General features: G+C 45.5%; 1 protein-coding gene across 1 annotated transcript; it reads right to left on the bottom strand.

The window, feature by feature from the left end:
• Positions 1-20876: 20876 nt before the first annotated feature.
• Positions 20877-59142, bottom strand: LOC144134728 (dermonecrotic toxin SPH-like). Its single transcript, XM_077667572.1, has 6 exons — positions 59035-59142; positions 49456-49699; positions 37484-37618; positions 29761-29886; positions 27788-28028; positions 20877-21629 (listed from the first exon to the last, which is right to left on the bottom strand). Exons 1-6 carry the CDS (start codon positions 59077-59079, stop codon positions 21503-21505), a joined length of 918 nt encoding a protein of 305 aa, XP_077523698.1. The 5' UTR covers positions 59080-59142; the 3' UTR covers positions 20877-21502.
• Between the last annotated feature and the right edge of the window lie 12947 nt (positions 59143-72089).

Here is a 72089-nt window from a genome sequence, read left to right as displayed (position 1 = left end):
TACAATAAGGCCATGCTTTCCGGATATTCAGAGAGTGGGGCATCGGTCCGTCCAATAGTCGCCACGTAATAATTTCTGACTGGAAAATCTGTTTCAAGCGTTGCCGCTACGAAGAGCTCTGAAGCTGTTGGGTAGTACTTCCTGATGTCGCACCTCTTGAAATCATTTTCTGGAACGCTGAAGCTCTGTGGAGTCACGCTGGTTACCCGACAGAGGCCTTTCGTGTCCAATTCACTAAACGTTTCCTGGTGTGATTCGCCATATACGAACAGGCGCAGTGTTAAATAACCGCTGGCATGGCTTTACAGTCGTTCTCTCGCAGCCTTTGTGAGATTCAAGTACCATGGCGCAAATTGGAGCCAGTCCGCAGAAAACTGTTCGTACCAATCATTCGGACGGGAGCCAGGAGCAGGCACGAACTCCCTGAGTATTTTCAGTGGGGTCCCGCAGTGGTACCTGACAGGCACAGGAAAATGCTTTGATAGCTCGTCAAGTTGTGGGTTCATATCTGGCGAATGGATAATGATGCGCTGCGCTTTAGACACTGAAGACGCTTGCAGTGCTTCCAGCATCGTCGGATCGAGGTGAACATGCGAGGACGCTAGAAGATGTTGGTCGGCTGTAGCAGTGGACAGGATGGCGAGAAAAGCAACGGTGCCAGTGAAAGTGCGCCGCATGATTATGTACGCCCCAAATATACGCGCGACAAATAAATGTTTTTCGCGTCACTATTTTTCTTAAATAAGTTCAAGACGAGATAGCAAAGGGGAGCACACCCACATGTGAGAATCCCCTGCACAGAAGCAAGTGTGATTGTCTTATGGTTTTGTGCTATACGTAGAATACGTGGACAGTTTGCAAAACAACGCAACGGATTCCCTTATGCACTGCGAAACCTAGCGAAGGGTGAGATTATGCTTTGTATGTTAATAATGTTCACTTGAAGCGGCCCATGCGTGGCCTTTCTATGCTGCTATGCTTTCTATAATGGAACCTGTGATTCGCCTGGCGCTTGTTTCATACCTGTCAGTGTCGCTGCGTGGTAATGCCTAGCAACCTCTGCGGATAAGGCTGGACCAACAGCGCGCAGAGGAAGGGGAACCGTTCGGAAGCTTATGCGAGGTGTCCCTGCTGAATCATTTCAAAGGACTCTCCTGATGTGCTTTTAGAGAACCGAGGAGGACCGATTAGCTAAAAACAAATTAAGTCGACGTTGAAGGGCCTTTGCATCGAGCGGGCCACTGAGTACTATTGCAACAAGCGCAGTAGGCGAGTGTTCGTGCCAAAATATCGAAGCATGCGCCTGTGTACAGACCAGCGGTCTCACGAGGTAGCCTCTGATTCCTTCATTTCTCCTATTTTTCAATGTATGTACTCGATGAAAGTGTGCACACAAGGGTCCATTAATGATGCCAGTGAGAAGCGGCACGCATATAAGCTAACTTGAGAGTGCAATGCTAGGTAAGCACTCAAAGCGGTCAATAAAAGCAAATAGAAACTTTCACTCGGCTTTTATCGATCAAGTGCACGAAAACCGCTTGAGTACGTGTAAACTACAGAATATCGCCTGACATGTACATAACATTCAAAGTCTGCGGAGAGAAGGGTTCACGGAGGACAAGAGTAATGGCGTTGCTTTGGCCTCGAGGCGCAGCGTGATCGCTGTGAACAACGGGTGTGAATGCGCGCTCGTAAATGCATGAGCGGTTTCGATTGGGGCGCTTGGGAAAGGAAAAGCCTATTACGTCTCTGTTAATAACGAAACGAATCTCCCTGGCGCCGCACTCCTGTCGATTAGCGTTGAATATATTATTACACTTCTTCGGTAGGCCTGAACTGGACAAAGCGTGCCCATTACGGCTTGTACACTATTGGTCCTACATTGCGGATTCTGTTGAATTGCATGGTGTTCTAAGACTGAGTGCTTACTTGAAGATATGGCTACACTTAAGAGAAAAAAAATATTTGAGTTGCAGGCGGAGGCATATCTATCGAAGATGGGTGAATACACTATTTACTAGGAAAGAAAAATGATGGGCGTAATATTAAGAGACTGGAAGCGGGCATATTGGGTGAGGTTACAAACGCATGATAACCGGTGGTCCTTAAGGGTAACAAAATGAATTCCAAGAGAATGCAAACGTAGGAGGGGGTGACAGAAAGTTAGGTGGGTGGATATGATTAAGAATTTTGCGGTCATATGGTTGGCGCAGGCGGCTAAAGACAGGGTTAATTGAAGAGACATGGGAGAGTCATTTGCCTTGCAGTTGGCGAAGTCAGGCTGATGATGATGATGATAACTATGGCGAAGAGCTCTTTCTTTCTCAGAAATATCTGAGAGATGTCGTCGCTAAAGTTTCGACAGCATGTACTGTAGGCTTGCCACTTATAGATTGTTGCGCGTTCTGTTACATCCATGGATTGTGACTACATGGACCTGCGCGCGGGTCCGATGCCACGCCTCTGAGCTTTCGGCGCAATGCTTGCGTTTGATAAAGGCGCGGTCGTGCGGTGCGACACTTTCCTCCTCCTAAGGTGCCGATTTTAATGCTGTGCAAGACGCGTTTCGTTTTCTCAATTAGCGCCTCTCACACTAATTTCAAGTATCCTCTGTCGGCACGCGGCAGTGGTTGTGGCTGTACTGGAGCCATTTGACAGGCCCCGTGAACTTTCTTCTTGATTCTTCCTTCAGTTCCAACATAAACAAAGCGCGTGTGCTCTCCGGACTGACAAAGCATCAATAGAGGTTGTGTGCCTGAGATTTCCTTTTGCTGTCTCCTCGGACGTTTCTAGAACGCAAAACTTTCATTTCCATCGCAAGGACAGTTTTTGTGAAATGTAACGTCAATGGCGTTTGCTTTTCAGCTGTACAGTGAAACATTATGTTACCTTTGAGGAACAAAAACTCTTGGAAGGTGACAACAAAGGTTCCCCACAACCTAGACACATTTAAAGCTTAACATTTGCCATGAGAGCTCCACTACGCGGCTACGAAACTAACCTCGTTGATTGGTTGGTTACTTCTGGAAATGAGGACATTTAGGTTTGGCATCGCACTTTGTCTTTAGAGGCCTTGGCTGCTCTACGGGCTGGGTCTTGTCAAGGTCTTCGCTTCCCTGCTATTTCTTTTTGAAGAAACGTTAATTAGCAGAGGCCAAAAAACTACTAAAATCTGTTTTTTCAGTTTAGCTCTCGACGCTCAGGTACTAGGTGTCTTACCTACTTTGTCAGGAAAGAGTTTACTTCAACGCCAGCTGCTCATCCTTCAGACCTAAGGAAGGTTACTTAGGAGTACGCACATTACCTACCCACGAGTACAGTGTGCTTGAAGAAAACGAGCGCACTTTGTACCCTGCCTTATGGTATGCATGGAAGCGGCACACACATCACGCGCTCGCCATTAAACCCACACCATCATTGCAGCAAACCGTGGTAAGCATATAAAATAACTGCAGACCCAGAAATCACGCAACAGTAATGCAACTTAGAAATGAAAAAATTCACGGGGGGGGGGGGGGGGCACTTTATTGACCTAAAGTGCGGAGAGCCGAAAGTCTTTGATGCGATGTTGCTGCTTGTATCACAGATATGTGATTAAGCTGCTAATAAAGTACATATTTGTTTGTGAATCTTTATTGCAGGAAACACTGAAGGGCGATTGGAAGCCGCCTGTCTGATTCGGCGCCTTTCTTCAAGCACTCTCCAGCGTCCTAGACAAGGAGAACTACCTATATGCGTTGGCAGGAAATAGCGTAGTCGTTAGCACGCTCGGCTGCGGAACAGATGGTGGTTCGAATCCCATCGTGCACAGAGATCTTTCTTATCGAGTTGAAGAGCATAACGGACGGACGGACGCGAGCATGAACCATTAAAGGTTTTCGTCTTAAGCGCTACTAGTTCGATTAAGAGAAATCCAGCGGATTGTGTTCGTGTGTGCACCGGCAGGTGGTGGAGAAAACCCCAGCGATGGCAAGAAAAACACGTGACGTCATCAAGCGCCCAGAGCGTGGTGTGGACCGCCGTTTTAAACTGTCATGGACATGTACTTTGTCTTTATGTATCCCCAAAGGCCGATCTCCATGAGGCGCAAATTTTGCCGCTTAATTCGTACCATAATTGTGACTCAACCGTGCATCGTACAGCGCTGCGGGGAATGTCACAGGAGTTCTCGTTGCACATAGCATACATCTGCTAGTTCAGTTTGAGTCTAGCTCGCGGCAGTGGTAACTTATAACAGAAATTTATTTTCCAAAGGGAAGGATGGTTTTATGTAAAGACTTGTCGCAGATGCACCACCAAACCATGCGCTAGCAAAGCGTGTCAGTCCGATATGCGAGCTCCTTTGGCAACAACGCAACAGAATGGCTATTCACACAATCATCTTCCAACAGGGCCTACAAATCAGCTTCAATGATTTCCTCTGTTAAGGGATTTTTATGCACTTTTGAGACCACACAGTTTTAGGAGCGGACACTGCAATGGGCTGACAAACCTTTCCTACAAATGTCGTTTACCTCACTACCATGCTTCCGAAGCCTATCATTCAGGCATCTGCCTGTTTGCCCCACATATTGTTTGCCGCAAGAAAGAGGTATCTGATGAACGACATTTTTAATGCAATTAGCAAATTTATTGATATGTTTGTATTTGCCTTCTTGGTTTCTGTCAAATTTTTCGTGCACAAAAGACTCAAAATTTTAGGGACCGAAAAAAAAACTCTAGCTCCCGAACCTTGCGCTATTTTTTTAGATTATGAGACAGCCGATGAAAGCAAGCAATGACTACGAGTTTTTATTTCTTACGCGTAGCCTCTTGATTGTCCTGCGTTTTTTTCGGGAAGACTTTCTTTAATATGCCTTCTGCTATAAAGAATAAGACATGGGAGAGATATCCAGCGTTATCCATTCGCTGTCACTGCTGAGAAAAACTTCCATGTATGAGGTGCGGGCAGGACTTCTCGAGAGAATTAAGAAATAAAACGTGAGCACAGTGGATCTTTTTACGAGTTTAGAGTGCGCTGAATGGAAAGTTAAGAAAGGTTTTTTGCCACGAGACTTGAGCTTCCACCATGCTTGATCACGATGCAGTATGATGTTGATTTTTAGGAGTCTGATTACCCCTTTTTCAGGAAGTTTAAACTTTAGTTCGAGGAGTCTTAAGTGGTTACGGAACGGAGACAGGACATTAAAAACATCATACTTGAAGGAACTGTCATTTCTGTTTAGAACATCAAGAAAGTCATCAACTAACCTAAAATTTTAATCACATTGGTGTCTTTCACTCTTTCCGCAAAATACCTGTCCAACCGGGCTAAAAAACAAATTGGTAAGGATGCGTACTATCCAAGATCCTTTACATTTGCCTTCTTTCTAAAGGTATGGTTTTTCATCCCATAATATGAATGTGCATATAAGATAAAATTTTTATAAATACGAAATTCCATTTTACCAAAACACCAGATGCAATTAAAAGGCAATCGGCCTGTACTGGTCGATACAATCTATAACACAAGATAACAAAGCATCAATCATGTTGCATAGATTAATACTGATCTTTTTTGTCAACCGAAAAAACAGACAGGCCATGTTACTCCGGTGGCCTGGCAAAAAGCTTAAACGTGCTCATAATTACCGACAAAAGAAGGAATCTTGAATAGTAAACAGCTTGAGTTTTTCTTGTAATCACTAGGACACAGAGTTTTGCTATGTGCCACTCTCAGATACAATAACTAGGAAAGGAACGTTAGTGTTATAGCTCTTCTCACGGAAGATCACCTGCAGGAAGCCCTTTTTACAGTCGGTAATACGCTTTAGAACACACCTAAGGTTGAACCTGTTGCAGAGTTTCTTTGCTCTAGCTTTTGTCTGAAATTTTTACTTTTAGATGACAGTTAAAGGCGGAGAACACAGGTTCGCGCGTTTTTAAATGAAAGACCCCAGAGGGAAATTCAGCAAACCCTCCTATTTCAGCGGGAAGGAGTCAGAATGAGTGCTGCTCAAAATAAGACATAACTCGATTTACGGGAAGTCTAGAAGGCTGGAACTCACGTCGGAGAAACCTGTCGACGCCTGCGGATACACAGCGGTCAGCCTCTTGCTCGGTGGTGATTCGAGAAATCTGGTGAACGAAGGTGAGCCGCTCCGCTGAAGACAAATTTGGCTCCAGGGCAAACTTAGGTCCTAGCGACAGAACAGCTTTCACATATTCAGGAAAATATAGTCCTTGCGGCGCACGGATGAAGCACCGATGTGAAGGATACTTCTTGTCAAGCTGCCTTCTGAGGTAGTCCTGTGCTGCTGCCAAGCGAAGCCCATAGTCTGGCTGACAAGCCGCTGGCACTCTCGGAGCTTCTTCCATTCTGTGGACGAGCTTGACCCTTGGTGAACGAGAAGGTGAAGTATTCCCTGTAGACGCGAGCTTGCGGAAACGATTCAGCCTTCAGAATCTTGCAAACTCTGACGCCTTGACCTCGCGATGCGATAGACCACCTGAACAGACGCCTCACCTCGCCCGTAAGCATATTGTTCCGGCAGGAAAACGAGTGTCCGAATTTGACTGATCGTGACAGCAATGGGAGTAACAACTTTCGAAATATTCACACAGCACGCAAAAGAACTCGTTGTACTAGAAATGAAAATAAGAACGGTAGACGCTTGGGCTTATTGATTCACTTCAAGAGTAGAAAATGTAGCGCAAAAATGACAAGGACTCAGAAGACAGCGCTAACGTCAGACAAATATTTATTTCGCGATGGGAATGATCGTTTTATGTACCGAGGTGTCCCAGATGCACCATCATAGCGTGCACTAGCAAAGCGTATCAGCCAGATACGCGAGCTCCTTTGGCAACAATAGAACAGAAGGGCCACTCACACAATCGTCAGATGAGAGCTTGACAAGAAACGACCTTCACCTCGGTCCTTCATCCTTGCGACGCAAGGACTGGACATTCCTGAATATGTGAAAACTGTTCTGTTGTTAGGACCTAAGTTTGCCCTGGAGCCAAATTTGTCTTCACCGGAGCGGCTCACGTTCGTTTACCAGATTTCTCGAATCACCACCGAGCAAGAGGCTGATTGCTGTGTATCCACAGGCGTCGACAGGTTACTGCGACGTAAATTCCAGCCTTCTCGACTTTACATAAATAGAGTTACGTCTTATCTTGAGCAGCACTCATTGTGACTCCTTCCCGCCGACGACTAAAGAGGGTTTGCGCCTTTCCTCTGGGCGCTTTCATTAAAAATTGCGCGAAACAGTGTTCACCGGTTTTAGCTGTCATCGAAAAGTATAAATATTAAAGATAAAAGCTGAAGCAAATAAACTGTGCAAGAGAATGAACCTGAACGGTGGCGACCGAGTTCTTATAGGTGCTTAGCTGCATACCGCCACTGGCTGCTATGTGTTGGTCGAAAGGCGCCAGATTGCAGCAGGCATTTTTGGTTTCAGAAGTGTCAACTCTACTTGCGATGTGAGGAAAAATAAAGAAGCGAGGTATAACGATGTAAACAGGCTTCGAAATGTTCGAGTTAAAACTTGTGCTAGAGCGAAGGTGCGTAAGGCAGACGAATGTGAACGCGCCATGTTAAACTTCAAGTTTGTAGTTTTTTAGTGAAGAGGTAGCTGAGTCAACGCAAGTGCTAGCATTCGATGAATGTCGTGTGTATTATCATGAAGGTCAGCCCCTTGGGCAGAGTGCGATGTGTGCGCGGAAAGAACGAAAGGCGTCATACTGCTGAAGCGAGACAAATTCTGAACAGCTGTGAGAAACCAAGATGGGCTCCATCTGATGCAAATGCATGGTGGTGTCTAAAGACTAAAAAAAACGTGAATTTAACTCTTGCTATTTCCGATGCTCCGTAAATGTACCAATGTGTCAAGACATTCCCAATTTCTTATTCTCCTAAATATCGCCCATTCGTCCGGCACCTACGGTGTTTCTAGTGATATAGTCAATCATCAAAGGCTTTTAGAGACTACACATATTTAGCAAGATAATAAATAAAACGACTTCATTTGTGCGAGATATGTGCGGCGTATGGCTTATGCTCGTGGATTTGTAGCCTCCTGGTTCTGTGAAGTCTTGGGCTCATTTGACACTTATATGGCAGGTTCTGTGAGATCATGAATAGCAGTTTACCAATGTCCCTGAAGAGAAAAGTGTACAACAGCTGTATCTTGCCGGTACTCACCAACGGGGCAGAAACATCGAGGGTAACGAAAATGGTTCAGCTTAAGTTAAGGACAACACAGCGAGCCATGGAAAGAAAACTGATAGGTGTAATGTTAATAGACCGGAAGCGGGCAAAGTGGGTAAAAGAACAAACACGGGTTCATGACATCCTGGTCGAAAACAAGAAACGGGCTTGGGCATGGCATGTGATGTGAAGGCAAGACAACCGCTGGTTCTTAGGAGTAACGGAGTGGATTCCAAGAGAAGGCAAGCGTACCAGGTGTCGGCACAAGGCTAGGCGGGCGGAAGAGATTAAGCGACACTAAATATCAGTGTATGCTGGGACTTGCATGGTTCTGCTGTATGCCACGCGGAATGGCAAAGCTCATGGTCGGATCCTACCTCTAGAGACGTGCGTGATCAGTGTTAGGTTGAACCCGTGTGTCATGGTGTTGCCGTGCTCAAAGAGCCGGAAAGAGGGCCGGTAGCGTCCGGTTTTGAAAATAGCAGCGTTGTTTACACGCCATTGCTGAGGGCGCTTTCTGTTTCCTCGATATCGTTCTCATTTTGATGCTCAGGGATCCACTAAAACACAACAGAGTGGATATTTATTTTGCAGATAAATGCAGCGCAGCGATATTGGCTTCCGAATACTGATGGAAGCCGTGCTGTGTTCCAGAGATTTGTTTGATTCGACTACAACAGTCTGCTGTCAATGACTGCACCAAAGAATCAGTGGCAGGTGGCTTTAGAATAATACCTCCGTCGACTGCTACTTGGTAGCTGCAAAAGTATTTTCTCGTGAATGGAGCTGTAGCATAAAGTCCTGCCGTTCAAATCCGTTGGGAACATAGAATGGGAAAATGATTTCAATCGCGATCATCGTGTCCTGTCCCACCACTTTTCTTTCGACTGACGCGACGGTTTTCAGGAAGGATCTTCATGTGGCGGGATCTTCCTGGGGTGTGCGTGAGGCAGTGTGCTTGTAGTCGACGGAGTTTTCTGTCTCGCGGGACACGAGTCAAGGATGCACCTTGAGGCCTTGTGAACTGGATGATGCTGACGTCGAGTGAAGCCTTTACTTGTCCTGTGAATCGACGGCAAGATGTTAAGCATATCCCTGCCCCTATTGTCAAAATGCAGCCATTTTTAACCCACGTGGACCAAATACAGCATTTCAGATTTTCGACAGCGTCCCATGCTGGGCCGGGCGGCACGTGCAGCCTTTGTGAAAAGTAAATGAGCGAAAAGTTGTGAGAAGACTGAGTGGAGGCTGCTTCCGTTGACAGAGGGTGAGTGTGGTCCACGCAGACCGGTCACGTGACGACATGCTAAGTCAGACTTGGACAGCCGCGGAGATTTAAAGATGTTCCTAGCTCGATTATTTTCTGTGTCGCAGCATTTTAGCGTCGCTTATATTGAACTCACAAGGCCAAGTAAGATGCTTTGCTATGCAATCCCTTAGCGAGAACTCATACTTTTGGAATATACGGCGCGATATTTATGTTGTATTTTAAACATATTTTGCATTCATTAGCACTCTAAAAATATGCCGGAAATAGGTTTCTGAAGTTTCGTGCTTGGTATTGGAAATATATTCCTAAAATTTGCCAGATATGTTCCTTAAAGCTTGCTTAAAACAAATACGTGAAAAAATATGTGTTCAGTTTTAGAATCTTGTTAATTTAATAAAAGTGCACTTGCGTAAATATGAAATTAATTGGTCTGAAGTATACTTGAATTTTCACAAAAGGACAGTCCTTTTAAGCATATTTAAGCACACTTTTAGCTGCTGTAGGAAAATATAGTGCTCTAAATCGTGTTCCAGGTAATGGTCCTTCTTGTTGGCAAATAATTTAAAGTGTACTTTTGCTTACACGTCATTAATTCGCTGAAAGTATGCTTCAATTGTAATGAGTGAGTTGTCCGCACAAACATTCTTCCAGCACTGTGCAAGCTGCCGTTGAACAACGTGGTGCTGGAAATCGTGTTTCGAGAAAGTGTATCTGCATGCTGGGAATGTATTTAATGCGTGCTTTAGTAAATACGGAATTAATTCGTCTAAAGCATACTTCAATTCTAACAAATGGGTAGCATATTTGCAGCACACTTCAAGCTACCGTGGAAAAACCTAGTGCTCGAAATCACGTTTCCGGGAAGAGTGAAAACTTTCCCTTTTCTGTCGTCCATTCTGTTATGGTAACTACTTGCAGGAAGGAACTCAAAACTTACTTAAATTACGTGGGGACAGTTTGATAGCATTATATCGGCAAGGGTGCCTTGCGCACCTACGGGCCTGAACATGCCAGCGAAAAGGACTCCGACTGGCAAGGCCTATCGGCTCCTTCAGACGCCCTATATTTTTTGGTTGACAGTTCAAGTCCTGACCGAAGCCTGACGCAAGTTACGACAAGCAATTCGGTTATAGATAGACCGCAGATTCGAAAGGGACATCTTCGACACTTCGACAGTTGTGCGATAATTTTGAGGCCGTCAGTCTTTGTACAAAAGCAAAAAGTGCCTCACCGGGCAAAATAATGTGTCTCCTCTTGGGTGACATATATAAGCGAAGCGAAGTGTCACTGCCTCGGGGATCGGCCTGGGCGTCTTTTCTTTCCATCTTTGCTCTCCAATTTTTCAACTCTCCTACTTTCGGCACGTGGCAGTGGTTGTGGCTCAGCTTGAACCAGTGGGCAGGCCTGTGCACTTTAATTTTCATTCTTCCAGACAACAGCAAGCAGGCAAGCCAAGTGGCACGCTTGTCGGAGCAGTTCCTGTTTGCTGACGTCCATTTCCGTCGGAATTTCCTATGTCGCGACACCTTTCCCGTTCAGGTCCCAGCAAGTGACCTTGTATTGTCATTGACTTCTTGATGAGAACACGTTTTCTATGAGATTTTCTGTCTCCTGATGCTTATAGCCAGTTCAGTCATTACTTCTGTTGTTGACCATGTAGCGGCGCTGGCATCGCCAGCGGCGCTGATGAAGAAGATCTGCCTGGCGCATCAGAGAACGCTCTCATTCAACCAGCCCGGCCAGCCAGCCACGTCAACAACCCGCTCCGCCGGCTCACCAGCCGCGGCTACCGGGACTTCCAACCACATCTGGTGACACCGGACGACAGCTTCGACGCACGCAACGCCGCACCCACTGGCTCTGCGCTCCTGCCCGTCTTGTCCCTCCACTTGCCCTTGCCGCTGCACGCCCGTTGTTCGCGCCTGGTTTTCGACAGTTTCTCCTCGCCGCCATGTACGCACCTCCCATCACACCCGGTGAGCTCCTTCAGTCCTATCACCGCCCCTTCCTCCCTCGGCTGCCCGGCCTGTCCGCGTTTTATGCCAGACACCCCGTTTTGTGGCTGGCGCTGCTGGACTCGCACTTTCATGTCCACAATGTGTCCAGCCAGCTGCTGCGCTATCAGCACGACAGCCACGAACTCCCACCAGGTCTCCTACCACAGCTGCGGTTGCCGCCTCCCGGCGCCGACATATACGCCGATTTCAAGAAGGGCCTGACGGCGTATTTTGGTTTGGAGCTTCCACCGACTCTCTACGCTCCTGTTCCTGACTCCACTGCAGCGCCACTGGGCCCACCACCCCTGGCCGCATTCCCTATCCGAGCTGTTTCGACTTTCCCCCCCGACCGCTCCTCCGTCGGCGCCCCTCCAGACACCGGTCTCTCCACTGTCGTCGCCACCGAATGAACCCCCATCCACGGTTCGGCAAGTGCCACGCGACCACGCATTGGTCTCTTGCCCACCTTCACAACCAGCTGTCTCGTACTACACCCCCGTCTCCCAAGATTGCTCCAACGGCCCCTACGGAGGGCTATCCACCTGCGAGCTCCCGTCCCTGGGTGCTTCCTGTCCAGCCCTGCTTCCCAGCTGTGGCGCCTGCCCTTGGGCCATCACCGGCAGCACCCTCTCTCGACCCGGGCCTCAATTCGCTTCTAGTCCCAAGTTCGCCTGCTACCTCAAGCCCCACCACAGTGAGCTCAACTGCCCTTCCTGTCGCGCGGCACGCATGGACGCCTCCCCAGGGCCTAGTCGCCCCTAACGCGCCACCTGAAACGCCTGCCGCACATCCCTGCCCAATTGGCGCCTTTTCCAGTGCCTGTGCCTCCGCGACAGACGGGACAGCCTCAGCAGGTGGTGGCATGCTTGCGATGCATTGCAGCGTGCCCCATCCAACACCGTCTATGGACTCGGCCCTACTGTATCCTTCCCATTTCTACAAATACTCCCCGGATTTGCTTCTTGTGCCCCCAACAACCGGTCCCAACGCCACGGTGACCTCACATTTGCAGCCATCAGGTACACCCCGTCGCCCGTTCCGGTTACTACCTAACAAGGCAGCACGTGCCTCACGCCGCCGACCTCACGCTCAGTGCCGTCCGCCGTTGTTTCGCCGTTGCCCGCGGCCGAGGCATCGGCTCTACTTCTATGTCTTCCCCGCGCCATATCTTCATCCGCACCAAATGAGCCAGCGTAAAACTGCCCCCCAACAGCCGGCCCCACCCGTAGGCTGTCCGACTGATGAACGCCTAGCTCTCCTCCCATTCCTCGATGACTTTTCCCGCCTTGTGCTTGCGTCATCCTCATCTTTTGGCTCCCCTTGCCCTTTTCGTGGCAGCCAGGCTCGACGGCCAGAGCTCTTTTCTTCCGCCCGACAGCCTTCCCCAGCTCTGACCCGACCTTCACAAAACTTACTGTGTCCTGGACTTGACAACCTGTACAAACTTTTACATACTGTTTTTTCTCTTTTATCGCCCATCGCGCTAGGTGGGAAGCATCTGTAGCGGCGCTGGCATCGCTAGCGGCGCTGAAGAAGAAGACCTGCCTCGCGCATCAGAGAACGCTCTCATTCAACTAGCCCGGCCAGCCAGCCACGTCAACAACCCGCTCCGCCGGCTCACCAGCCGCGGCTACCGGGACTTCCAACCACAACCTCACTGATCAGTAAAATCCGGTGATATCGACTTGTACACCTTTTTTAAACGGAAATGAATATATTTTTAATGTATTAATTATATATGTGTAGTGTATTTTTAATGTAACGTAATGTACTGAATGTATATGTTTAGCATATATTTATTAGTTTAGTTGTATTATAACTATAAACTTTATTTGTATATTTTTGTGTATTTTAATCTAATCTAATGTAGTTATTGTATATTTTTAGTATTTTTTAATGTATTATCGATATACTAAGCGTATAGAGAATGTATTTTTATGCATTTGTATGAATGCCCAAAATATTACTCGTAACATGCTTAGAAAACTTTCTTGTAGCAATTTAAGCATAGATTTAAAACGCAAAAATAAAATGAAATTCACACAATGCGTTAGAAATGCGTTTTTAGCATAGCCTTTTCTTCGCTAAGGAAGGACACGTCTGGTCGGCGACGTGGCCTTAGCGCATCAAGACCACCCATATTTTTCTAACACTTTCAGGGTTCGGCGAAAACGAAGTGTTAATGGAATTGATACAACGGCACTGCCATCACACACAAAAGGCTCCCCGTCGTCCGTCGCGTGCTCTACTACAGCATCCTCACAAGGTTTAGCCGGGTGCAGTGACCATTGCGCTGATTATAATGCGATTCGCTGTAACTTTCGTTTAGGATGGCGCAAGGCGAGAGAGCGAATCCAAATGTTTTGGTTTCCCGCTCGCTGCACTAAAAAATGAACCGGAGAGCTGGATGCGTACACATTTCCGTATTGCCGAGCGTTCTGCGAAATCAAAGAAGTCGTGCTCTGCGCCCGCAAGAAAGCACATAAGGGATACCGCTGTAGCAGCCGTTGTTCCTAAAACAGACGTGCAGGACAATTTTCTGGCGGTTAGAGGGCACTGAAACAATCGCAAGAATCAATACATTTATTGGTGTACTAAATACAACATCCATAGCCTTATAGAGGCACTGCCTTGAGGTGGCGTTTTGGCAGAATACGTACGCGTTCTGTCTGTTATGTGAGGTGCAGTGCACTTTTCTGAAGCTTGATTGATTTTTTTGCGAGCTATAAGGTTCGGTACGTATAAAGCATATGATGAAATTATGGCAGAAGGAGGTCCGAAGGCATCAACTACAGAGAAGTTCTGCTGCTCAGAAGTGAATCAATAATACAAAAAAGGGGCAGAAAATTAAAATAAGGGTACAAAGGGATCTGAATTGTAAAATTGAAAAGTGCAAGAAGCTTATCAAAATATTTGTTGTCAAAACGTACGAAATAAACAATTAAAAGCAATAGAAACAATAACAAATACATCACTACCATGCGCCCAAAACAACAATAATAGATGGCTTTCTTACTATTTAATGCAAATTACCACGAAAGAAAATAATCGGCAAGGGGCATAAATTCGCAATAAAAACGCAAAATTAGGGAAATGTAAATAAAAGCTTAAATAGTCCCACTGTAAAATGTAAATTTTCGGAGTTCGGGCGTCGTCCTCTGCGCTCCTCGAGGCAAATCGCACCAAGTTACCTAACTAGGAATACCTTGAACATACCGGTGGTAACGACAAGGAAAAATACGGAAGGGAATCGCACAGTAAGGGTAGGAGAGATGTAAACAGTGGGTTCAAGAGCGGAGCGAAAGGGAAAGACCGAAGTTTGGAGGCTAAGAAACCACTGCTGTGTTTCCAGTGCCTAGAACCTGGACACATAGCTGTTGGCTGTCGGAAACCCATATTGGTTTTCTCTCTGACCGGTGGTGACGACGAGAACATGCGGCTGCTGGAGCCTTACCTACAAGACTTGGTCGTGAACGGAAAGGAATACAATGTCCTGCGTTACTCCGCGGCAACAATGGACGCCGTCCATCCCGAGTAACGTGGACGCTTTTTCACGGGCGAGTGCGTGAGATTAAAACAGGTCGTGCAGAAGAACGTTTGGTTACCTATTGCAAATGTCAAGGCTCGGAGTACTCGAGACTGAGTGAGCAATATTTCTGAATCTTCCGAGGCAATACGCGTACCTTTTCACTAAGAAGTCAAACTGCCTATTAAGACAAAGACGCAATCACTTTTGGGAATTCGTGGCTCCGGCCATTACCTGTTCCAAGGCGCGTTATCTTGCGACCATGAAGAGTAATCAAGAAGAGGATACAGCGGCTACGGCTGCAGAGGACAGTAATAACACTGAGGCTCCCATTGAGGCATTATCGTTAAGGCCCGCCTGTTACACAACAGAACAGGAATGCCATCGTATTTTGCTCCCACATTCTCAAAGATTACTGGACATGCTCAGTGTTGGCAAGGAAACTTTAGCCAGGAAGAAGAGAAGGATCCTTCGATGCAAAATCTGTAGGAGCACGTTGAGGAAGGAAAGGCTCACATCCATATAAGCTTCCAACGCCGTTCGCGTCTTTGGTAGCGTCAATAAAACAGTCAGGAAGGGGATTCACTATAATCAGCTGATTGTTCCTTCGAGGTATGGGAAGCAGATTATTCGACTGTCGCATGGCGAAAAATGGGCTTGCCATTTGGGAGTGAAGAAAACCAAGGCAAAGTTGTTAAGTTAGTTTTATTGGCCACGTTGCCTTCAGGGCGTGGAGCAATATGTACAAACATGCGACGAGCGTCGAAGAGTTGGCAAGCCTCAAGAAAGCCCGAAAGCACCTATGAACTTGGTGCCGCTAATAACGCAGCCGTTCAGGCGTCTTGTTTTGGATGCAGTAGGGCCTCTTCCGGTGACAAAATCAGGCTACAAATACATTCTAACAATGATCTCTCCGGCCATAAAGTTCCCAATGGCAATTCCATTAAAGGAAAGCAATTCGGTGATTTTAGTAGACCTTGTAGGTGTGAACGAGAGGATTGGCTTTCTAGCAGCGCCCTGACTACAATGTTTCTTGAGCAGTGCGCAATTCGCATTGTTCCAAGCACCGTGCGACACCCGCACAGCAATAGTGTGAAGACATGGCACTCTCTGTTAAATAGTGTAGTCCGCGCGGTTTGTTATGAGCAAAAGAAACATTGGAAAGCTAGTCTACTCGCCACCATATTCGTCTTGATGTGCGTGCCACATGAGTCTACTGGGTTCAGTCCTGCAGAAATAGTTCAAGGTAGATCTCTTTGGTCACCGCTTCAAATGTTGCGCGAATCATGGGAAGGCCACGTAGATGATCAGACGTTAGTAAATTATGTACAACTACTCAGCCGACCTCAGGCATGTAAGGAGTCGGTTGAAGCCAACATGAAGGGTGCCCAAGAAAATCCAAACTCTACTACGACAAACTGTCGAAAGGGTGCTTTCGCAGTAAAAGACAAAATGTTACTGTTAGGAACGGCCCGGAAGATTAAGTTGCAGATACAGGGGCAAGATCCTGCAGAGGTCGTAGAAAAGCTCTCCGACACAAACTATGATGTTAAAATGCGAAGGCGGCGCAAAGAGGTCAAAATCTACCACTAGAACCTAGTGAAGCCATATAAGAAACGTCAAGAGGTGGTTCAGCTGGCACTAAAAATACCCGTGGAGGTAGAAGCCGAGTTTGAATATCTAGAGCAAAAGCCTGCGAAATCACTCGGCAAAATACGACCAGATATTGAGGCGAATTCAAATCTCAGCATCCAACAGAGACAGGCGCCTGGAGCGTTAGTTCCCCTGTTAGAGTATTATTTTATAGACGCGCCAGCAAATACTACCCTAATATAACCCGACATCGAATTGACTTCTAACAAACCGATTCGGTCAAGGAAATATTGTTTCTCTCCGAAGCACAAAGAGATCATGGAAAACGAAATCAAGCGCACGTTGCAGCCAGGCAAGATTGTTCCAGCGGGAAGCAAGTACAATTCTCCTAGATTACTGGTGGAAGTTCTGGGCAAAAAGCCTAGACCATGTATTGATTACCGGCGAATAAATGCAGTTGCTCGAGAACAAATCTACCCCATTCCGAAGTTGGAGGAGAGACTAGAAGCGATCAGCCACGTAAAGCACATGTCAACGCTCGCCCTCGCCAGAGGCTACTGTCAGGGTTCTGTTAACTGAACGGACAAGCCGGTATGCCATGTTCATTCACACCCCTAGGAATGTTTCGTCAATTTGTGCTTAGCTTCGGGGTAAAAAAAAAATGTACCAGTTTTTATTTCGCGGCTATTGAACCAAATACTGAAAGGTATGCAGGAATACGCGTTGCCATACGTAGATTATATCGTGATATTTTCTCGTAGTTGGTAGGGACACACCTCACATCTGCGGCAGGTTTTGGTTCGCTTGAGAGATGTGGGCCTGACCGTTAAGACCGAAAAATGCCAGCTGGGGAAAGCAGAGGTCAGCTATTTAGGCCGCAAGGCAGGTCAATGTTATCGGCTTCCGCTAGAGCTTAAGATCGCCGCAATAACTGATTATCCTATACCTATGAGTAAAAGTGATATTTCTTCCTTCCTTGACTTAGCAGGATACTAGCAGCACAACATCAGCAATTTCTCAGAGATTGCTAGTCCACTCACAGATAGCTTGAAAAAGAATAAACCCGTTAAAATGTGTCCCGTGATTATGTCACCAAAAAACTGACAATTCGGGAGCAGGCACACTATGCGTCGGAAGAGTGTGCGTGTCTCGTATGGGCATACAGAAACTGCAATGCTATCTACCCTTCGTAGTCCAGACAGATCATTGCCCTCCGACCTGGCTGCGTAGTGCGTAATCAAAAAACGGAAGGCTCCTGCGCTGGAGCCTTAGTGTTGCAAAAACAAAGCTTCAAACTGAAGTATCGCAAAGGCCGAGCCAACGGCAACGCAGATGGCCTTTGTCCAGGTTTCCCTTAGGTAGTAACAAACGGCGCAGCACTAACATTAAGTTCTGTTTATTGCTTTCAAGTTTCAATTATTTATGCACTTTATTTGTCTTTATAAACTGCAATTGACTGAAATTTCAGAGTGCGCTCATAATGCGGACAGGGCCAAACTTTGGTTTATCTTTAGATGCACCGGGTCACCTCTGCAGTTGACTTCTTTGAGCGAGAAGGAATGGTGAATGAAGCAATCAGTTTTTTCAAATCAATGACGTCGTGAATATCGGTAGGGATAAGTGTTTGCAGTGTCGCGCCCTGCTTTAAATGCGTTCCTCATGCAGAAGAGAAGAAATGATTTTCGACCTTCCCCGCAAGTCGTCAAGCGGAATTGGAATGCGGCAACGCAACATGGTAACTCAAGTAGCAGCGTGTCAGCAACCGTTCGTGACATCTTCGGGCGGCGGACGGGCGGGGATAAGTGGCCTGTCACTGTTCTCTGCAGTCGACAGGGCATGAAAGAAACTACACAGCGCCTGCGGTGGTGGTGAGCAGCCGTGATTAACATGTGTGACCGTGGTGCCAGCCGACGAGACGCTCATGAACGCGGGCAACGCAAACGGCTGTGATGTGAGCGTCCGTGCGTTATGTGTTCAGTCGATAAGTTGCCAGCACACGTATTGGACGGCCACTTCAGAGAACAGCGTCCGGCAGCAGCCCCTTCGTGACCTGGTGGGTGGTGGTGGTTGTTGCTATGAAGTGGGGGAGGGGGATACTGGTCCCGACGTATGTTGGCCCTTAGGGCATCACTCTTGGGGACCAGGGAAATGGGTAAAGGGATGTAGGGGGAGGGGGAGGTGGTCGCCGTCGTATCCGATGGTCCAGACCAGACTCGGTCTGGAGGCGGGAGTACGCGAAAGGAGCACGGCAAAGAGCGGCGCCAAAAGCACTAATTATCGCAAGGTGTCAAGCAAGCACCCACCTCGCGTTAAGGTTACCACATAAGCGGATGGCGGGCAAGGAATTTGCTCGCAATGGAAGAAGTAGGAGGCCGCGAAGCGGCTGGCGGCATAGAATGCTCGTAAAGAGACGGAAAGTCGGCCCAAGGCAGGAAAATGCCTTAGAGGGCGGAAGTAAGTTTTAAAAGGAAATGCGACAAGAGAGGCGCAAAAGGGGAAATTAGCGGGCACGAAGTGTGCGCGAAGGAAGGGGACACGCAAGAATAGCGGGATGAGGCGCGGCGAATGGGGCGAGGTGTGAACACCCGCAGGGAATGCCTTGACGAGTACCGCATAGGATTGGGAGTACCGCATGGGCAAATGGTGGGCAATGTAGTTGCGCGCAGGGAAGAAAAGAAGCCAGGAAGGCACGAAGAAAATACCGTGACTCAAATAAGAAACCGTGAATGTGGAATGCGGGGAAAACCGCAATAAGCGCTGACAAGCAGCGCGCGAGGGAGAAAAGCAGGGCGGAGAGGGGCGCGGATAGACGAAGTAGAAATTACTCGCAAAGGAGTGCCGTGAAGGCAGGAGAAAGGTAGCGGGCCAAAATGGCGCGTGGGGAAGAGGGTGTTAGGAAGCCCCGAAGTACAAAGTTGGCATTGAGGCAGGAGGGGGAAGCAGGCACAAAAGGTACGTGCGTAAAAGTCACCATTCGTCCAGAGTCCACAGGGAGATGTCCAAGGAGCAGTCACACGCGAACACCGCACAATGGTAATCCGTTCGAAGGAGGTGGGAAAGTCTGCTGAGTAAACCGCTGCAGTGCAGGGGAGCAGGAGTTTAGCTGCTGTAGGACCGCAGAATATGAGGCGCAGCAAGGTTTCCTTGAATGACGGTTGAGTAACCCATGGTAGCGGGCCGAAGTAGGGCGCGCGTAGTGAAAGCGAGGGCCTCGGAGGACGCCGACGGGTGAGAACAAAGGGCCTGGGTGTGCACTCGCCGGCGGCCGGGACGAAACTGTTCGTGACCTCTCCGGGCGGCTGACGGGCTGTTATGTCCGCACTTTTAGGGAACTATGACACACCATGCGCACGTCGAGCCGTTCTCCACACAACGGAGCGAATGCCCGATGATGTCGTAGCATTCATCACTTAAGCTGCCATCTGAGACGGGCGTCAATGTCAGCTGACCTTTGGAGCGCGCGATGGTAGTTTCTACCACGGGTTGTGCACGTTGCCGGCCTGTCACCTACGGAGTCCGCGGAACTTATGAGACTTGGCCGCAGCTATAGAAGGCGCGCGCTTAAGGTGGGCGCTTGGACCCGTGCGGTGAGGAGTTTAGGGGTGGCTTCCTGGCCTTACGGCGCCGGAATCTAGGGGCTCTCAGACATGCGGCGAAGACTCCTTGTCATCGGGTGTATCTGTTGCTAAACCGTCGTCGTCGTTTCGGATGACGCGGCTGTTGCGACGCGCATCTTGACTTTCAATGTTTCCTTTCATATCTATTTAACCCTCCTACTGTCTGCATGTTTCAGCGATTGTGGCTCAGCTTAAGCCAGTGGGCAGGCCCGTGCACTTTCTTTTTCATTTTTCCTGCAGTCGCAGCAACAACAACGTGGGGTGTGTGATGGGGAATCTCTGTACTTGTCCTTCCCTATTGTTGTTCTGACGCGCCTCGGCGCTTTCTTACTTACCTCTGTAAATAATATAAATACAAATGTGTGTTCGTTCCGTAAGAAGTCTTCCAAGAGCGTTCCTTTCTCGTTGGTGCGTAGGTATCGTCCTCACAGTTCCTTCAGGCAAATTAGAGTGCAGTTAAAAAATATCTCTTCAATATTTGATCAGCGTGAAGTGTGTGATGATTTGATGTGAGTGGGTAACGAAATTCGATAGGATATCGCTGAAATTAAATCCAACTGCTTGTCATAACCAATGCTAACTATATGGCACTGAAACAAAAGAATGAATCAAAGAATTCATTGCTTTAATACGCATAATCTCCATAGCCAGGTGGAGACACTTCCTTCAGGTTGGCGTCTTGGCAAATTACATTGGCGTCATGTCTGTGTAATGTGCGACGCAAGGCTTTTGAAGATAGGACTCAGGTAACAAACTGAAATCAGTTTTCATGAGCTGTGGTGACTGTGTTTTTTCGTTGTCTTAGCGCTGAGGCACAAAGAGCTCGCACTGCATGATTGGCTTGTGATGATGCAGATCACCATTATGATTTTTTGTACTTTTCGTGCAGGACTTCTGCATTTTATTTACTATTTTTAAACAAGTATAATGAAAAAGCCTTTCTATGCGGTGTTTGAAAATTGTGGTTAATATCATATTAATCAGGTTTTTAATTTCACTGAATCTATTATATTTTCTATTGGTGCAATATTTATTACAAACATATGCTGCCGTTGACTGTTACCGTCACTAGCTGTCTCCTGAACATGTGTCAAGCCGATTGAGCTGGTTTTGCTCCAGGATCTTGGCACCTAGGAATAAATAGATTAATATTGAATACGGAAATCGATCTGATTTTCATCGCGACGAAGTGCCATTTGTTATTTACAGCACAAAACGGGCAATTGTTTTTTTGCTTTTTTGAACTTCTCGCGACAGTGGAAATAGAATGAAACAAATAATCTGGCGTGCTTGTGAGGTCGTTTCTCAAAAAATGCGTCTCCAGGGGTCATCTCGGTAATCTGCGAGCCTAAGCAGTCCAGCAAATTCCTCTTCCTTGAGAACTTTCAAAGCGTTGCCAGGAGAATTCGTCACAATACCATCGATGTTTTTTCTGTAAAAAAAAGGAAAAAATAATGCTTTACCTGATATCAAGGATACACTGCGGTAGCATTAAATATCCTTCCTTTAATTTCTTTTATTCCCTTCCAAATGCCTCTCAATAATTCATAATTGTTCAATAAGAGAAAGTGTGCCCAACGCCACCGTTTCCTGTTACCTCAGTAGATGCGTGCATGCGGCGGCTTTTTAAAGTGAACTGTTATTACTGGCAGAATGTTTGGAGAGAATGATAAATGCAGGTTGCAGGAGAGATCTGCGCATAATGGTGGAGCATATTAAGCATCAAAATGATTAAGCTCTTACTGTAAGCAAACAAAGGCAAACGTTGTGGTGGAATATGCGCGAAAACGGCACCGGAACTGAAATGGGGGCTGAAACACTTTCTGAGGAGAGTACATAAACTCTCCAGTCAGTGTATTTTCTCGTTACGGACATCTGGGCCGAATAATACACTTCTGCACGCCGCGGACAATCCACAATCCAATGTGAAAGTTGGCGAGCCCTTTCCAGCGATTTTTCATGCTTTCGCCTTCTTCCTTCGCAAGCTCCTGCGTGATTCTATTGAGAGATGGCAATTGGTTAGATTCTTTCAGGGGTTGCGCAGCTACCGTGGCCGCGGCCAGTCAGTAGTGTCACTACGGCGGGTTTTAAAGCACCGCCCCTTGTAGCATTCACGCGTGAAGAGCGCCGAACTTTGAGCGTGCAAAAAGTAACAAAAAGAGATGGAAATGCGCGAAGACGCTGAAAATTCGTTTTAACTGCACATAACTTAACTTCTACATAATGTATTAAAAAAATTCTTACTGAAGGAACACCGCACCTTTCTGAGAGCCCATTTTAGAGCCCCTTTAAAACGAAATTACCAGAAACTACCTAAGAGTTTCTGTTCTAAGGGTATCCTGTAGAGTGGGTCTTTCACTAGGTGGAATTCGAAAGAATATCGGTGAAAACAGACCAGCGTCTTTTTCCGGCGCGACAAGTCACTAAGTCATTGCCGCAGTCCCACACCTCTAACCAAGTAAACTGATACCATCGTTATTGTTCATCCATTCATTCGAAGCTTCCAGAGCCTTCGCGCAGCTCGTGAAGGCTGAGCTGTATCGCAAACCGCCGCTTTAGGTGCAGCTGCAAGCCAATCTATACGCGGCTGAATGCGCAGTTCAGCCATAAAAAAAAAAGTGGGTCAGTGATCAGCTGCGAGAATTCGAGAAAGCCGCGACAGTCGCGAAGAACGCTGTAGGCGCTGCGCAACATGAAAAAACAACCGCCTGTTCCCGCAGGCAGGATAACCCGAAAAGCGCCGGGAGGCAGCGCGTATGTACGTTGTCTGGTCGGGAGAGAAGCGGATCATGCCATGGGCTCCTTGAGTCGCGAAAGCAGTGGCTATGACTATGCGCACTGGGGAGTTAGAAGAAGAGAAGCGGGCGAAGCCGGCGGCACGTGACACAGTTAAGGCGTCTTACCCACAGCATAGATCAGTGAGCACAAATATATATGCCCAATGTATACTATATGTGCAAAGGTGTACATTCCAGCAATGGTGTACATTGCTGGAATTCATTTTGTGCTCACACTTACTGTCGGGGGCAACGTAGGCGGAACGTTTCTGGTCCCCTTGGCAGGAGTGTTTACTGGCGACTTTTGTTACTGCTGTCTGCAGCCTAATTTAGATAGGTATTCATAATAAAGCCTTTTTGCTGCGCGGTTGAGACATGGTAACAAGTCAAACATGCTAACGTTAGTCTCGATAGCACTGCGCTTCAAAAAACGGCGGAACTTAACAAATAACATGGTTTGATTTGGTTTATCGGGGTTTAGCATCCCAAAGCGACCCAGTCTATGGGAGACGTCGTATTGAAGAGCTCCAGAAGTTTCGACTACCTGGGGTTCTTTAACGCGCACTAACATCGCACAGTACACGGGCCTCTAGAATTTCGCCTCAGTCGAAATTCTACCGCCGCGGCCGGGTTACAAATAACATGGTAAACCGGAGCAAGAACTGAATAAAAGCTTAACGTATCAAGTACGACATTTAGGACCTTTTTGAGGGGGTCCATTGAGGGTGTTCAGTGTATTTATTCGATACATAGAGCTGCGCTGAGCCTTTTGATGACAGAGTAAACGTTCGAAGAACACATTAACGGTAATTAATGGTTTCTTAATAACGAAGTTTTGGTGAGGCACCCAGAAGGGGAAGCAAGACGACACAATAGGGCGGGAATATTGAACATTTCTTATGAATAAAGGAGGCTGATCGGCGGAAAGGGAAAGCATGCGGCTGGGTGTAAGAATGCGCGCACGGCGTTTTAATACAGTTACACTACTTGACGCAATGCTCTCTTAGAGAGCGCTAACTCTGAAGTCCATAAAGCGAAAATAAGTGCATTTTGTCTGTTGAAAGAACGCAGAGGGCGCCTTGAATCTCATCGCTTTTGACGTGTTACCGCGTTCAATTCTGAAGACAAGCTTCAGAGAAAGCGGAGCGCTTATACGCAAGAAAAGAAGGGAAAGTTCAACTCGGGGTACGGCTGCAAGCGGTCGCTTTCAGAAGCATGCTGCGAAGATCTCAAGGCGTCCTCGTGATATTTTTGGCTGCCAGTCTATATGGCTGGGCAACACCGCGATTCTCCTTCAAGCAGCTGAATTCGGAGTCCTTTGCAACCTATTCCCTTTTAGACTTAACTGACGGACGGGAAAGATGAGTTCTATTTCGCTATTCTGCATATTCATTATACATGATGAGTCCTGTACTGCTGGACAAAAAAAAAAAACTACTGATTCTCAGTTTGAGGCACTAGAACAGAAATAAATATGCGTACAGGATATATGTTTTAAAAAAGCTATTCGTTACTTCACCAATTTTGATTGTATGCTCCTGTCGATGACTTACTTTAACAATACCAGGTTGCACCTGTTTATAGTTTTTACTAAAATTATTAGCAACAATCGCTGCGATACGACATTAGGGTTACTAGACTTATCTCACGAGAACTACACCGGCTAATGTCCTCCAAACTCCAGAAAAACGATTTCTTCTTGTGACACTCAATAGACAAATAAGATGTTGTGCTTGATAATGCATCGCTTTCTAAACCATCTAATGTGCACGACGATTGATATTGGAAGAAATAGCTCTCGAGCAGTTCGTGCCGGCTTAACGTAAAATGCGTTGCAACAAGCATGTACCATCTATAGAGTTATTCTTTGTGTCCATATAAAAGAAGTACCTATAATCTCTGTGTGTGTTAAAAGTGCTGTAGGAAGCGCTATGTGGTACCGTCATTTCTTTAATTATTACAGCCTGCTTTGTCTTATTTCCTTTTGCTTCACCCTAAAAGGGTTATCAATGTTCCCTTGAATGATATCCGACCACATTTATCAATGTCTGCGGCCACCTAAATGTGAACAAACAGTTTGACTTGAAAAAAAAATTGGGACAAAGAAGCAAACAATCGAGTTTTATTAGTTTTACTGAACGTCCAGTCTGCAGTTGCCTTAAAGAAACAATGCCCTGGGCCGTGTTGTATCAGCCTTCCATTTTTCGTTGTGCATTTCACGTTCATATCCTTTTCTGCCAGTGGTCACTCAAATATACATGTGGCTTTCAAGCGTCTGGGGCGAGCGAACCGGCCATTGAGTGGCTGGCGACCGGACCTTACCATTGGCAAAAAATTAATACAGTATGCAGCGCAATATCTCTCTTGTGATTCTTAAGTTTTGTAGTCGAAGAAGAGAAGGAATGTTTGAAAATTGGGAGTAGCACGGCCCGGTAACTGCCTACTTTGTAGGGGACACCGCCACTCGGTCGTGGAAGGGGCTGGGAGTAAAGGGACAGAATAGAGGAGGCGTGTGCAGTTTCAGTAAAAGGGGAAAGGGAGAAGGGTGTGGCAAAGCGCGAGGAAGGCGCTAGGCTCCTATGTAGCAGGCAAAATAGATCCGGTGCGCACTTGGCATCTGAAGCATTGCACAAGCTCTGAGATCGGGCACGGAACAGGTGAGACTGAATGTGGCGGCACATTTGCGTCGTGCATGTTGCTTTCAGGTGGTGCACTGTCGGACGACGGCAGAACGGCTCAGAAGGCATTCCTAAAAGCGGTAAGCGTTGTCCGGTTCGTCAATGAAGTGGACAATAGATCGGAGGGCACTCTGTGTAGTTTTGGTGGATGCAACAGGGAAGGTCGTGTCCCCGACGGTTGCGCAGGATAGATCGAGGTCCCTGTATGTAGTGATGAAAGAGGCGAGCGCACTGACATGAGCGGGGCACACAAGGAGGAGATGTTCCAGATTTTCGGGTCCACTGCAGACAGTACACAGGCTATCGCCCTTACCTTTGATGCGGTGTTTGCGTTCGCGCGTCCATACACACCCAAATCGTATTCGTGGAAGGGGGCATCAGGCCCTGCGGTGAAAATCTGCGTCGAAAGCAGATGGCATGGAGGATCTTGCCTGTAGTAATCCGTGGGTCAGATTGTGGACGCATTAGGTTGCGGAGGACGACGTGACGGGCACCGTCGAACGCCATTCCCGCATCACTGAGAGGGACAGCGGTGTCATCGTGGGCTGCCTTGGCAAACTGATCAGACGAATAACTGGCTTCGACGCCATTGTGGGATGGGATTCACTGCACCACAAAGTCAGAACTAGTTCACACAGATCACTGAACTTGTGAAGACGTTGGGAGCAAAAGAGGCCATGGTCATGGGTGCGCAAGAGCGAGAGCTGCCCGTGAGTGAGAGTTGCTTGCGGCGAGAGAGAGTTGTGTATCTTCACACAGAATAACTGCCGCTAGGTGCAGTCCGGCGTGTTCAGCTATGGTCGATGACAAGTGGTGGCTTATAAGGCATTGTCGCTCCACTCTGAGGGCGTGCTTCATACACACTGCAGTAGCAGATCAACAGCGGGCGACCGGACATGACCGCTGGCGGCCATTGTCTCAGATATGCAGCCAATGATGAGGTCCGGTGTCACCCAGTGACCGGGTATCTTCCCCCAGAAGCTTGAAACTGGCGGGTATATCCGAGTTAACGCTGACACAGGACCGAATGAACGCGAAATGGGCAAGGGAAAATGGACAGCTTACAGAATACAGCCACTGGAGTCACATTTTCTTACAGCTCTTTTGTTTTCATTTAATTTAATCTGTTACCACAGGCTGCTCCATCCAATAGTGCCAGCCGCGGAGAATGAAGTCAGGCTGGCCGTGTAAGGAACATGCCCATGATGTCCTCCGCTTCGTGTGAGTGCGTCCAACACCCATGCAGCACTGGTGCCGATGTTGGCGAAGACGAAGAATTACTACGTATCTGGCACGCTTTAAGAACTTTATCGACGGTCTTTGGAAAAAACAGTTCTGCGACTAATCGGGAAGCATGGATTCTGCTACTCAGCCGGTCTCGATGCCGCGGTAGTGGAGTGGCTAGCGACGACGCGCCGACCAGACCTACTGTGCCAGTCATTGGTAGTTTACTTCCACATTTCCTGTTGCCGTCATACCACTGACACCAACAGGAAATAAAATAAAGATAGAAATAAATCGTGACATATTATGGCTCCAGAAGTATTCAAGGCGCAGGATTGAGACAGGAATGAAAACTACGGCTAGGAGTCTCACGGATCAGCTCATCGTTGTTTTCACGTTCGTATCTCTTAACTACCACTGTGACTTCTGTCTTGTTCATTTCTTTTTTGAAACTAGGCAGTGATCTATACTACGGTGCAGCGAGAAGAGCAGTTGTTATCGAAATAATTTTGGAATATTTTATTCTCTATACTAAATTAGTTGAGTTAATTCAACTTAAACTTGCCGCTTGCGAGAGCCCCGCAGATAATGGGCAACAAAAATGTTTCTGGGAAGTATGATAAAAGTGGCCAGTTGAAGAATATGTTGAAGCCTCTAATACTGCCTGTCGAGCAGTGAATGCTGCCGTAAAGGTGTGCTTCTAATTATTTCGCCGCATAGCTATACTCAACGGGTGCCTGTATTTATCAGTAAGGACGTTTTATTCCTTCGCTTTGATACGAACGCCGCATCTGCTGTCAAGCACGGAGACCCTCATCTCGTGTCCAGTGGAGGGCAGCCTTGTAGCGGCCCGTAGCGGCCTTAGAGCCGCTTACGAATAAAGAAGTCTAATGGTAGGCAAGAATCATCACCTGAAAAATCGACGAATCGTGTAGGTGCTGTCAGCCGTCCAGACGTACGCCTTGTCCACGTAATTGCGAGCCGAGGTGTTGTGTGACCGTCGAGCAGTGACGAAGGACATCCGGAACGTGGGGTAGATGTCAATGAAGCGGTTGTTGGTGCCATCACCCTGCCAGCGGTGGCAAGTCACGCCGAGCTCCTCGTACGTGTTCGCAATGGTAGACAGGAAATTGTTCCCGCTGACGTCGAAACCTACGGCAGTATAATGTACAAGGTCGTAGACTGTACGGAAGATACTTGGTTTAAAGGGCGATTTATTTTTCGCACTCATCTAAGCACGGAGCACCAGTAGGTATACAGCCAGCCCCCATTCAAGTGCCTTTGCTGTAAACTCAGCATCCGAATGAGACTAGTGTTGCGCATGCTTTGTGGGGCGCCGGAGCGACCAGGGCTTAAAAAATGAGGCGAGTTTCCTGCAGCATTAAGCTCTTGAAAGAGCACTGATCAAGTCGGCTGAAGTCGAAGGAGCAAGCAGAAAACTCAGTGCGTGCGGGTTAATTAGCTAGGTTCAGCTATAAATCACAGAACATTACGTCATGTGCATTGCGGTGTTCTTAATTCACAGTCTGCCAGTTCAGTGCACACAAGCAGAATAAAAAAAACTACTCCTCTTGAGCATGGTTACCCCATGTTCACATTCTGGTTTGAGATTTATCTTCAGGCAACATACAGAAAATATATCTGCTGTTGATCTGCCCTTGACATCACGCCTGCTAGAACTTATAGCGTCTATAAGCTCTGCGGTCCTAGCATAAAATTAGAAGCGGTATAGATAAATGTCGTCATCTCTTTCGTGGTTGTGATGCATCATCTAAGTAAAATTTATGAGAGGGTGCAGGGAGGAACAGGCAGGCTCTACTTATTCCTTATCTTTTCGTTACAATTTATTGCCTTAAACCGGGATGATTGCCTTACTGCTCCTATTGCTTACATAATGTGGAGAATAGCGTCAAAATAACTACGATTACTGTTTACTATTTATCATCAGTGGCACGTCCACGTTTCTGTGTTGCGTGCACTTTAAGCTGTTATTTGCGTTAATCTAAATGATAAGAATGGCATACAAATTGAGCGTGTTGTTAGCCTTTCCGTCCGTCCAGTGTTCACCGTGTTATCTAAAACTCTCCTAGACCCGCGGTGCAAAACTATAAATCGCTGAAACGCAAGGGTAAAGTGCGTTTTCGCTTTATTATCTTTTTAGCCCGAGTATGTTCACTTTTTTCCTTGTGCTATAGCCACGACAGATATTTCAATGTCATCATTGGCAGGCTATCAATGCGGCTTGGCGCCATGCTATCCAAGGGCTGCATGTCTTAGGGCCCTATCTGCTAGCAACAATCTGTAATGCCCGTAGGTTATTCACAGAACAGAATATTTGAATTTCCAGGAAATACTCTTGAGCTGATTTTAGCACGGCCGTTAAGTTGCTGTGTGATCAAACATGTGAAAAAACTCTCACTAGAACAAGTTATCAGAGCTTTCTTAGCTAAGTTTGAGTGGAAGAGCTTGCTAAGAGAACAAACGAAGCCCCATGGCTCTCTCGCTTCCTAAGTAAATCGAGCTTAGCAGATCAATTATAGAAACAGCCGAAGGAGCGGTAAATGCCTCATTTCTGTCTTAGTTTAATGTTCCTTTTATTCGGAACACTAAACGCCTTCTGCCGTAAAACGCTTTTTAGTACCGGCCAGTCCACGTTACGCCTAAAATCTGCCCCACCAGTTGCTTTTCCTACGAAACATGTTCGGTCTTTGGTCTGTGGGAGCCCCCCGTTGAAGTCTTTCAATTTACAGAGTGATGTACTGGTCGAGATAACAAAGTTCGTCAGCTTCCTTGTTTTGGCACCCTTCCCCACCAATCGGTCTTCTCATTACAAAGAGAGAGAAAAGAACCAGTCATCCATTGAGGTAGAAATAAGTAGTCTTACCCAAGTGGTCAAGCAAGTCAGAGTGGTTATCATGCGTCGACAGCGCATGGAGTGCCCCTCTGAAGACTTCCTTGTCATCCGCGCTGAAGACCGACAACAGCACGTTTACCATGCGACTTGGGGGAACTGGAAAAGGAAACCAAGGTCCCTGAAGTCGTCGCAAACACTTAGAAGGCCTGCAAGTAAATTTGATTTCAATGTAAGCACTGGCTTTAATTGTGCGTCTCCTGATGTCAGCTATATGCTGCAAAGATTTTCTGTCGGAGTCAATATATTGGTGAGGCAGATAATTCATTAGCAAGAGCACAACTCATCAGCGCGTTGGCACTTTAAACCACGTCTGAAAGGCAACTTCCGAACATTTTAGTGAAGTAGCCGATCTCAAGTTTTGATAATGTTATTTTCAAGTCGGACTTCAAATCGCGACGAGACAGGATATGCTGTCAGGACTCCCAATACACACATTTACCAGATCCGAACTTGCAGGGGTAAACTCTAAAATCTTAAAAGCAAACTTGCAATCTTGAAAGTGCATGTCATTGCAACCGTGATCCTTTTATAATAGGTGAACGCTTTCTTCGATTTCCGCTCAACAGTTACAGGGTGCGGCGACATTTTTCCACCGGTGCACGCGCTCTGCGGCGGTTGCATGAAGGATACCTAACACAACAATGGCGCGCGCCGCTTCGCCGGAGCGCTCCCTCCTTTCTTTTCTTTCCTTCCCTTTCTTTGCACCCTCGCAGTGGCAGGCCGTGACTTCGCCTACGGCCCAATGATTGCTGCCAGTTAATAAAACATCTACATTGTTTCTCTGTCTGAGCGCCTATTTCTTTTGTTTTATGGGGTTTTAACGTCCCAATACGACTGAGGCTATGAGGGATGCCGTAGTGAAAAGCTCCGGAAAATTTGACCACCTGGCGTTCTTTACCATGCGCTGACATCGCTCAGTACACGGGCCTCAAGAATTTCGCCTCTATGGGATTTCGACCACCGCAGTCGGGATCGAACCCGCGTCCTCCGGGTCAGCAGCCGAGCGCCATAACCACTGAGCCATATCGGCGGCTGGTCTCAGCGCCAATTATTATTTCTCTTTTCTTCGTAATATTTTCTGCCCCATTTTCCTCAAGCTTTTGGCTTTACCACATGAAACACGTTTTTCTGTTCTGTTCCACTTTCTTGGGTCATGTTTATGTCGCGACAGTATTAAAAGCCCCGTGTCGCAGAAAAACCGGTGACGTCAGCGTCGGCTGTGAGCGGAAAACCCCAGAAGCAAATTCATGAAGAAAAATGGCGAGCATGCAGCGCTATCATGCGGCAAACACAGAAGACCACCTCCTCGCAATGTACGGCGCTGCCCCGACAGATGGCGCGCCAATCGCCCGCTTTTCAGTGCTCTTCGGATTACGCGTGGTGACCGGTACCTGACGAACGGACGACTGCGAGAGCGCCGTGACTACGACAAATCGATTAGTTCTTTCCTTTACTATTTTGAGAGCTTAGATTTAGGCTAGTTTTAGATCTAGGCTAGTTAGGTGAAGGGCTCGCGAAAGAGCAGGTCAGTGACATAACGATCGGGCCTTTTCCGGCCGGCAGCTGCAGATTTGCAGGGCTCATTTGTGAGTTACCTGGTTTAGACAGGTAGTTAGTATTCCTTTCTAGGTGATTGGCTTTGGCGGTAGGCAGAATTTTATTTGAGCACGTGGTTGCAAGTTTTTTTTCTTTTCTAGCATTTTGTGATAGTAATAATAGAGTGCTGCTAAGATGGTCAAGCAACTGAAGGTTAAATGCAAGGAGTGTAAGGCTTCGATGAATTTGAAGGAAACGCGGTTCGAATCTGTAGAGGCGGCCGAAGGCGCGGATTGTATGTGCAATTGCTGCGTATTAAGCGCACGCCTGGACAGGACTGACGAAGCGAACACTAGCCTAGCGGTGAGTATGGATTCCCTAGAAAAAGAGCTGCAGGTAGAGAGGGCAGAGAAGCGGAAACTTCAAGAACAGCTTAGTCAAGTGTTGCAGGCAAAAATGGCTTACACCGCCAAGCGAAGCCACATTGGCGGACGTTCCAGCGCCAGCCACGTGGATGGGGCCTGCGCTGGCATTGACAGCGATAAGGAATTATGTCAGGCAGGTTCAGACAGGAACAGTTACGCACAGGTGGCAGCTAGAAAGTCTGGAGGGCATGGAGAGAAGGGGAACAAGCTAGCTTCCAGGAATGGGGTCGCAACCACAGATAATAGGCGGCATAATAATCCGGAAGTTAGGATGGAAGAAGGAAATAGCCAAGTGCTTTTCGGTGGTGACTCAAATATGAGTAGGTGCAAAAGAACTATAATAGAGCGTGTAATGGGTGATAAGCGGATAGCTGTCGAGGCATTCGCAGGCAGAAAAATGGACACAGTACTGAGAGAGACAAAAAACGAACTTTCTAAGAATGTTGCAGAGCGCAATTTGGTATTGATAGCGGCGGGGCTAAACGATGTCTTGAATGGTGAAGCCGCAAAAGTAGTGGAAAGATTAGAGGAGGGAGTTGACGATTTAAGGGCGATAGCACAGCAAGTCCAGATCGTGGTGTGCACAGTGCCGGAATTGCAAAAACGCAACGAAGAAATTGCCAAGGAAGTTGTGGCTGTTAATCGGGAGATAAGGAGGTTAAGCCAGGAGAAAGACTTTGAAGTGGCATACATAAACAGCGAAGTGCATAGAGCAGGCTTTGGCGGAGGCTTTACACGAGATGGGATCAACTTTAATGGAAGGCCAGGAGCCGAGAACGGGCGGCGCATGGCAGGCCGGGCAGTAGCTTTTTAGAGGGTCCACTGCGGCTCAGGGCATTGGGGTAGGTAGACGCAAAGCAGAAAGTGTAGGATTGGAGGCTGACGACAATAAAATGGCCACTAGGAATTGCTGGAAAAAAACTACAAATAAGATAGTTAACACCAGGATCAGGTACATAAACATGCAAGGCTGTAGAAAGAGAGCGAAGTGGTTAGCGATAGAACAGGAGCTGAAGTACGAAGCAGTAGGTGTATGCGCGCTATGCGAGACATCTCAGGGATCTATAACACCCACCCTTTATTGATGGCTACGTCTGGGAAGGGCGCAACAGAACAACAACAAAGGAAGGGAGGAGTAGATATGCGGATGCATCAAGGAACTAATTGGCAAAGAATAAAGTCGACTTGCAAAGAACATGTCTGGGTATCGGGTACAATTGCCGGTAAAAGGACGTGGCTACGGGTAGTTTATTTAGGGACAGGGAACCAATGCAGGCAAGAGAACACGGATCTCGTTCAGTGTCTCAATGACGATATAAAGCAGTTTGGAGAAGGCGCCGATATTATTCTGTTGGGGGACATGAATGGCCACATCGAGGATCTGGATGGTTTCACAGATTGTAACGGGAAGTTGATGCTAGACTTCTGTGAGCGACACAACCTAGTTATTGTAAATGGAGAAACTAAGCGTGAGGGACAAATGACGCGGGAATCCCGTAACAGGCAGACGGCCATTGACTACTGCCTAATGTCGGAGAGGATCCATAGCAAGCTCGCAATGATGTAAATAGAAGAAGAGGGGAAGTACAGCCTCGGTAGTGATCATAAGCGTATTAGTATACAGTTTGGAGCTCAGCTCAAAAGAGAAATGAAGGGGAGTCAAAAAGAGTACGCAAAATTAAATGAAGAACAAATAGCGCAAATAGCGGCCTGACTAAAGGAAGCAACAGAGACACATCCCATGGAAAAGTGTGATTATAATATGTTAGAACTACTCATTAGTACGAAAATAAAACAAGTAAAAGGAGTAAAGCGCTGGAGAGGAAAGAGGAAGCCACAAAGTTGGTGGAATAAGGAAATTAGGGAGGCCGTCGAACAACGACGGTTGTCATCACGGGAACACAGAGAAGCAAAGAGGGCGCAGTTATGGGTAACTTCTCGTAAAAAGAAACAGCAAGTGCAGGCCCTCCTCCAGGTTAAAAAAAAAGCAGTCCTCTGATCGCTGGCTGGCTGAAGTTCGCGATGCAACTAAAGGAGGGCCAAGAAAATTCTGGAACCATATAAGCAGGCTGGAAAAAGCGAATCACAGAAAGCAGGAACCGATCCACGATGCCGAGGGAAAATGTTTAGAGGGAGATGACGCTGTGAACTACATTTCATCAGTTATAGCTGAGTCATTTAAGAAAGGCGGTAGAGTAATCACCCCAAATGAGGGAGCAACACAGCACAGCACAAAAGAAAACAGCGTGGAACTGACGAATCTTAACTGGAAAAAGGAGCAAACAAATATTCCTAGATGTAAGCCCGCTGGGATCGACGAAATTCCATTCAAGCTAACTAATGAACTTGGCCCGAGAGGCAAGGAAACGCTGATAAAAGTGTTAGAGGCAGTCATAACAAATCAGCAAATTCCGCACAGCTGGAAACAGAGTAAAATGAATTTGATTTATAAAGAAAAAGACAATAAGACGAACATAAAATCCTTCCGTCCGATTACGATAACATCAGTTACATACAGGCTGGCAATGCAGGTGGTGAAATTAAAAATGCCGTCATGGGTAGACAGTAATAGAATACTCTGAGAAGTTCAGAACGGGTTCATAAGTGGTAGGCGCTTAGATGATTGCCTGTTCGTGCGTATACCCAGTGCATAGAAAAAGCTAAGGCGGAAAGCAGACCTCTGTATTTATCCTTCTTGGACATAAGCGGTGCGTACGACAACGTGAACAGGGAACTCCTGTGGAACATATTAAAAGGTGAAGGTGTCGGTGACGAGGTAATTACTTTTCTAGAGGAAATATATTCAGAAAATGAAGTTGAAATAACATGGGAAAGAATTAAGAGTGCAACAACTGTCCAGATACACAAAGGATTAAGACAAGGATGTCCTCTATCACCGCTGCTGTTCATGCTTTATATGATAAGTATGAAATGAAGGCTACAAGGAAGCAATCTAGGTTATGATCTGTCGTACACATTAGGCGGAAAGGTTGTTGAGCGACGGCTACCGGGTTTAATGTATGCGGACGATATTGTACTCTTAGCAGATAGTCAGAAAGATTTGCAAACTTTGGTGAATTGCTGTGGAGACGAAGGAGACAGTCTAGGTTTCTGTTTTAACGCAACTAATTCAGGTGTGATGGTTTTGAACGGTACAACTGATCAAGAGCTTACAATACAAGACCTTGAAATACCCCGAGTGGTCGCAAATACAAATATGTCGGGGTATGGGTAAACAAAGGGCATATGTACACAGAAAATCACGAACAGTCTCTCATAGCAAAAGGGCGAAGAGATACCGGGATAATGAAACATAGGGAATTTTGGGGGCACAACAGGTATGAAGTCCTCAGAGGTATATGGAAAGGAATAATGGTGCCGGAGCTTACTGTCGGGAATGCGGTTCTGTGCTTAAAGGCTGAAGAACAGTCGCGATTAGAAGTAAATCAGAGAACTGCTGGAAGATTAGCACTAGGGGCCCACGGAAAAACCACAAACGAGGCAGTACAGGGGAATATGGACTGGGCAACGTTCAAAGCACGGGAAGCTCAGAGTAAAGTATTATACCAAGGACGCCTGAGGAATTGGACGATAACAGGTGGGCAGCTAAGGTATTTAAATACCTGTACAGAAAGAGCGTTGACACAGTGGTGAGAACGAACTAGAATGCTGGCCAGTAAGTTTTCCAGACACGAGGAAGGAGAAAGATAGAACATTAAACGGCATGCTAAAAACGTCGAAGGTAAAAATTGGATAGATTCAATGAAAAAGAAGCATAGTGTAGAACTATATCGATGCTGGAAACAGCAGATCAGGAAGGAAAGGTTTTGTGATAACTCAAGAGGCAGTGCCCTCCTCTTTGAAGCTAGGTCAGCGTGTCTTGGAACGCGCAGCTACAAAAAGAAATTTAACGAAGAAGATGACACATGTGCTGTGTGTGGTAAACCTGTAGAAACAATAGAACACCTAATCCTAAAATGTGATGGTATCCATCCCGATGTCGATGCAGGCACAGTCGCTCTTCCTGAGGCCTTAGGGTTTAGAGATAACAATAGTCATGTAAATAAATCTGCGGTGGAAATTAGAAAAAAAGCGATTGGAGGTTTGGTGGCTCAAAAGCAGGAAGGTGATATAAGTTTTAAAATGTAGGAAGACGTATTTTAAACAAAATGGCGAACTTTTTACACACACTGCAGAGTTAAAAATAAAGGGAAAAAAACCAGCATGCTGACAACTACCACTGCCCGGTTTCAAAGGGGACGCTCCTACCTTAGATCTTCCCTTCGTCTCGTTTGAGCGCAATGGGGCCGTGCGGGTGCCGTTCCGAGAATGCCCAAATAACCTTGCGTTTAATAAGTTTTCTCGCTCTCTCTCCTAACTTCCAGCGTGCGTCACTCGAACCCTCGTGTTTAGGCGACGCGGCTCCTCTTCACGCTCACAGCGCGATTCCTATGTGCAGCGTCCGATGCGGGACGCCTTTGAATGAAACCTCTTGATATTGAGAGTAGCGGCACGCTTCGCAGGCCATCACGCGCTCGACAGCCCGATGTGTTCGCAGGCACACGTGAGCGCGCCGATGTTCGCACTTTTTTTCACGCTCTAGTATTAAACACAACCACAAGCTGTTGCTGCTTTTGTTCTCTGTTGTTTTAGGTTCAACGCTCCTTCCTGTCTTTCAACGCCAGCAGACCCAGCGCACATGCCTGGACGAAAGGTTCTTGCAAGATCACGATAAGCACCTCACCACCTTCCTTCTCTACGATTTGGCTCCCCTCCAATCTGGACCCTCACCATTGTATTGAAAAGCCCATTTAACCGACCGCATCTGCCAATGCACAGTGAATTCCTCTTGTCGAAACGTTAGCCTGCAGATTGAGGCTTGTCTGAAAATTCTCATTAATCCTTTATTTTACACGAATGTAATTTTTCCTGTTGTCTCTGTACCGTGGCTTTCCAGGTAAGGTATTTTTTGTTTGGTCGCTGTAAGTATTTCATCGCGTACATTGCTCTCTATTTGTTTTAATTGCATGCTTTTATTAACATTCCTGCCTTTGTACTTCCGCAACCCGACCAGTTAAAATCGCGGCAGCCATTTGAAACGAAAAATACACTTGGGACAGAATGGCGTTCCGAGGGTAAGGATTGCAGAAATGTCAGCAAATGGGACGCTCTTGCGCTGTTGCGAATGTATCCACCACTGGCTGCACTGGTCCTTTGTTTCTTGCCTGTGCTCTTGCTGCTCCCTTCAAGATTGTGAGTTGTCCATGCACTTATGAAAGCGTGCTGTATACAAAAACATTTAATAGGTCGTTAAATTCATCATGAGCTAACTGAATTGGCCGATGTACAACAGAGTACATAAAATGCACTAGTTACTTTACGAAGCCTTCAGCTTTGTAGACTGAAAAACTACATTATACCGAGAACTGAGGTCATCCTACAACAACTGGGAGAAACGGATTTTACCACAAAACGGAGCGCCCTACAAACTGGGTGTTTCAGCGAACACTTTCATATATTCGTAAATACAGAGAGTTTGTCAACCTATCAGCGATAGCGGCTGTTACACAGTATAACAATTGTTTGATTACGTAGCTGATGAGGATATCGTGACACCCTCAAGACCTCCTATCTCCGAAGCGCGAGCAAGAGTACAGGAACAAGCATCAAGCCCGTCAAACAGGTGGCGGGAAGGCTTCGAGGCTATCTGAGACAAAGAATGGTGGGCTTGCCTTGGCTCCACAGGTGCTGCATGAGGTTTAGAGCGAGACTCACGCCAGCGTTGTACTTCGCTTGTCTTCCCCGTAGGTTTTCCGTTTTGATGTCAAGGTAGAAGAGAAGCATTTTGTCGCTGTGCTTTCCTCCTTCTGTCGAAAAATAAACACACGAAAGATGTATAAACACGTGGCCGGTCTAGGCGAAGTTGACTTTTCGTGAGCGGTAGCTACACACTAAACGCGAATGACACGAGATGGGGAGGTTTATCAGGGTTCGTCCACTCTCACTCCTCATCGCCAGACGAGAACACCGGTAAAACAGTGCACATGATATCATAAACACCGAAGCAACACCAGCTAGAACTGACGCTGTGCTAACGAAGTCCGCAATCTTTCATCAGCCGTCTCTAACGGAGTGGTTGTCGCCATTTCGAACCTTCCGAACGGTGTAGAAAAAACACCGTACGACAACTGAGACGGAGCGAGGTCGAAATGCTACTGCTGTTCAAAAGAAGGCGCCAGTTAAACTGTGTGCCTTTATCTGTTTAGCTTAGTTCCGGAACGAAGCAGCAAGTTTTGGTTTCGGCCGAGATGCAATTGACAGCAGGCGGCGCAAAGGATCAGAAGACGGCGAGAGGGTCGTGAGGGCGGACGCTGTGACTGTGAGAAACGTAGGCGCTAGGCCTAGCAGCGCCAGGGGGGCGTCTCGGATTGCGTCGCAGAATTGAGCACGGCGGGTTGTCTGCAGCCTCTCTTGGAACGGATGTTGTGAGCGGCGACTTCGCACTTGACACTGCGGCTTTTCGATGCGCGACGGAAAAAGGAAAGATGGGTGCTTAACCGCGTTCACTAAAGTGGATATCGTAAACGACGGCTGAGCTTGCCCCTCGCTCAGGTTTGCGAATGGCGGTGTGGCGCCGTTGTGAGCGAATTGAGACAAGCGCTGGCTTTCCAGTGCCCTTCGCCAGCAGGAGAGAAATTTCTACCGCGACACTGCTGCCCGGAAGGATATTTTTGAATACCTGCCGTCTCACATCCGTCTCGCCGTGATGGTAAGTGATTTTGCGTCTTAAATATCGTTGTACGATTAAGTCGTGAGCAGGCTTGTGTGGAGCACTGAAGCACTGTGCTGCGGAATGGAGCAAAACATTAGCGCAGTTTTCTTAACGACGCGCTGCTAGTGTATGGGTGGTTTTATATTACTATGCACCAGCGCTTGAGCACCTGCATTGTCAGTCAATCCCACTGCCTGCGTTATAAGGTCGCCTTCATTCCGCAAAGCACCGCACGAGCGCAATGTATAAGTCTGCTTGCGTCTGCACTGAAGTACACCTTGCTAGCGGCTGTAGGTATTCGGCATTTTTATTTTAGTGCCCTCCGAAGCATTTGTGTCATTTTAGTTTGGATATGTGCAGCATTTTTGGCCACTCTTAATTTCATGCATGTTCGCAGAACGAGGTATGCGACATCGCTATTAACATAAAAATGCAGGTTGCTTTTTCTAAAATGCCACGGTTCCCCACAAAAAAAAAAACAAACATAATTTTGCTTATCGTGCGCGTCGCAGCAAATGTGCTCAAAGCTTCTGAAGTGCATACTTGTATTCTGCCGTCTTAGATTCGGCCGCCACATTTAGAATTCTAATCTGATTATTTGTTGCTTTCAGTCAATGGCGAAGTCGCTTTGTCACTGGAACACGAGTGAACACGAGAAAGCAACGGCTGTCAGTTCTTGCCTTATGTTCTGCGGTTCGTTGCGGCATAACTTCGATGGGTACAGTATGAACGTGCTTTCACTATTTGTGAAAATATAACAGCTGCTTTAATTTCAAAGTATCACATACTTCATTGCCTTGTTCACCTATCAGTGTTGGTTCAGTAATTCGAACGACATACATTTTATTCATAATGATTTGTTTGGTATCAAACCTGAGTGGACATTGTTCTATCCAGGTGCTTATCTATGAAGAACTCCAAGGTTGCATCAGTTCAATCTACAAGCAGTACCAAACAGTTCAGAGTTAAATCGAAAAGAAAGATGCATCCTGCAACACTTTTAAGTATTTTGTGCAAATGATTGTGGACATAGGCAGGAACTAAAATTTTTGTACGAAAATAGCAACTCAGTATTTATCTGAGCATCTGATGACTACTTTTTAGGCGCAGAATTTACTAAAATTTAGGCATTGATGTCACGAGCTTTAGCAAAGCTTGGGTTTTGTGATTATTTAGTTTAGAATGGGGCTGACAGAAAGCCCTGGTGTTCTGTTATCTTGCAAAGAGGCGGGTTGCAAACAGTGGCAGTGAGGAGCTGCTGACACCCAAGAGATTTTCTTTAAAATTCAGGCATAGTTACTTGTGCAATTAAAAAAAGATAATATTAGGAATAAGGAGCCAGTGTAACTGCTACAGCTATGCTCAGTTCTGAAAATACAGTACTTTCATGACTAAACAAGATAAAGCGTATTGACACGCTGCTATTTTGGGATTCGCATTGCTACTGTCTCATTTTCTTGTGTGTTCACTACCACTCTTTTCAATTAACCAATAATCCAATATTGAGACTGTTGTGGTTTCTTTAGACTTGCACGAAATTATGGAGAGGCGATCACCAATATTAGCTTTTGCGACTGTGGTTTTGTCATTTTATTGCAAATGGTAATGAGGTCTGGATACGGTGCAGCCATTTTTTATTTTCAGTTGGAAAAGAGTGCTTTGTGTTGAAGTCTTCTATGGCATCTAATCACTGTGGAGTGCTACTTTGCAAGCTGTGTACAATGGCGATATGCACTTTGAACAACACCATACCAGTTTTTTATTTTTAGGTCTTCATTATACACACGCAAATATGATTCATGGGCAGTACTGATGGGCAGTTGCTTCCCGGGCTGTTATAGGTTTTGAAAATGTGATTCCCTAGAGAACATTTGCTTCTTCGATGCTCAGCAAAAATTCCTGTAGTCGCCATATGTATCAAATGTCAGGGATAAAGCAAGAGTGGTAGATTTCGTGTGCAGCTGTACCTTTCGAATACGCACTTTGTATCACGCTCTCTTATGAGCAGTGGCTCACCATTGTTTCTTTAGCCTCCAGTTCGATTACAGTTAGACTGTGGCTGCACTGGTTGCAATTAAATGAGATTTAGCAGCTCAGTTGTCTTATAGCTAGAATATGGTTTTCAAATCTATGGCAGGGAGGCCGTTGCCGCATTTTGTTTAACTTTTGCATAGTTGTGGTGGCCCACTAAATGTGATCATGGCTCTAATGGACAAATCATATGTGCAGTCGCGCGTCTGTAATATGGACACTTTGGTTTCCGAGCAAAATTCTCGTAAAGTGATTCACCCATACTAATGAGTCATGAATGAAAACGTTTTGATACAAAATTTGTCGCCAAGGTCTCCTGCACAGAGTGGTGGGCAATCAAGTGGAAGCTAGAGAGTGTTGATAGCTCCAAGTACATTAGCCTGGTTACCATTATCTTTAAAAATCGGCCAGTGACATGTTTGAGCCTTGCATTTCTTTTGCTTTATTCTTGAAAAAATTGGGTTGAGCATGGTTTTTCTATGTAAACTTTCTCACTTTGAGGAGGGGAGACCACCCCCTCATGAATTCATCCCTAGGATAGTGTAGTCATAATGTGCATTATACTGAAATGTGACAATAATTCTTTGCACTTCTACAAGTGTTAGAAATGTCAGTGATATTTCGTTTTTAATTTTGCAGGACCAAGCACTTACAGCATGCCTCCTCAACTATCAATGCGCAGTTTTCCTGTTCGTTGGCCATCACCTTGTAGGGAAAACCTCATCGCTCCTGTGAGGATTCTATTGTTTGCAGCCTTCTGGGTGTTCCGTTTGGAAAATCTAAGGAAGGCACTCTGTCTGTTGACATTTCTCGAGAGTGCTTTTAGAGACTTCGCTTAAGATAAACCACGCTTTGATGGTTTTGAGCTCATCAGTTGTTAAAAAGCACTTCGGCTTTCCTTTACAGTGGCCTCTTCTATCTGCATGTACATGTTTTACATGTCTAGTTTTTTAGTACTGTTTGGAATACTGGTGGTGGAACACAAACTGTGTTGCTATAACTTATCAATGTTAACATGATACAGTTGGCCAGAGCGAAGAAAAAGGAAAACAATATCAGCATGAATCTGTGAGAAAACTGATGTATAGCCTCTGTCAAAAAGTACAGAGCCAAAGGGTTTGGCTTCTAAGCCGTGAAATAAGTCCTCTGAGCATCCATGAATGTCCAAACTTCACGGTGGTCAGGGGAAGATTTTCTGTACTTTCAAGAGATCTAGAATGCTAGCGGTGCCCAACAAGGCTCAGAAGCAAATTCCTTGGGCTCTAAACTTTGACAAAGGCTGTAGTTGCATTATGTTACAGCATGGAAAGACATGACAAACAGGAACAGCAACATTTCGTTGACCCTAAGAATCATCATCCCACTGGTTTCTTGTCCCTGCATGGGCTAATCATGGTTTTTATCTTTTTGCATCTAGCTCGGACAGCTTCCTGGGAGCACTGTCAGCAATTTGTAATTTTTTTGTTTTTAATAGACTTCCCGTTCTGCCACTGACACATTTGCTAGCATTTACACATATCCTTTAATTAAAAAAATAATGGTGATAATGGATTTGGTGAACAATTAAGTTTTCAAGCAAATATGTGCTTAGACACAGGTCTTCAGAGATTCAATTACTTATTTAATCACAAAGTTACTAGTCATTATTCTGTTCAGTTGCTATGGGAACTTTTCTGGAATTTTTATTAACTTCGTCCTAAAGTGAAGGTGTTGAATGCCTTTCTCCCGATCAAACAATGACTGTGCCCTTAGCGCTTTGACCTTAGGCCATGTCTTTTTCCTTTGCTTGTAGTGCGCCCAGTCAGGTAATCCCAGGTGACTAATTCCTTGTGTTTCAGCATTATTCATTAATTGTTAGCTAGATTGAAAAGAATGTGTGCATGTGTTTCTGTATTATAATTTTTTCCATATAAGTTATGAGTGCTGCATTTTATTTGCGACAGGCTCCTTCAAATTGGTGGATAACATATTTTTCGGGGCGCTCAAGCTTTCTCTAGATCATAGGCCTCCATATATTGAGTGTAATGTTTTGTTTTGTGTTGTTTTTATTTGATTGTGTGTTAAATTTAATGTATTTTATACGTTTTCGAAGGTTATGTTCGTCCTATGTGTTTCTCAAGAAAAAACGCAAACGTTAGAGGTTGGATACCTGTGATATTTCACTGTACATTTTGTGGGCTGCTTTAGGATGTCTGTTTAGTATTTCTTTAACTGTAGTTTGTAAACTTCATCTTGAAGTTAGCCACTTGGAATTAGCCACTGGGAATTGTTTGGTGCATAACATTTTTTAGCTAATTTTATCTGACAGCACCAGTTAGCCTGAAGTGTAGAGAAGGAGTTTTCAATTTAACTCTGCATTGTTTTCCAAGATTTGCTATTGTATCATTTTGATTACTTTTAGGTGCTGATTTCAAGTTAGTCTCTATCTCTAATACCTGTCCAAGAATTGCAGTTTCAAATGCTGTTTATTGTTCTTCATTTAAAAAAATAAAATTGTAATCTGCAGGTCTTCATGACCTTTTGTTTACTTTAAGCAGGCTCTTCAATTTCTCTTCAATTGAATAAGCTTGACATGTTAAGCAGCCTTTTAATGCTGCTGGTGCTAATATTTCAGATATGTGTGCAGGTTAGTAACCGACATTTGTGATAATCCAGTGCTATTTGTTGCGGTGGTCTGTGTAATTGTGTTTTCGAACATGCAATGGAATGAATGCAAGTCGCATGCACAAGTTAAATTGCGAACACTGTTTTTTGGACGTGCTTCTAACGATGCTTTGTAAAGCGCTTAAAACTGCAGTCTCGGAAAAAAAATGTCTAACAAACTTACACAGCTACCTTGTACTATGAAGGTAAAATCCAAGAACTATATTTTTGTTTGAAAATAAAACCACGGAGCACAAGCTATATGCCACGTTTCTGTGTAATCCTTACTGCGAATCCTTCTGCTTTTGTCGACTTTGAGGACTTACAGACTGGATAAAAATAGTGCCCGAAAAATATTTTCATTGCGCGAGTGGAGCACGGAATTCAAAATTTTCTTTCAAATGGTCCATTATGGTCTGCGCAAATAAGTGACAGTAATTAACGGATTTTAAGGATACAATGTACAAATGCATTCTTTTTAAAAACTTCTTAAGGCAGAGAGATAGCAAACATTATTTGTCCAATGTGGAGCTGCCCGCAAGTGTTTTGTGCACCATTCAGGTTCTTTAACTTCAGGGATTCGGTCCTTGGACCACAGTGAAGAGATGGTATACTGTTACGAAAAGAAGAAAAAATGTGTTGCAGGAATTTGGCACGTAGATCCGTTACCACGCTCTTGTTTTCAGTTTCATTGCCTGTCGTCTCCCCAACTCTGCTTTTCTAGCCCATTGCGAACCACCCCGTCAAGATACTTTCGGCTAGCGCCGGAGCCATGGTTTGTGTATTTTTTTACAGCAGTGCCGTATACACAGCGGAGTAAGATTAAAGACGTTTCCTTGCCGCCTCCGGTGGTCTCGTTTTGTTTCCGCGATGTACGGCAGTACGCTGCGACGTGACTGCGTCGTCGTGTGTATGCATGGCGCCACGATCGTGCAACGCAGGCATCTAGGAGGAGGTGAAGACAGCGGTCCGATGCAGTTTGTATCCAGCGTTCTTGCCCTGTTTCTAACAGTACCACTTCGTAACGGCATGGACAGAACGGAGCTAGTTGTTATATCTGAACGTTGAAGTTCGATTGGGCTTTCGAACCTGAGTATTGTGATTAACGAACTAGCTCCGTTCCGCCTATATAGTTAGCAGTTCTAGTAGCCCTGTAAGAAAGAGCAAAAATGCAATATAGAAAAACGAACCGCTGCCATCACCTCCTCCTCCTGGATGCCGGCGTTAAGAAAGCTTGGCGCCTGCGTACACACGACACCGCAGACACCGCTCAGCGTATCGCCGCGGTTGAAACCTCCCATTGCTAACCGGAAGTGCTTCGTATTTTTTGGTGTAAAAATCTACACGAAATATGCTCCCATTGTCAACCGCAAGTGCTTCGCAATTTTTGGTGTAGAAATTAACACCAAATTTGATCCCTGCGCCAACCTTAAGTCCTCCGTATTTTTGAGGGTTGAAATCTACCCAAGTGTAACTGTGTATATCGAACCTCGATTTGGGGGGACGCTAGAGGACAAGCCAAAAACACCCATCTGGGTTGATTTGTGTTTCGTGTGTAACTGGCACAGTACAAGTAATTCAAAACGCTGTATTCTACAAACGTTAGGAGAAATGAGAGTCAGAAGAGGTGTCTACCTCCGTCTTTAGATTCTGCTGAGAAGGAAGGAAGGATAGAAAAGAGAACATGGCAGAGAAAAGTGCCGCTTCGCAATATATAACTATAGTAGAAAAGCGGTGCATACATAGAAAAGAGCCCACGTTTCTTATGCACGGCTTACAATATCACCTGGGGTGTTCCTCTGAGAGTCATCAGGACCCCAAGAATAACCGCTATTATCAGCAAGCGCTTACTGGTACTGTAATCGTTACACTGAAGGTGTTTCTACACTCAACGCCTGTACTGATCAGGGCTGTTCGAAGACCCCTGCATAAACCGTTTTGCCAATATACTACATCTGCCGCCACTGCTAGTACTTTGCCTGAGCGAATCCGCAGCCTCATTTCTCAAGTTAAAGTGCACATTCACTCCAACAACAATGCATATGGTAGTTGTTACCGCAGCATCTGGGCTTGCATAAGCCAGAGCTTGCCTGACCGCGTTACGTCTTGTTCATGCTTGGAGAAGAGCGATATTGTTTGAATACAATTTTTATTTTTATGACCATCATAGATTTCACTCTCTACGCGCTAGCGGAGCACATGGAAGACGTACTGACGTTCTATATGTACTCCAACTTCTTGTAAAGCATAAGCTCTACTTGCCCCTTTGAGCGAAAAGCCGTTTGTGTGCGTGTGCGTTAACACTCGATATTACCTGTAGAGTATGGCATCTTTAAATAACCTAGAAGGTGGCGGTCAGATTAAGGATTGGTCAAAGTAGGTAGCTCGGGAGAGGCAGCATGCATCGCAAAAATTCCACCGGCGGCAGCACCTGCTACCCCACGGCAGTGGCCAACCGCTTAATCTCTACACCATTGAGCCAGGAGTGGTTTAAGGACTCCCAGGATTATATCAATATTAAGTCCAGAAAGACGAATTCTGTATATATTGGCATTAACCCATTAGCTACCGCGTCATACCCTTATTCGGAGCGCGGGCCGCGGTACAGCGGCGACTGCCTTCACGGAGTTAGCGCGCAGACTAGAGAAGGGTACGGTATCATCCAAGCGGTGGCTACGTAGAGCTATGTTGAGGCTGAATTGACATGTGCGTGGCATATGGTTATATCGCGCCGAAGTGCGCGACGACTGTGTTCAAAATGTGAGCGAGTGGGCTTACTTACGTCTTGTCATACGTATTCTTTTGTGTCTGTGCCGACTATTTTCATTACCTGATGGGAGCCCCACTAATAATAATATAAAGCTGCCTTTATTGCGACCCGCACAACCCTAGTGTTGGCCACACGCTAGGATTCTCAGCAGCAGACGGGGCGTCGTGATACGCCCTCCCCGTCTTTCCCTATTTCCTAATGCAAGGCTTCATATGTAAAAGCTGCGGCTTCGGCAGGCTTAGCCGTTGCACAGGTATAGACATTTAGCGGCGCAGCGCCGCCTTGTTCGTAGCAGGCGGCAGCGCCGGGTCCTGATGCTACGCGCCGTGTGGATTAAAATAGAGCACAAACCCTACGCTCGACCTGCTTGCCTCACCTGTCTGCGCGCTCTGCATTTCGTAGGATACAAGCCGCATATCCTACAACATGGCGTCATGGACGCGATGATTGAAGACGACGCTAAGTATCCGGCTGTGTCGATGCCCTCGGGTCGTCCAGCGTCGTGACCTGCTCGACCCCTTTCATTCTGGAAGCGTGCTACTTGGACCCTCAGTCGTCATTACACTTGCCGATCCTACAGTTCCTGCCACGCGGCATCAGTGGAAGGTTCGTTCAGTTGGAGGTCATCGTAGACTTCGACGGTGTTGCCGTAGTGTTTTAAGCAAGCAATTCTCCTCGACGCGCTGCTGGCCGGGCGGAGGGGATGTTCGACGGCTCGCTCATCAGTCGGCGCGCCCTTCCGAATACCTTTGGGAGCCGTTGCTCTCGCACTAATGACTCGTTGGCGCTCAGGTACGTATTGCACCTCCCATTTCCAAAGTACGCCTCTCTACCCCTATGCCAGTAATCACTGCATCAGCCATACATGCGATGGACTTCTCGAATGAGCGTCCGACATGAACTGCAGGCAATGAGATACCGATGATGACACATGAGGTGGCCACTCGGCGCAACTTTTCTAAAACGTCAATTTTTCATGACCTTGAGGTGCCAAAGCACGGAGAGCATATGGAACGGATTCCATCCGCGCACATGCTCAAATTTCTGCCTCTCGCCGGCTTCCAGAGCTCATGACCTAGCATTCTCTGCTAAGAGTTCGTCAGCGTTCCAAGACACTGACGCCCGCAGTTTTCGACGGGCCTTTGTGCACCATCTTAAGTGCGTTCGGCTTTCTGGCCATCAGCGCTGCCCATCAGTTGCAATCTCGTACGCTTAACGCCTCTACCTCAGCACCACTGCTTTCCGCGTCGTCAACAACAGTCGTTTTCAGTGTCCAGGTGTGTACTGCGTTGCACAGCTAATCGGCTCCATAGCACCGCAGCTGAAATTATTAAGGTGGGCGCTTTGCCGCCTAACAACCCCACCGCCAGCCTCACCGCGCTGTCTGACGGTACCTCCAGCCTCGCCTTCATACAAGCTGGGACCCGGACTCGTTTCTGAGTGAAGGCAAGTGCACAGCTTGGTACTCTAAACATCAGGCTAATATCACCGCTTTTCATGCCTTCCAAGAAACGGCCGCTCCAGTCCACTATGGCACGGAGTCCAGATACAGCACCGTCAATCTGCTTGCCTGCGGGCACACCACCTAGATTCCCGACCTAAAAACGTGTGCTTCTGGTACACAACCGCACCCGAACTACTTCTTTACATAGCTTCGTTCTCACTCTTTCCCGTTCGCGCTACTGAGGGGGGGGGCAGCACTACAGGCGCGAAATCCCCCTTCTTGGCACTGCGTCACCTTGCTGGTGGCACTGGCGGGCGCTGAGCTTCTGGGGCGGGCGCTGTGAGGAACAGAATATGTTTAAACCACAGCGTTGGGCCTTCTTGCCTCGTCGTTCAACACGCCCTGAAGCTTGGAGGAGACAAGACCTGTGTCCTAAAGACACACAGAACCAATACGGCGATCCCGGAGGTGGCAATTGGCGGCATCTAACGCAACAATATCGATGCGCCCCAATCTTGTCGGCTAAAGCATTTCGGTTATCATGTCTCGCGGGTACGATAATCCCGGGCACAATCGAGTGTCAACACGGTCCCTGGTTTTGGTGGTCGGATCGTATCGAGGCTTTTAGTTGTTTCCAACACGGAGGCGCCGCCAGTTTTTTTTTTTGTTTTCATTTATGCTCTATTTTTTCATGCTGTTTATGACCATCACTTGGTCTAACGCAAGAGCCATATTTCCCCATAAACCTCCGTACGACCGCAAATTTAGATTTTTTCCCCGAAAGCCTAAATACACGCACTCGGCATTCAAGCAGCTTCCACTATTCTAACATGCATCCGGAGTGCCAATAAAATTTTGAATAACGATTAAACGCAGTGCATTGGAATACGTGGCTTTCCGAACAATGCCAAATGTGCGAATTACTGTGCCGGTAGTGAGCGGTGACAGCGACAATTGTAGGCACCGTTCACGTAGAGCAAATGGCTTTTGAATACGTCTCAGTAGAGGCATGCTGGTCTGCTGCCGCGCAAGTGTCAATTATTCACTCAGAAGGCGACCTAGCAATAAAGGAGGCCACTGGAGGGTGGTAGGCATGGTTGGAATTAAGTAGAAAAAGATTCTTCACGATGATAATAAACATAAAAATGTAGGCTACTGCATATAACTATCAACTGATCAGCCCAATACTAACACCAGAACTACAGTCGTGTCCGAACTATCCAATACATACCAAGCGTTGAACAACGACTTTTGTCGGGTCCAGTCGGTGCATAGGTAATTAACGGAAAATACAGCGCGAAAAGAACGAAGAGAAGCAGGAAATTTTAAATCAGGACGGGCGCTTGTGTGTTCCTTTTTTCCTTCGTTGTTTTCGCGCTGTGGTTTCCGTGAATTACATATCAAACATTGTGACAAAACGTCTCCTGAGGTCCCGACACAAAGCAGGCAGATTCTAATAATGCGTTACAAAATGTCAGTTTTACTTAAATTTAAACATATTAAAAATGAACATTTAAAGCGAACGAATTGCACCTACTATTTTGAAAGCAACATTGCAACGGGATTCTTAAAAGTCTGAGCATGAAATTACAGTAGAAATCGGAAAATATGTATCTTGTTCTGTAGACGGAGAACAAAGACGATAAAAAAAGAATTCAGGGAAAAAGGGTTGGATATATGTTAACCATGGCTGTCAGACTTGCCCGGTTGTTCCGTTAGGCCTACGAAACCTAACAAGAACTCTTTATATGTATTGGTTTATTAAATGTGTTGGCTATCAGACCTGCCCGTTTGTTCCGTTACGCCTAAGAAAACTATCACGAACTCTTTAATTGTATTAGTTTATTAGATGTGTTAATTTATTAAGTGGTATATTGCAACCGTATCACAGAAATCATTTCGTATTGAATCTCTCTTTCTTGGGTGGTAGGTACAATAAAAAGGTTGTTAGTGTTGCAAATGTGTTATTTATCCAGGAGTTAGTAGAGTATTTATGTTTATTCCATTAATAGTCTATGACACGGATGGCCAGAGGCTCCCGTACCTGCGCTGACTGCGTCCTTCACATACGAGAGGTACTCATCTATGTGCGTCTCACGCTCACAGTCTCGGCCGTAGTCGCAGCCCGGGCCATGGTAGAACATGAGTGCCGTGCCGTTAGGGGCGAAAGCCACGTCCGCCTCTATGGCATTCACTCCCTGCGCCATGAAATGGTCGAACTCCTCCAGGCTGTTGGCCATATGTCCGAACACGTACACGGGCCGACGGTAGTCGTTCTCGGCGTGCGCCTGGAAAAGAAGTCAACGCCAGGTTGAGCCCCTTTTTATTGCAACTCATGATTCTTCTCTCAGACACTAGGATACGACTGCGTAACTGTCTTGTGCCCTGCACACATACATGTGTTTGTGCACAAAAAAACGTTTCACATCCTAAGGAAAAAATGTGCGTTACAGACCAGGCGACATGTTTTTGAGACTTTAAAACATAATCTGCCCTGCAAGTTCGGCAAGACATCCAACATGAGGTCCCATGTAAACAAACACGAAGTCTTCACGGATGGCGTTCAAGGTACATTGCTCGTTACAAGAAGTGTGCCAGCTTCGTTTTGGCAGGACGAAGGAAACTAGGCTGCATATTTTCGTTCAAAAGATTCCTGTAGGGTGATGCTTCGTCGATCTCTTCTTAGTAACCTTCGAACAATATAACACCACTCACATCTATTCATAGACGAAGTCCAGCTGATCAGGATTTATTTCATAATTTTTTTATGATTCATATGTCTGAGGACGTTAATAAACAATTATTGCACAAAGCAATTTAACTTCCGGGTTAGTGCTCCGGAAATGGCCAAGGAGAGGGAAGAGGTGGCAATTACATCCTCTGTGTTCTATTTTCCTTTTTTTGTAACGGCCTCAGGGCAAGCAATATTTTGGACCTGCTTCATAGTATATTGTCTCGTTTCATACAGGGCTGAATTATACCATTTGCTGTGCAATATATGATACACATGGCCAGCGAGGGATACGGCAAATAGAAATCAAACACTTAAAGAAACTCGTTGAGATCGGAGGGTAAACTGCCGACTGGAGCCGCCGAGAGTGCGCACACAGCAGTGGGTTGAAATAACGTCACATATTTTTGTTCCCCGAGTCAGGTAAAAGGCAACTTAGTGAACCTTCCAGATAGTTCGCAAGTTCTTGTAGCCTGCCTTAATATCTATAGATAAAGATCACAAGGGCTTGACTTGAAAACGACGACCCATATGCTGGAGGATGTGCTCCTTCTGCATTACTGCACATGACACCACCGTCAACTGGTATCTGTGCTCACACTAGCACCACAGTACTAACAAATTGGGCAGCGCTTCCGTTCAGCAATGCGCCACAAGGGCTACGGGTGCCGCGTAGACGGTGGTACCTTCTAAAAAGGTTTGACCTCATACATCTTTCTCAACAGGAGACGGGAGGGAAGTTCCAGATATTTTACACGATGACGCAGACAACGCACTCTTGTGGGAGGCGGCCAACTGGACTCGCAATTCTGCATGGACGCCAGATGAATGGGTGAATCCGGGAGCCTTTTCCGGTGTTTCTTTGTCAACGGTTGGTACGATCATCCGGTGGGCTCAGGTAGTGTTACGAAGAAGACGAAGCTGGAAGTGGCGCGGGACCGACTGCCTTGCTAAGTGTTCCAAAATTTTCTTTTCTATCAATTATTACATTTTGACTTAATCATTATTATTTAATCCCTCTCTTTATTATTAATCTTATAATTTTGAATTCAAAACTCTCATTCCCTTTCTGTTCATGAGGAAGAATTCACCGGTGTGGCGCTCCCGCGTGCTTTTCCCTTTTATAAACTGCGTTCAGGTAAATAGCCACTCGATTCTTGGCCGATCCCCCAGTGTGGGTATGTGCCATCTTTTGATAGGCAAACAACAACAGCAACAACGATGGAGCGGTCGCGCTAAGCCAACGGGCATTGAAATCATCTATTTGCCATCGTTCATCGCGTCCCATTCTTCGGCTGGCTGCCTTAAAACAACAATTTAGTTGTAAGTAAATTGCCGACACACCTTTTGATGAACGTTTTCTCAGAGCAACATGATTTCCCAACTAGCAGCGCGTAGAACTTCGTCGCAACCTATCCCCTACGAACTCTGCCTGGACTATTTACAATATAAACTCATCTTGGGACGTCTCTTTTCAACGTTTCACATGTAGATCTCGACCATATGTCGAATTCGTTTGGAAAAAGCGCGCTCCTTTGGTGCAGGAGCTTTTATTTTCCTAAACATTCCTGGAAAATGACTATGTTGGTCCGCAAAGCACCTTTCAGGCTACTCGACGGCCAACTCCAATAAAAATGAATGAATAAAATGTGATTGGGGCATCACTTTAACTGTTCCTTCATATACGTTTTCCTACCGAAATTCGGAAGCTATGTTTAATCAAACGCACAGCAAAGTTCAAGTATTAATATTTTTATTTCAAACCTAGTACTGGTGATTTGCTGGCGTTCGTACAATAATAAACACATGGCGCGTTGTTGGAAGGGAGGAAAAATGCCGCGTACGTGCCACATTGTTTTCTTGAGTTGTACAACGTCTTGCCAACTCACTAAGATAGCTCCAGAAGTCAAGAAATTAAGTCTAATTTTTGCTATACCCGAAGGAGTACCAGTTCATTGGTATTTCAACGATATTAAAAAAGGCAAAAATATTTGCATCCTATTTTATTTCATTTCATTTTTTACCCCAAACTTCTTTACATATGAATACTACCAACAACGGGTCAAACAACTCCTGTATTACAGACCTCCATAAACTTTACACATGCTCTAGCAACGACAATTATTATTTTTGCTGAAACTGAGCAAACGTGCTACCTCCTCTCAATCAAATAAAATAAATAATTTCAGTGTTTTGACGAATTCAAAATGCTGAAAACCCGAATCATAAATGGTTGAGTGCGAACGGTTCTTTAACATCAACTGATCGCGCAGTGGAAGGGCCTTTAGCATTTCGCCTCCATCCAAATGTGAGCGCCGCGCTAATTATCGCACCCCTGTATTTCAGGCCAGCAGCCGATCGCCATACAACTCAGCCACCGCGGTGACTCGACATCTCTCTTAGAGCAACCCTTCCACTTCAGCATTTCAAGTACATAATCTCCTTGGGCTCAGCGCTATCAGTAATTGGAACCTGGGGAAAGGATACTAGGTCGAACGCGGAGACCAGTACACAAAGCACGTTCACGACTCTTGTATTCCTTTGCCTTCGTTTTCTTTCCCTCGGTTTTACTTCTCTACACATATGGCCGGCAGTGTACAGGCGACACTACAACCATTATAGCGCGTGCCTAAAGCCGTTGCCATGACCTGCTTGAGTCATGACAAACTGGGGCCGCATTCTGAGCCATTTGATGCGCTCCATTTGGCTGACAACACTATTTGTCTTGGTGCAGTCGACGTGGTCCTTTTAATTGACTCACATAACGTGTGGCTTGCTCAGAATGCGGAAGCTCATGCTTATAAGCGCAGGCAGGTAGCGTGGAAAACCGCGGCTGGTTAACACATCTCGATATTCTAAACGTAGCGCCCTCTCTCTCCTACTTCTCCGCCGACGCTCACTCTTTTTGAACGTGGCTCCTAGTACGCGCGGCTCAAGTACCCGACGCTAGCCCTCCGGTGTGATTCAGATTCAGATAATTTTATTTCCTTTCAGCTGAACGTTGAAGACAAGGCAAAAGGCATGGAGCCTGATAAGGTTTTGGTTTACATGGATTTAACGCCCCAAAGCGACTTAGGCTATGAGGGACGCCGTAGTGAAGGGCTCCGGAAATTTCGACCACCTGGGGTTCTTTTACGTGCACTGACATCGTACAGTACACTGGCCTCTAGAATTTCGCCTCCATCGAAATTCGACCGTCGCAGCCGGGATCGAACCCGCGTCTTTCGGGCCAGCAGCGGAGCGCCATAACCACCAAGCCACCGCGGCGGCTGCCTGAGAAGGCTTCGCCTCCTATCTGCAGTTCGAAGCAGGCAAAACACATCGACATAAAATATAAAGTACATATTAACACAGAATGCTGGCTGTCGATTAACGCAACGTTCTAATTGAATCGAGGATTTGCAGTGGAACGAAACACATCAGAGGTTCCGCGACAACACGCTGGCGAGAAAAATAAACTGTGGTTGAGATAGAAAACATGTTAACAGAAACATGGAAAAAAACTTTTTTGCTAGACTGGTGCACCTAAATACATAAGATGTCTTCAGCGATCATTAGGAATGATGTGTACTGTAATTTGAGGGGCTTAAATGGTAGCGTAATATCAATGTAGGACTCATGATGGTTATATAACTGTGTTGCTTGATAATCAACACCCTGTCTTCCATAATTCGTCCTCACTTTTCTTGTTTTATGTCTGTGGGTCCGAAAGCTATAGTATGGCGATATGTCTGTAAACCAAGTGTAAAGACATTTTAATGGATTAATTGCGTCAGTTTAGGGTAATACACTATATTGGCCGGTAATCTATCACGTCTTAAGAAGAGTGGATGTGTAGGTGGTGACGTAGTCTACCTTTGTATTTCTCAAACAGGCGTAGAAGGAGTTTTTTTAGTACGAGCAGCCTGTCGTAATTTCTTTTCGTCGTAGTTCTCCACACAAATATTGCGTGAAGTAGCCGTGATTTAAATTACGTGTAACATATTGTCTTTTTCAGCCAGAGAGGGATAAGTGGAGCTATACGGCTCATGCAGCCCACAGCACGGGAAAGAGCAGTTAGAAGGTGATTAATAAGTGGAGTCCAGGATAGATCTTCACTGAACCAGATACCTAGAAATTTCTGTAAATGTACCTGTTCACAGTGTTCCATTCTGAATTTAAGTGTGAGGCTTTCTTTACTAACATTGTTAACTGGTTTGAAAAGTATAAACATTGTTTTACGTGTATTTAGTTGCAGACTATTGTCCTTGAGCCAAATAGATAGCTGAGAGAGGGAAACATGAGCTGCTTTTTGTGGGTCACTTGCGTATTTACCTATAAAAAATAAACTAGTGTCATCAGCAAAGACAGTTATATCAGGTGTGTACTTAACACCCGTGATATCATTTATATAGAACAAAATGAGTGTGGGACCTAGTATGGAACCTTGAGGTACTTCTAGATTTATTTCTAAGTTTTCAGAGTGCCTACACATACCTGCTGCTGAAGCTAGGGTGTGCTGGTGCGCTGCGATCGACGTGGCAACCTTCATGGCACGTTGCCGCCTGACGATTTTCACGCTATAGGTAGGCCGCCTTGATTTATCCGTAATAATTTTCCTGAGCCCCTTTCAAGTGCTTTTGAGTCTTTCGTTGATATAGTAGTTCTCCATAACCTTACTCAGCTTTTCAAAGAACCTACCAGTGTTCACAGTAACACACTGTCAATTCTGGAAATTTTTCTTGCAAACGCCGCTGTGATTCGTAGAAACCCACAAGTTCAGGTGTTCGAAGGCATATCAGACCACAAAATTGTTTACCTAACTCTGCAAGTGAACTTTGATTCATATATTGAAAAACAAGAAAAACTGTCCCTATTTTTTCGCGTGCCAATGATATTGATGCACTTGATGCACTGGAGAGCTCGTTTTCTACATTTCAAGTTATGTGTGGTTCAAATGAACATTCAACTGAGGACCTGAGGTGTTCCTTCAAATTCCTTGTCTTAGAATGTGTGCAAAAGTTTGTTCCAGTGAAGCGAAAAGTGCTGCGGAAACGCAATCCCTGGGTAACAAAAGAAATCGTGCGGTTAGAACGTAAGCTAAAAAAGGCAAGAAAACAACACAAACTACGCCCCACTATTCCCACTTTTTGCAGGTTGCTTGGCTTCCGTGTATCATTACCTGAAAACATTAAAAACGCCATATATCATTTTCAGAAAATAACGCTAAAAAACTTTCGGGTCTCTTCCGCGGAGTAGTTCTGGCAGCACTTATCGCCGAAACCGAAAGTTGCACTCAAACTCTGTATCGGTGATACTTTTATCCTGACAATGCAAATATCGCAGATGCGCTCAAAGAGTACTTCTGCTCGGTGTTTACGCATCATGACGGTATCGGCCCACACTTTTCAGTCTATGAACACATTCTGCTAATTGGTGACGTCACAATTACTCAGGAAGGGGTGTTAGCACTTTCACTCAATCTAGACAAAAAAATCGCCTGGAGCTGATGGAATTCCGAACGCATTTCTTTTCCGCTACGCCGAGTGGTGTTCAAGGCACCTAACTTTAATATTCAAGAAGTCATTATCAAGCGCGGAACTACCAACCTAATGGAAGCACGCAAAGACAGTTCCCATACCAAAAACAAAAACTCCGTTCCTCCTCACGTCATACATGCCAATTTCTTTACTTTGCACATGTGCTAAATTGCTCGAACACATAATATTCAAACACATATCTGTCTTTCTGAATGACAACGCAGAAATTGATACCAGACAACATGGGTTTAGGCGAGGGTTTTCCACCGTAACTCACCTCATCGAAACAGTTCATGATTTAGCAGCAGCTTTAGATAAGCAATGCCAAGTTGACATAATTTTTCTCGATTTCGAGAAAGCATTTGACCACGTCTCTTACTCCAAATTACTGCTGAAACTAAGGCCCATACTAAAGAACAACACCTTCATTAACTGGATTCAAGAATACCTCCCTTTACGGAAGCAATGTGTTCAAGTCAATGATGCAGCTTCTTCCTCAAACGTTCACTCAGGCATTCCACAAGTCACCGTTTTAGATCCGCTATTCTTTCTGATTTTCATAACTGATATTATCAGTGACATAAGCGTCAAGATCAAGCTTTTTGCAGACGACTGCGTCCTGTATCATAAAATACGTAATGCGAATGAGCAGGCAGGTTTAAACACCTCCCTATCAAAAATACAAACTTGGTGCTCGAACTGGCAGATGACTATTAATCTTTAAAAGACCGTGGAAATGACCGTTACACGCAAAAAGAACCCCTTAACAGTTGTTGATAACATTAACAACCAGTGCTTATCTGTCGTTTCCAGCTACACACACTTGGGAGTTATTATTTGATCAGAGCTTAGGTAGAATGAACATGTAACACACACTTACAATAGAGCTATGAAGAAACTTGGATTTTTAAGGCGTACGTTAGGGAACGCTTCACTGAAATTAGAACGTTAGCCTACAAAACAGTTATCCGACCCGTCCTTGAGTATGCCGCGATTGTCTGGAATCCACATACATAATCTAATATTACCAAAATTGAGAAAGTTCCATGAAAATCAGCTAGGTTCATCTTTAACTCATACAGCTGGCGCACGTCCAAATCATTACTTCTAGAAGGTGCAGAACTGTAAAGTCTCACAATGAGACATTATCGGGATAGGATTAAATTTTTCGATTTACTCTATCATAACCAGTTCAGAATAGACAAAAGTTTATACATTCTGCCAGCTAACCGCCGCTCTACGCGCCCATATCACACCAAAAAAGTCCTAGATTATTCGTGCAAGACTAACGCATTTAAAAATTCCTTTTTTTCTGCGCACTATTTGCGATTGGAATGCGTTATCCGTCGACACAGTTTACTGCCCAACGGTTTCGTCATTCCTCTGTGCACTTGCACATAAACCTGAGTGACATGTGCCTCCCACCATAAAAATGACATTCATGTTGAAAATAGTATCTTGTGTTTTTGTTTTTGTTCTGATTTATTATTTAGTGTCCTGTATCTTGTTTGCTGATTTTGAAGTTTTTGAATTTGTTGATTTGTGTGGTCCACTCCTACCTGAGGCCTGATAATAAGGCTGGCAGTACCTGTAGAATAAAATAAAATAAAAAAATAGAGGCGCTACGAACGACTGCTCTTCAGGTTGGCTTAGGCACAGTTATACTTTAAAATGTACATTACTTTGCATTAATTTTGAATTAGGTATAAGCATGTTTGCTTCAAAATGATAGCAAATTCATGCAGGCCAGTCACTTTTCTCAAGGGCGGGAAAGAACAAGCGGTAGACGATTAAGAAATCGGTCGCTGTCTGCCGCGATACCTGACGCACGCTTTGCAGAGTATTGAAAGCCAATGACATTCACGATGAAGGCCCCTCTACAACTGGGCGAATGGAAAAACAAGATGATCAGTGAAACCATCCTAGACGGTATCGAGCTGAAAAATGTACAAGAAAAAACAAGATGAAAAATTTGCTGTCGTTGTTGGATCAGTAAACACAGCTGCGCCCTTCGCTTTTTTTTATGCTGGCAAATTTTATCACTCAAGTGTTGTTTAAGTACGTAAAAATAAATTTTTGATCACGCGGACAGTTGGACGAGAACAATGCGAACATTTTCTTGGCTCTTTCTTTTCAGAACAAATTCCCACGTGTTCTACGCTTCTTCCCAAGCAGAGGATGAAAAGTGTAAAAACAGAATTCCTTTCATCCAATCCAATTCGATTCTTGCCATCCGGTTTGCCCCCGCCGCGGTGGCTCAGTGGTTAGGGCGCTCGACTACTGATCCGGAGTTCCCGGGTTCGAACCCGACCGCGGCGGCTGCGTTTTTATGGAGGAAAAACGCTAAGGCGCCCGTGTGCTGTGCGATGTCAGTGCACGTTAAAGATCCCCAGGTGGTCGAAATTATTCCGGAGCCCTCCACTACGGACCGATTTGTTTCTCTCTTTCACTCCCTCCTTTATCCCTTCCCTTACGGCGCGGTTCAGGTGTCCAACGATATATGAGACAGATACTGCGCCATTTCCTTTCCACCAAAAACCAATTATTATTATATTATTATTCATCCGGTGGCCAGTCTGACCTTATCCAGCAATAGCGATCACATGGAGTAAAAGGAAAAGATCAGGAAAAAATGCGACCGATTCAAATCGTTGTGTCATCTGCCCCCTTCGTTTTCATCTGCGTGGATAACAGAACGCCATATCACCATGCGCGCACACCGTAAAAAGGCCTGTAATTGCACAGTTCCGCACAAGGCTGACTACTGCGCTTGATATGTTACGATAGTCATCCGTAAATCACCTTTTAGAAATGTAGGCGCAGTGGTTTTACGAACTACGCTGCCGTAGCCTTTGAAATGTTCCGTTACAGTGCGAAATCTTCCTTTTCCCACGCTCTCTGTGTATTGCTGGCGCTAGAAAGTTAACGCAATGAAACTCAACGGCCCTTGTGTCTTGTTAAAATGAATAACTTTATTTGGCATGTTGCTATAGATATGCTTCAGCAGCAGAACTCTGGTAACCACGTTTGAATGTGCCAGCGAAGTAATTAGGCAAAGCAGCAAAGAACGTGGTTCCACGTGCGCCAATCCTTCTAGGACTACCTTGCGACTGAAATGTTCAGTTTGCGATCGGCGATATCGCGAAAATCAGCACGATAAATTTTTGGCTTGGTGCTAATCGTGTGGGTGCTGATGTTGCACATTAGAAGCGTGATCGTTTTACAATGTCATTACTAAATTCACTGTCCAGTCAGTGGCCCTCGGACGGCCGCTTGAATAGAGAAGGAAGTTTGCTTTAAGACTTGCGCCCGTGGGCGGAACTAATTGTCGTGACGATTACCTCACAATTGGTAGTGATGATTTTCGACTTACCAGAGAGACGGTGGCAGCAAGCGTGATTAGTGAAGTCGGCAGCATTGCTGCTCGCGTAACTTGATTCTACAACCGTGGAAGACCGCCACACCTTGAAGCGCTGGCCGGAAAAATTGCGAACAATTCACTCGGTTGCCGCAGACGTTGTGCGAGGTGCTTGTCAGCCTGCGAAAGGAAACGAAATGAAGCCGCACTGAACAGTCGAACCAAGTCATGTGCAAAGTTTAAGGGTTCCTGCCTCTCAAACCACGCTTACAAAAGCAGAAGCGCTGATTGGCACTGCAGAGGAAGATAACGAATCCAGGCTTTTCAGAGCAACGTTGTGTCAAGGCTGTTTCATGACAAAACGTTGATATACGGAGTGCGTATCTTCCGTTGTTGAGATAAAAATTTTCTCTAGCAAAAAGGAATAGGCGAGCTGCTTGGTAATTCCGGACGGCTAGAAACATTGCTGGACACGGCACCGTGACCGTCTTGAAATTCGAAGGGCTGCGGATTTTGCACGTCATTTCGCAGGCGCTCCCTGTGTGAAGAGCAGCGGTTGTCTATTTGCGATGTCCGTTCCTGGAAATTGTCTTGATGCACTGCACTGTGTATATTATTTGCCATCTCGAATTCTTGTTTTATTGTGGTATGTTACTGTCACTATCTGGCCACACCAAAATCAATCCTGGGCCTGTGAATACAATTGAAGGGGACACATTAAAATCCCTCTGGATGACTGTCCAAAGATTTGAAGCTGGCCGAGCTACAATTATTAATGAAATAAATAAGTGTTAAAGAAAGACAGTCTTCTATCGATAACAAAGCAAAACAGCTGACTTTCAGCGTGGTAGGCGTAGAAACAACGACATCGTCTCTTAATAGGCCTGATATTTTTTGTTCTCGGCAATGCCGAGACATAGCTCGCAGCTTTCTACTTTTCACTCAAGACATGGTGATGGCGAAACCAGATTGCGTCAAAATAAGTGGCTTCCTTTAGCATCGGCGATGAACAAGTCGAAAGACGGGCAGATTCTGACGAGAAAATCATTGTGTTTTGTTCAGAGCTCCTAGGTTCTTCCATTGCTACTTTCTAATTTTAAAGGGTTCATAGAGAAGGCAAATCCAAATCTGATGGGCACACACCAGCCATTCTTTAAAGACAAACAAAACATTCTTTTAAATGGGCACAAATTGAAAGATTTTAGTTTTACAATACGCGAGAATTTTTCCTCAACAAATCGTGAACCTAGAAGCAAGTTCACCCAGTTTGCCAAGCCAGAATTCAGGTGTTATGAATAAGCATTCGGTAACCTTCGAATGGACAAGCAAACATATTCGTATGGCCGCGCCCCTGGTTCAGTCACGTTAGTCGTACCATACCTAGGCAACGCAATGTGCTCGCGAGGGCGTCCTCAGGACAGGCATACTGCTGCGCTCCGGCCCTGTCCCTTTAAAAGGCTTAAGCCTTCCTTGGCTCATGAGTTGCGAGGACGGAAGCTGTAGGCGGAAGTTGTCCGCAAAAGTGTCCGCGCAAACATTCACTCACAAGCTGTATGGTAATCAAAATAAAGTTTATAAGTTGGTTGAGCAACAGCTGATACGCAACATATATGTAATATTAGTAGCGATAGTAAAGAGAAAAGAAAAATAGTGATATTGATATTCATAGCAACTGATATTGACAATTAGTGCCAGTGATTGTTGGTGATAGCGATGGTGATGACACTGATTATGACGGCCGCGCTGGAAAGAAGAATAAGATATCAAAAATATATAGAAAGACGAAAAAAGAGCACAATAAAAATAAAATTAGTTCAAGTTTACAAAATGAATATGTAAAAAATTAATTGAGAAAAAAAACGAAAATAAAGAAGAAAGAAATGGAAGTAGAAAGAGGCAAGAGAAAGGCTTTCGCATTTCCGCTCTTAACAAGACTTAAGTGGAATCAGGTAATTTTATTTTCTAATATCCGAAGCGTGAAATCTAAACGCGATGAGCTCTATTCTTTCTTGAATATAGTGGATATGATAAAGTTAGTTTACCTCAGACTTGCTGGTACGCCGGTATCAAAGGCAGTGAAATCTTTCCAAATGTTCATGCCTAGAATATGAACAGATATGATCATGCCGATAAAAAGAGGAGGTGGGGTGCTTCTTGCAGTTAAAAAAAAAACAAACATACCACCTGTCGCGATTACCTCAACTTTGACGTTGAAATAGTGTGGGCCGCCTAAAAAACTATGTCCTCGAACTTACTTAATGGGGTGTGTTACCGTCCGCCTTACTCTGGGATTTCTTTCGTGCATAATCTCCTGAAAATAATTTCTTTCGGTGTTGAGAATTGTTCACAAAGTAACATTTACTTGCTCGGTGATTTCAATTTTCCTCCAATGATTGGGCTAATTTGTCTGCATTATTCATGATGCAACCGAATTTATCAGCCTAACGTTAAATTTCAAAGCATTTAAATTCATTCGCTAGGATACCCATGGTTTTAATATAGTATATTTAGCTCTAGCCACTGCTTCCGAAACAATAAGGCCGGTTCTGTATTTTGACGGATTTAGCGACTGTAAGATGTTAGATTTTTCTATTCTTGTTTCCAGTGAGTTCAGGTATTGCAGTCAAGGTCATTATTGATTACAGTGCTATGATGTATTTTTCCGCTAAGAAACCAACGAAGTGCCAAAGAAAATTGGCTTCTCTTCGGGCACAAACTCTCTGCACTGAGAGAGAAGCATGCTCCTCTCATTAGGATGGCTAATGACAAAACCAGTCCACGGTTGAACAAGCGCATCCGTCGACTATGTGATAAAAAGAAGCGCCTGTGCAGAAAAGCTAAATCTGTTCTCTATCCGCTCTCGTTGGATAGGCATAAACCTTGTCCGAAAACATGCGCTTCCGCTTTTGTCACCACCAAAAACACATGCCTTGCTGCACAATATGGACGGCTTCCTGCTAGATGTCACTGAATGCCCTCACGCGTTTAACAGATTTTTTTGCATCTGGGAGACCAATCTTATATGCAAACTTTCCCTGATTCTGACTACCAGTGACAAAGCCGATCAGCAATAGTGCTGAGTGTATTACTCAGTAATTAAAACTTTCGGTTTTTCTCATCTCTGAGAGTGGACAAAAAAAAAACTAAGATTCTTAAAAACACAATTTCACTTTCCAGCCAGATTTTATGCCATGTATTTAAGAAAGAATTATCGTCCGGAGAACTGCCTACTGACTGGAAAATAGCCAAGGCCATTACAGTCTTCGAAATTGGTAACAAAACCTCACGTGATATCTATCTCTCTATTTCGTTAACATAACCAACAATGCTGGACAAAGGCATTTTTGAACGAGAAAGAGTTCACCGGCGAAGTTTTTTTGCGTTTTGCAAGATTTTAGTGTAACAAAGAATATCGCATAACAATGAATATATCCGCACACCTCCTGTCTGCAGGCTTGCATTGTTTTGCTAATAACGTTTTTGCTGTCATCAAAAACATTCATATTGGTTTTAGATGGCAGTCTTAACTGCTAGATGCGAACGATCGAAACACTATAAAAGATGTTGCTACATATCGGAAAAATCGAGCAATACCTTCAATGTGCTTGTATCAGCATCTTACAGATTTTCAGTATTCAAATCTTTTGTCCAAGGTAGGACATGCATGCATATGCTGTGAATTACTTAAACGTATTATTGCTACTACTATTGTTGCTAATACTAGTGGAGGGCGAAAAGATGCAGGAAGCGTATCGCAGAAGTTTTTGCGAGTAAGAAAAAAATGTTCATGTTCAAGTGGCGCGGATGCAAAGATATAATGTCTCCACCTAGATGCCTTCCAAGATGTGGCAATGCTAGGAACCGGTATCTCGGCATTCCGTATCGTGCTGCAGATTCAACTCGAGTATTGCGCAATTATTTTTCTTTTTAAACTTCAAATGATTGCACATGTTTGCACAGCATGTTGCCGTGCCCCGGTGAACGCGTTGTTGCTTCACTCATCAGAAAACACTACAAGCTTTGTGCAGTATAGTGTAAGATTATGATAGAAGATGCGCTCACCAACGCCTCCCTATATTCTCTTCATTGTACGTTTAATTTCACCACTTGCTTCCAACCTCTTAAAAAATGCTACCAGTTTCAACATGTTTTCTCTTCTTGGACTTATTTTATTTTGTGGATGCCTAATACAAAAAATCAGTTTAGTATGCTTATTCTATGCCGTGAAGTGGAGACTGACTCTGCCTCTTGCAGCAAAGTCTGCTTAAATGGCATTTTTTTCTATACCTACGGCAGTATCATTAGCTTCAAGCAGCTTCTCTTCTTTTTCCGAAATCTAGCAAACATGTAGCACGAGTATTCATTCTCATATAATGTTTGAATGCATTGCCAGAAGTTCATTGCAATGACCGAAATTACTAATATTTATTAGAGCAAAAAGATTGTCAGCGCATTTCAAATGTCTGTTTATGCTTTGCTAATCGAGCGCGAAAATTATGAACAGCAGGACATCCCCCAACTTTTAACGGAGGCTCCAAATGGAGATGAAAAAGAATAAAAGAAAGGCGTACCTTTGTTCTGTTTTAAGTGCTTCACGTGAGGAGCGCTCTCGCTTGCTAGGACTCCGCCGACATGCTTCAAACACACTGCGGCGGTTGGGCGCCCAAGCTTTATCGCGAGTCTTCCGGAATTGCCTCGGCATCGTTAACAATTTGAGTCGAGCTGAGACCGATATACAGATTATGGCGCCATCTGTCCCTTCAGATCAGAAATCTTGGCAGCCTTATTTGGTGCTGAGTGGAGCGAAAATTCCTAAAAGGGCACACGAAGGGGTCGCCACAAATATTTATAAGCACTAAAGCGGCGTGCATATTTGCTTCTAGTGGGCTTTCGCGATTTGTCGGATAGGCTTAAACATCCGGTAATTCCGGCACGCCTGCGTCGGTGCCAAGTCTGCCCGGCTGTACGATATATCAGAGAGATTAATTGGCCCACCCAAGAAGACGGAAGCGGGTGGCCCTTGGAGCGTAATGCGTTGTAAGAAGAATCGTTTTTAGATTGTTTATGTTTTTTTTTTCTCAGTGACAGCGGGGAACAGAACACAGACACAATAGTTCCTTCATTCGCCTTGACCCTTCACTGAACCCTTGCGCAACCTCAGATCTAGTTGGCCGGAGCCGCAGTTGTGCTTAAAACTTTGGAGACGGGCTTCTCTTTTTTAATTAATATTAATAATTTTGAATTTAATTTTTTCTGGAGATGGTAAGGAGACAATTGTTTTGGCTAGGTTTTGTAGGCTACACAGGAAAGGGAAGGAGACGGGTTTTTTCCCCGTTGCGTCGGTTGATTATTGTTTGGCTTCATTGCTTCCGATATTTCACCCCTTCGCACCGCATCACTGGTTTACCATATTAATGCGCTGGAGCCCGAGCCCGAACAATGAACAGCCAGCCATCCACGGCACTGAGACAAAATGCCGCCTCTAACTTTCCTGCGTTGCCGCTGCAGCATTACAAAAAAAAAGTTGTCCCGATCCGATTACAATATCTGGAATAGTTTTCGGGTGTTTACATAGGAGTTTCACAGCAACTAACAGCGCCGACATTATTCGCGGCTTTCTTCAGCAGAAGCCCGGGTGCGTGGTGTCCTCGAGGCCAGCGCTCAACCTCTTCGGTGTTCTATATTTTATGTTCTGCATCTAAAGATAGGGTGACACGCACTGGACTACCTTAGCAGGCCATTGTGCTTGTCATCGCTCTCCTGCCGCCAATTTCTGTGAGGCAGCCAGGCTCAGGCGCCAAGAGAAAGAACGCTGAGGCCTAATACGATCCGAGCTGAACTTCCGTGCCGTGGCGTCGCGTCAAGACACGGCATGCTGTTTGTCCACGAACAGATGAAGAATGAAATCTTAGCCTAAGCGCACTAGGCATTCAGCGTGCGGTGGTATCCGAATTACACCCAGAAAAAGCAGGGAACTGATAAATGAATATCTGAAGGTATATTGAGCTTGCAATTTCTATAAATTTGATTTGTGCTGAACGAATACAGTCTTCAAAAATGCGTTTGTAACATGCAGCGTACAGTGAATATTTAAATATGTTTTACACGAATTTCGGCAAGTTGTTCGCAGAACCGTGACCGCAATCTCATTATCTTTTGTCACCCAAGCCCAAGACACTCTCATCGAAGGCCGCATCTACGTGACCATCAGCTTCATAATTCTAAAAAGCTGTAAATATTTATGAAAATCTCCCCGTTGTTTGGGTGCCATAGTAAAATGAAAAAAAGGCGCTATGAATTAACATTATATGCATAGTGTTCAAAGTTAAACTTTCTGGACATTAAAAACAAATATAAGCAAATTGAGTAGCAGCATGTACAAATGTTTGTACTTACAGGTGCGCGCAAACTGTAAGAATAATTGATGGAGCCCTTAGGGAAGGGCTTCAGAAATTTCGGCCACCTGGGGTTCTTTAACGTGCACTCACATTTGACACTACACGGGCCTCTAGAATTTCGCCTCCATCGAAATTCCACCGCCGTGGCCAGGATCGAGCCTACTTTCGGGGTCAGCAGCTGAGCGCCGTAACCACTGAGCCACCGCGGCGGCCTCTGAGAATAATTGTCTTCTTAATATCAGTAATTAACCCAATTATACAACTTTTTATGTACGGCAGATAGCATGCGTGTTTATATTGAAAACTCAGAGGTTGTTGTATTTAATCACTAGTTTATTTCCCGAAAATGTATTAAAGCGCCTGTGGCCTGAGACATGCACGTCTAAAATTTCAGCCCAGCCCGCCTAACCACGCATGCGAGAGCGCGGCACTCGGCATGAAGCATACCCAGTAGTTCTGGACAAAAGCATTTTGGAGCGGGAAACCATTTATGAAAGCAATGTTTTCATATAATGTAAGATTTCCCTCTAAATATTATACATCTGCCGATCACTCGACGGCAATCCTGAATTTTTTCCCCCATTAACGTTTTTGCTATCGTCAGAAGCGTTCCCCACTGCTTTTCTAAAGGAGACTTAACATTTCGATGCGTCCGATGGAAACTCCTAAAAGGAAACATTTTGGTTCATATAAAAAAATTGAGGCATTATCTTCATTGTTACCGTAAAAGTATATCAGAGTTTTACAATTTTCAAGTTTTTTTCCAAAATTGTTGAACTTTCTTCCTGGACTGCTGCAGCTGCTGAATAGTGCACTCGGTTTGACAAGAATCGGTAATGACAGGTAATGGTGATAACTTTTCATTCTCGGCCAGCCAAATCGAAGGATTACTGTTCGGACGATGTGAGGTGGGCCAGGTTGTGGTGCTGCTTTAGGCTTCGCATGCAGTGAGGCTCTACGATACCACACTGCTTGCCAGGAGCGAAAAAAAATCACCGTCGCCTGTCCCTCCACAGCTGCGCCACACTAGGGAGTAGCTTCATGCCGAATGACTCGGTCTGGCATGCGTGGTTACACCGATTGGGCTAAACTTTTACACGTGGATGTCTCAGGACACAGGCGCGTTAGTAAAATTGTACAAAACAGAATGGCCATCAAATGCCACTATTCTTAAATTTTCGCCATAAACATGCATGCTAACTGCAGTGCAAAAAAAGTTAAATATTGAATTTATTTCAGTACTGATATTCGAGTGACAGTTATCCACACACTGCAGTCGGCCTGGCAACATATTCCACATATAAAAACGAGTTTTATTTAGTGCTGTTTGCATAAAAAAATCAAGAATGTCTAACTTTGAAGATCATGCATAAATAAAAGTGGGAAATTTCGCTTACTATCTGCGTTATTTACTGTTCTGCTGGAAGCGTGTGTAAATTACAACCATTTAACCCGTCCAGTTAGGCGAAGCCCGGAAACGAATGCTGAGACACGCTGCGAGCTATGCTGTGAGTTTTTGTTTTTTATTCAAGAAGTCACCGTAGGTGGGCGTGATTTCTGTTACCAGAGGTTCACTCTGTTACCAGAGGTTCACCCAGTGAAGAGTGTGTGAGAACCTTTCACTCGACAGCGCCTGGTCTTCATACACCGCTTCCCTTGCAGGATAATGTTTATAGGTCGTCGCCGTAGAGCGTCCTACTTCGCCCAGCTCCGACCGTTCCCGGCATTGTGCGCAAGTGGCAGAACTTTCGGCCGTGTCGTCGCTTAGAACAAAACACAACATGGCCCATTGAAAAAAACGAAGACGCACAACTGAAACCTGGCAACGGTGCTTTTTTTAAAACATTACTCGTCTCTATTTTTTCGTGAATTTAATCCAACTTAAACGTTCCTGAGATGTCTCATTATTTTCCACACCATTCATTGATAAGCAACGCGGGTAAACAGAAATACTTCCGAGTGTACTGCAGGCGTCCTCACAGAAGGCGGCTGCAGTATGAGCTCCGCGAAACAAACTAGCGTATCTTGAAATTTTTGTAAGTCTCACGTAAAACAAAATTGCTTTAGGAACTTCGCAACATTGCAGGCGCATTGCGTCTGCTCCTGTGCTGGTAGGACAAGCGTTGTAGGCAGATTCGTTATAAAGCCGTGCCACACTTCTGACTGGATGTCCCATTTAGCGGTTAACACATAGTCTTATCATGGACTCCACTCATTTGTTTCTTAATATATAGAATCTTACTACACGAGTTCTCCTTCGTGTATTTATTACTGTGCCTATTTCACCCGTTATGTTAGCACTAAGGCCCGCCGCGATAAATTTGTGGCTATGACGCCTGGCTGCTGAGCTGGAGCGAAATACAGGCCGCGGAGGCAGTGTATCGATGGAGGTGAAATCAATGAATGCGATTGTAGCGTGCAATGTAATCGTGCATTAAGGAATTCAGGGTGGCCCCAATTAATCCTGAGGCCTGCACTAAAGAGTGTTTTCACTGAGGCTTTTAGAAAATTTTAAAATAGACAACCTTTTTTGATTGAGAACTGCGCTTTCTTCGGCATAGCGTTGTTAACGAGAAGAATAAAGCTAAGTAGTGCTGACTAGATAGTTGCATAAGCAGAACTTAAGTGCTGACTTTTCACATATCAAAGTCAGGCTCCGCATTTATTGAGAAGTGTGTAGCTCAACTTAAGCGATACTGATATCAGATTTTATAATTTCGAAAGTGGGATCCTCGGGGCTGCCACAGCGCCAGGAATTCTGGGACCCCACACAGGCGAAACTCCAAACTATGCGGCCGCAGAGAGCACTAACCTTGACGGCAAGGGTGCGTCACACAGCGAAACTCAAGGCGTGGCTAGCGCTCTCTTCGGGGGATTAGGCTTCGTCTGTGTGCGGCCCCCTAATTCCTTGCACGACAGCGGTGACGAGAGTTGGATTTTTGCGAATATAAAAACTGAAATGGGCATTCCTTGCGATTGGTTACGAGCATCCCAATAAATGAGAAGCCTAACAGCAATACTTGAAATGATAAACTTTGCGAACCGCCGACGCTCTTCCTGCATGCATTTACTGATTTCGCTTCTCTCGAAACGAATATTCCATGATATGGAGCCGTATAAAAGAAACGTGAGAACGAAGCCTACCCGCCTGTTTTCGTGCCACATTACTTCACGGGCTCCAGCCGACTTATCGAGGTTGTGATAAGCTTGGCCTTGACGACGACTTTAGTGAAACCTGGCATAGCAGCAGCCCATGGAGAAATAAATATTGCTGTGACAGGGTTCGAACCCAATTCGCGCGAACATATCAGCTTCGCTAGCCACTGCACGAGGGCACTTTGCTATCGCTTGAGCCTATCACGCCTCGTGTTAAACTGGTGACGATGATGATGTTCTCAGCCCGAATGGCACGTACCCACGGCGGGCGATTGGCCAGGGTGCATTGTTGACACAAACACACATATGAGTACTACAACACACTGCATGGTTGTGCGTTACATGTCGGCGTCTTCTTCAACTCCCATGTGCAGCGCGAACACAACAGATAATCTATCTTAAACTCCACCAGAGCATAACCTGAGTGTAATATCGTCGCCAGACGTGCCGACGACCCAGCAATGCAAAACCATGTGTCAACCAGTCTAAACACATTATTTCTCTCGTCTACTTGTTTTAGCTACGTCAAAATTCCTACAATTTGTTTTGTTTCCGGGTGCATAATTTAGTTCTAGTGGTTTTTGAACCTCCTTAGCAACACGGTGAACGCCAACGTGGCATGAGCTCACGGTTACCTGCTGTTTGTCTGCCACCTGCGCCCGTCTTTAAACGTTACATAATTTCTTAAATATATAACCCACCTCAATTTAACCACATGCCTGTGTGCTGTTCACGCCGCTTGGGCTACATCAGAGCTTCGGCCTCCTTGGTTCCGCATAGATGAAAGTATGGATGCATAATAGCATTCCGTCTCAAAACTAATTTTCATGTTTCAATACTAATTTTCATGCTTCAAAACTAATTTTTATGCTTCCATGTCCCGTACAAATTATGGCCACCAAATGTTCACATTTTTGATACCGCGAGTTCTAAATGCTTAACGCCCCCCCCCCCCCCCCCTTTCACTGCTACTTTCTATGGCAATGGAAAAACGATGTGACCAAAGTTATAGAAGAGCCATGCATGACATGCTACTTTCTTGAATTTGTTGTATAAGTAAACACCATTCTTCCTTTTTTGGTAAGCAATTCTGTGTAGTACTGCCAATTTAACTTGCGTTTTCTTTTCAAAGTCGTTTGCTGTCAAATGCTTTTAATGTTTGTTTTAATTTGTTGTTAATTTTTCAATAGGAGGGTAGGCCTCAGTCAGGTGTTGTATAACGCCTTTTGCCTGCTTGACCTAGGGTTACATATTCATTGTAAGCGAAAAATAAAGGAATAAAAAACTCGGCGACTGCGCGTGCCACGAGGACACTGCGTTTTCATCATTTCGGTACATTTCAGTCTTCTTGACTACTAATGTCTTGGTATTCATTTCGCTTCCATAGAAAATAAAGCTTAGAAAGTTCTGTGCAATTAGCACTAGGAGAAATGAGCGATTGACACTACCCAATTGAAAACAAAGAATGTTGTAGTGAGGAACTGAAGGCTGAAGTGGGGAGAGCTTGAAACCGCTGATAACAAAGTTGAGTCAATAGCACACCATCGTGGGAACCCTCCGTGGCGTAACACCAAGTCAATCTTGAATTTCACGGAGTACCGCAAATTGAGAACGAGAAACGTTTGCTTAAGGTAAGCGCTATTCCTGAACAAAGTAACCTGCCATATCTTTCTGATGTGAAAGTGGAAACGGTCGTGGAGCTATTCACCGTTGACCAGAAGGCACTGCCAATATTCTTTGCTTTATATGGCTCTTCACAAAACACAGAGCAACAAATCTTTGGTGGGCAAATTGGCAAACAATTTGCGATGCGAACAAACCGATAGCGGCAAGCGTGTGTCAAAATGTGGCATACTGATATCCGTCGTCATTTGGAGGAGCGTAACCATTTGAGCAGAAACTAAAGGCGAGAGATATGTCTGGGACACGAACGCAAAAATCCTTACTGCTTACAGAAAATTAATGGTGCTCTAGACAGTCTTTCACTTTCAACATCATCATCATCCTGACAACATCCACTACAACACCAACACCCTCTCCGACATCTCTCCAATTAACCCTCTCCTTTGCCAGCTCAGGCCAGCCTATGACTGCAAACATCCTAATCTCATCCACCCATCTAACTTTCTGCCTCCTTTCACTACGCTTCCCTTCTCTTGGAATCCACTCCGGTACCCTCAAGGACCAGCGGTTATCTTGCCTTCGCATTACATGCCGTGCCCAAGCCCATTTCTTTTTCTTGATTTCGACTATGATGTCATTAACCCGCGGTTGTTCCCACACCAACTCTGCCCCCCTGGCGGTCTCGTAACGTTACAACTACCATTTTTCTTTCCACGGCTCGCTGCGTTGTCCTTAACTTAAGGTGAACCCTTTTCGTTAGCCTCCACGTTTCTGCGACGTAGGTGAGTACCGGCAAGATACAGCTGTTGTGCACTTTTCTCTTCAGGGATATTGGTAAACTGCCAGTCATGTTCTGAGAGAACCAGGTATATGCGCTCCACCCCATTCTTATCCATCTAGATATTTGCCTGTCATGACCCGGAACAGCTGTCACCTGTTGCCCTAAGTAGACGTATTCCTTTGCAGAGGTGGACATCCTCACGAGGGCGAATTCTCATGAGGGCGCGCTTAACCTCACCTCATCAGGATTTCACTCGGTCAGGGGAGCGTGATGGAGGATGGGCGCATAAAAATTCGTGAAAACGACGAAGAGGGAGGGAAGACATGGTGAGGTAAGGGCGAGGGAGGCCAAGATGAATGATCTGTAGGTGAGGGTGGTGTCCCGAACCGTACTCCGGGCTACTGTTTTTTGTCTCTGCAGCCCGTTATGAATTCCCTTCTAAAGCGTTAGTACTCAGGGTGAAGGTTCCCGGGGAAGACGTAGTTTCTGAAGTATGGAAGTACATGAAAGACGGGAAGCCGCACGCTTTCTCTGTCGCCACGATGTACTACACCGCTCACAATGCTATGCCGAAAAAAGCGGTATTCAAACTTAAAGGGCGTATTTCTTTTATTGGTGTAAATTCTTAGGTTAAACACCTTGTATAGTGCGCTAACAAGGGGGTACTGGCCTGGCCGTGCGTGTGGCCGCCGGTCCAGCTGGAACCGTGGTACCACAGTCAACATTTTCATTATCAGCTCCGGGTCTGTCAGTTAATTAGAGTGTGCAGTAAAACGTGTAGAAATTACCCCTAGTCAGGCTGTTGAGTTCCCAAGTTCTAAGCCTTGTTTCCCAGAACGAAGTCCGAATTCATCTCAATAGGGTTCAAAGAACTGGCAGCCGCGCAATAAATGTTTCTATGAAATTTCACTGTCATATTAAAGCCTGTTGGCGGCGTTGGTGTGGAATTTTTTGTTCACACCTGTGGGTAGTTCAATACATTCGTATTTTAATTCTATTTTCGCTAGAATTGCGGTATAGGAAAGCGGTGCTGCGTTGTCTCGTGGGCAAAGCCAACCACTGTAGTCTTACCATGGGAATGAAGCAGCATGCAGCTTAACCACCTTGGTCTG

The sequence above is a fragment of the Amblyomma americanum genome, chromosome 5 (assembly GCF_052857255.1).
Source record: "Amblyomma americanum isolate KBUSLIRL-KWMA chromosome 5, ASM5285725v1, whole genome shotgun sequence".
NCBI lineage: Eukaryota > Metazoa > Arthropoda > Arachnida > Ixodida > Ixodidae > Amblyomma > Amblyomma americanum.
Note: the sequence above shows the minus strand (reverse complement) of the source record. Positions and strands in the feature narration are given on the sequence as shown.

Excerpts from the sequence above, each read along its gene's own strand:
- LOC144134728 (XM_077667572.1), bottom strand. The coding sequence starts at position 59,079 with ATGCTGCCGACTTCACTAATCACGCTTGCTGCCACCGTCTCTCTG. Across the intron at positions 49,700-59,034 it reads TTGCTGCCACCGTCTCTCTG|GCGCACGCCGAGAACGACTA; the intron begins GTAAGTCGAAAA and ends CTTCTTTTCCAG. Across the intron at positions 37,619-49,455 it reads GAAGGACGCAGTCAGCGCAG|AAGGAGGAAAGCACAGCGAC; the intron begins GTACGGGAGCCT and ends ATTTTTCGACAG.